Here is a 72,089-nt window from a genome sequence, read left to right as displayed (position 1 = left end):
TTACATTATATTTAAGTGACAAAATAATGTACAATAAATGATTCTTCCATTATATTGGGAGATGTTCGGATTACATTCATGTGACTAGTTTTTAATGCATCAGACCTAGTTTCCACCTTGAATCCAGTGAGTTTCCATTCTTTTACATTGAGTTTCCGAAACTTACAACTGCCCACTTTCTAAGGTTTCCCTACGGTATCAGTTACCCAAACTCCAACAGGTTTATGTGGAGCTTCAGTTCACTTAGAATCCATCAAAATGGACGCTAAACAATTTTTGCTGTGTTGCCTTGTCAATAAATATGACCTATGTTTTGGTATTTCGAAATATTGGCAGTCTCCCTTAAAAGCAGTCTTAGTAAACTTAGCCCCAGTGTTGTTCATTACGCTCCTAGACTGGGTTTTGGTGAAGGTTTAACAAAATACAATGGTTATATTTGTATTGAAAGAGCTTCAGCCAATTCCACCAGTAGATTGGGTCTTTTAGTACCAAAATACAATATATTAAGACGGATGGAGTGCAACGCCTTTACCAAGATGAGTGGCTTAGTCATTTATAGAATATGGCGCTTATGTATGAGGAATATGTATTGTGTCATGTATCAAAGCAGTACACAAAACAGCGATGAAATTCTTCCTCGGGCCATATGGAAATATGTACACAACAATGTTATGCGTAATGACAGTGACTTTAGTGGTTCCACAGTGGGTCGGTGTAACTGAGCTGTGCGTTTAAATTTCTGTTCACCAGAGGCAATATCGTCAACGAAATCTGAAAGCAAAATACCTGTAAACTATCTATGTATTTCTAGTGTGTTTGTTGTCCGCCATGCTTGGGGATTAACGTGAATTGAAACCACTGAATGTCTTTTTAAAAAATCACAATCCAGTATTTACTGTCATGGAAGAAACATCTGACAAAACAAGGTGACATATGACAATTAGAAACAAGCAGATATTTATTTAACACAGACATTCCAACATTAAATCATGGCATAAAGACAGTGAAAAACGTGCTCTCTCCTTCAAGAAGTGCATATCTATTTAGTGGCTCTCTCAGAGCTACCTTCTGCTATCCGACTCCAAAAGAATGTGAATATGGCATAGTGGATAAAACCTGTCAGTGTGATGAACGTTTTGCTTTACAACACGTGCATGTATGAAAGTCAATGCATCAGTTCAGAATCCGGATATAAAACACGATCGCAATGCAGTGAGACACAAAGCCAAATCAATCAAGTGTGACAAAAGCTCATGTTTAGTTGCTTGTGTTTAATATTAATGAAAATATCGAAACCGTTGCTTTATGTATTCATTAAAACCTACCCAAGATGTTTGCCATCAGGACAAAACCCCTGTATCCAGAGGGTTTGCAAATCTGTATGTTTCAGTAATGACATACAAAGATACAATGATATTAACTGCCTAACAGATAACGGGAATAGTAACCGCAGCTGAGGCAGTTCTTAGAGAGATAATATATGATCTGGCTAGCTATTCTCGAAACGTTCGTAGCCCTACGAACTTTTAAGCCCATTTTTATCACATTGGCTACGATCAAAGTTACGAATTCTACGAACGTTTCGAGAATAAGGGCCGTGTTCTCCTGTTCCTCGTCAGTGAAGTTAGAAGTCCCATTCTGGCATCATTGGCGCTGCATTGACTCCTTAGTTTCAGAAAAAGCGGACTATCAGAATCCCGACAAGGAGAGACACAACGCTGACCTGCACTGCACCTGCTTCAGACGACCCTCCTCCTCCTGTTGAAGGGACAAAAAAATATTGGTTAGACTGAGTGAATGACTGAGTTTAACTTTGTGTTTCATTTAGAAGCATTTCAGCAATATCACAACAGGGGACACCTGAAACGGGGTTCAAGCATTCAAACTATTGAACCCCGATCTTCAGTGTGACGAGCGAATGCCTTAACAGCAGGGTACCCTGATGGGGATGACGAACTGTGGGAAATGATGACGTGTAAACAGAATCCGTGATATGGATTAACGATGTGTGTGGGAATTGTTATGATTTCGTGTTTTTATTCTATAATGTTCTATTTACAGACAAAAAAATGATGAAACTTGAAAATAAATGTTGACATGCGATTATGTCTATGTAACCATACAACATTCCTACATTCCTGCCACGATTTCTACAAATGGTTGACTTAATGTGAGGGTCATATAATTATGGTACGAAATAAATTTACAATAGTGGAAGCGTAAATGTTGAAACACCCTGTGGCTAGTCTCTCGCGGAAATACTGGCAGATGCTTCCCTTTGAGGCATTTTCTGTCTCTCACAACGTTACAAGAATGATGAACTATCTCGCCAAGAGTAGCAGGAATTCCTGAATGTGTATTTCCCTTTTAGCTAGTTCAGTTCTTTATAAGACTTACTATGGTGATGGGTTACTTCCCCTTGACGCAGTTCCATTTTCTAAATGACTTACAGATAACGGCGAAAAGAGCGGTCGAAAAGAGTGGTCGAAAAGAGCGGTCGAAACCCTCGAATGTGGACAGACTACTCCGTTTGATCCATTAGCGCCATTGAAACAACTAGCTAATAACGATTAATTGTCTCATAAAGGACAAGGGAGGCTTTAAATATATTACCAATAATGATAATCCTCTTCTGAATGAGTGGCAGGAACTCGCGGATGAAGAAGCATTGCTGGTACTGCAGTCCTTGGACAGTTGAGAGGGAGATTATGTCCAGCCGAATATGTCTGTTGTTGGAGCTGTATTCTGGCCATGTGACAGGTACCGAGTCGGGTTGGTTTGGCTGGCTGTGAATGGGTACAAGCCAGATATTTCATTCTTTACATATGTGACTTCATGAAACTAGTTTAACTTCCCAAGTAACATATGATCGGTGTTTCAGAATACTCAATGACTTTTAGGTTCAAGTTTAATTAGGGGCATGGTGAGGTGTGGTTAAAAGCCCAAAGGTCTTCATGGTCTAGTAAATTTATTTCATAAAGTGATACCCATTGGTTCGAATTATCAGACGTATCATACAAAAGGGCACTGTTACCTTGGGGTTGTATGTGATAAAGACCCGTGAAGATCAGGGGTAGAATAGGCCTTCAGCAACCCATGATCGCCATAAAAGGCGAGTATGCTTATTGTAAGAGGTGACTAACGGGATCAGCTGACTTGAATGACATGTCATCGGTTCCCAGTTGAGGAGATCGATACTCATGCTAATGATCACTGGATTGTCTGGTCCAGACTCGATTATTTACAGACAGCCGCCATATAGCTGGAATATTGCCGAGTGCGGTGTAAAAATAAACTCACTCACTCACTTTTATGTGGTAAACCTCAGAACGACTTTACTCTTTCAGTACTTCATTTCGTTATTTACGATCAGTTGAGTCCAAAATTCGTTTTATTTTAAAATGAATTTCGTTGATATTTCTTAATGCGAGCTATTCGAAATGGAATGTACCCCGTACTCAAACGCACCATTCAGCAACTTCACAGATTTTTTTTGGCCTTGTCTGACCAGACAAACCTGTCACTGGCATCATGACAATCAGTCTACATGCATTAACCATGTCATCCAATTCTTACCACCCGATTCTGTTGATCGCATCTATTAGAATATAGACATTACTTACCCTGACTTCGGGAGGTTAGTGAAGTAGGTCATCGTTCTCCTCGAGAGGGTCTTCTCGTCATTAGTGAATGAGAAACTTGAATCCAAGGGCAATCCAAACACGTTCTCCAACTCATAAGTATGAGGCGCACCAACCCAAGCAGGCAGAGGGTTGAGAGTGATCCGATGTTCAAAGCTGTAAAGGTAAGACGGGTTGTTGACAGAGTAGTAGTGAAGAAAATCAATAATCGGGCATTTGAAGTCCAGATCGCTCCAGAGGTTTCTCAGGAGTTCCACGTAGTCTGGAGTTGTTCCTGGAGTCTCCAAACTCTCATAGTACATTGTTAGATTCTCCTGGAATCGCAGGATTTCCGTGGAGTTGAAGACAATGTCCAGCATGCCATTGTACTGAGCCTGCGTGAGCGTGAGAGAATCAGGAACGGGGGTTGGACTTAAGAGATCTGCTACGATGGGGTTCATGAATAGGGTGGCTTCATCTTTCATTACTCCAGTTATGATCGATGTGTTCTTGTAGTAACCTGACTTCAGTATGGCCATTGGTGAATCTGACAGAAACACACCATCGATGACTGGGACGAAGGGGAAACCGCGTGACATGATCATCGACTGGCTGTCAATCAATGCCTGCTGGTCTGCGTTTTTGAGACACTGGAACAGTTCTTGATCCCAGTCAGTGGAACATCCGTTGAGCTCTCCCAGCTTCATAGCGTTGTATCTAGCAGTGTCGGCGTCGGTGTGAGACCAGTAGGCAGTAGGAGAACCGCTCTGCATGATTGCATAATCAAACAGATCCCACGAAGAAGGAGACATCAAATGGAAGCCAACACAGGCAGCTCCAGTTCCTTGCCCAACTAAGGAAATCTCGGTGGGATCCCCGCCGAAGTTATCAATGTTGTCTTTAATCCACCTCAGCGCCATCTGCTGGTCCCACAGTCCCATGTTTCCAGGAATTGTATCAGGTCCCAAGTAGGCGAACCCAAGTGGTCCGAGTCTGTAGTTGATAGTCACAACGATGACGTTGTTTTCAGCGGCCAGGTATTTACCGTCAGTTAGCTCAAATATTGCACTGCCACGATCAAACCCTCCTCCATGGATGTAGATGACCGTAGCCTTTAAGGCTGCGTTATCTGGAACCCACATGTTAAGATACAGACAATCTTCACTGAATGTTGTCGGGTTTTGCCTATAGACTTCTGTCTGTGTCGGAAGGTTGGATATTTGAAGACATGATGCTGGAGGTCTCTGGGTAATGAGCGTGCTGGTCCAATTATCAGGAGGCTGGGGTTTCTGGAAGCGGAGATCACCAACCGGAGGCTTAGCGTATGGAATTCCATAGAATTGGTTCACAAACCTGCCAAGCACACGAAGTCGTGTACCGTCAATGCTTCCACTGTTAGTATTGACGATGACGTCAGCAAGACAACATGAGCAGAGGAACAAAGCAAAAAACGTCACCTCCAAAATATTCCGCATTTTCAGGCCGATGAATCTGAAACACATGGTTCCTTTAAATGATTCTGTGGAGTGAGTGAGTGAGTGAGTGAGTGAGTGATATATTACAGCCATATCATGACGATTTGAACATAGACAATTACAACTTTCCTGCCTGTAGAAACACCATGATAACTAGATTAATTAAAACAATATTGAGTACACAACAATCGTTTGATTATTTATTAATTAACACGAACAGGAGAGTACCAGGAACCGACGCTTAGCCACCATTTTTAGGATCAAGGTGACGTCAAAAACAGCCATTAGGTAATGCGTGTCTCCGGGTCTGGGTCACCCTCTTATTATGTTCTCTCAGTAGCAGAGTTTCAGAGCCTTACCTACATTTTGTGTGTGTGTGCGTGTGTGTGGTTATTTATTTATTTATTTATTTATTTATTTATTTATTTATTTATTTATTTATTTATTTATTTATTTATTTATTTATTTATTTATTTATTTATTTTTGATGAAGGAGGCATACATACAATCAAATACTAAATATGTTAGTAATACCGTCTGGATTTTTTAGCCATCTATATTTGCACTTGGCCATACTGGTTACCAGCAGGCTTCCCAAACAAACATGTTATATGGTCTGCGCTGACATAAAAATTCATGTGTTCAGAACCAATGAAGTTCCGGCTAGAATTAGTCCTCAGCAAACAATCCTTGTCATAGAACCGACACCATATAGACTGAATACTGTTGTGTGCAATACAGTAACCAATCAAACATAATCAAGGTGCTGAGTCACCTTGAGCCGTTGATTTGCGTTTCAAAGTGAAAAGCAGTTCGTATTCCCAATGCGTTTGTACGTGGACCATAACTAACAGGACTAACTAAATTAATACATGTATCTTTAAAAATCTGATCTCATCCCTGGATGCCCTTACTGCATTGTTAATCTTGAATCATCATTCATCTTGAATTATCGTTAATTTTGAATCATCGTACATCTTAAATCATCGCTACTCTTGAGTTAGTGTACATCTTGAATCATAGTTAATCTTGAATCACCATTACCCGTGACTCCCTGCACATCTTGAATCATCACACATCTTGAATCATAGTAATTTTGAATCATCATTAAACTTGCATAATTGTATATCTTGAATCATTCTTAATTTTGAATCACCTTTACTCTTGAATCATCGTACATATTGAATCCTTGGTAGTCTTAAAGTATCCTGCATCTTGAATCATCGTTAATCTTGAACGATTGTACATTGTGAGTGAATGAGATCACAAATCTTGAATCATCTTAAAACTGAAGTCATTGTTACTCTCGAATCATTGTAAATCTGGAAATCATCATTAGAATTGATACTTAAGTTTCAACCATCGTTAATCTTGAATCACTGTTAATCTGCAGTCATTGTTAAACCTTTATCATCGTTAATCTTGAATCACCGTTAATCTGCAGTCATTGTTAAACCGTTATCGTCTTTAATCTTGAATCACCGTTAATCTGCAGTCATTGTTACACCGTTATCGTCTTTAATCTTGAATCACCGTTAATCTGCAGTCATTGTTACACCGTTATCGTCTTTAATCTTGAATCACCGTTAATCTGCAGTCATTGTTACACCGTTATCGTCTTTAATCTTGAATCACCGTTAATCTGCAGTCATTGTTACACCGTTATCGTCGTTAATCTTGAATCACCGTTAATCTGCAGTCATTGTTACACCGTTATCGTCGTTAATCTTGAATCACCGTTTATCAGCAGTCATTGTTAAACCATTGTCGTCGTTAATCTTGAATCATCATACATCCTCATTCGTCGTTATTTTTAATCATCATTACTAGAATCATCCTACCTCTTGAATCGTCGTTAAGCTTGAATGATCCTACATCTTGAATCATTGCAAATCTTGAATCATCGTTAGTGATGAATTATCCTTAATTTTGACTCATCAGTAATCTGTTGTCATCAACAATCTTGAATCATCGCACATCCAGAATCATCATAAATCTTCAATCATCGTTTAACTTGAATAATTGTTACTCTTGAATAATCGTTAATCTGTTATCATTAATCTTGAATCATCGTACATCTTCAACTGTTAACCATAAACCATCGTAGATCTTGAATCTGGCAAACCTTGAATCATCATAAAACTTGAATCATCATTAATATTGACTCCTTTATCTTCAAACATTGGTAATTTGGTGTCATTGTCAACCTTGAATCGTCGCATAGCTTGAATTATCATTAATCGTCGTAAATGTTCAAGCACTGTATATCTTGAACCATCGTTAAACTTTAATCATTGTTATGCATGAATAATTGAAAATCCTGAATCATCGTTAATCTTGATGCAACCTTAATTTTTAATCATAATTAATCTTGAATCATCACTAATCTGTTGTCATTATTAATCTTGAATCATCGTACATCTTGAATCACCAGTAATCTTGAATTATTTTACATCTTGAATTTCGTTACTCTTGAATTATGGTACATCTTGAATCATTGTAAATCGTGAATCATCTGTATTCTTGAATAATCATACATCTTGAATCGTCGTTAATCTTAAATAATTATACTGCTTGACGCATCCTTAATTTTGAACTATCATTAACCTTGACTCATCATCAATCTGTTGTCATCATTAATCTTGAATCATCGTTAAACTTGAATCACTGTTACTCTTGAATCACATCCTTAATTTGGAATCATTAATCTTGAATCATGCTTTATTTTGAATCATCGTTAGTCGGTTGTTGTTAAAGGTCACATGCAACCAAAAAATCGAACATAATTACAACACAGTTATCACTTGTTTGTGATATGTAAAAGGCATTGGTGATTGTAAAAAAAAGCAAACAAAAAACAAAAAAACAAAAACAAATTGTAAAGTGATTATTATAATATCAAATTAAAAGTGCAATATTTTGTACTTGGGGTTACCTCCATCGAAACGAAGCAGCCGTGATACCGAACCCAGCAACGGCGCCTGGTCATTGTTCACTGGTTCATTTATCCAGTTTATGGCTCATAAGCCCGATAGGTGTTAATTTCTAATTGAACGTGGTCAGTGATTGAAGTTATGCATTCCATATTGTCATTAGCAGACAGACAGACACATAGGTGTCAATAAACCAGATACTGATTATTCTCTGTGACAGAGTCTGCTTATCACAATCAACATGTTTTGGGTTTGTTTGGGTTTTTTTAATGTAACGAGTATAACATTTACTTGTTTGTGTACACAACCAAGACAGCTGCTCATGACCTCATACTCCGGGCAGGCATACTGCTCTGGGAACCTACTCACTGCGCATGCGTTATTAGCTCAGCGCAGAATAGCTGCTGAAACCACTTTCTCTCCAAGCTCTGGGGGAAAATTAGTGAATCGTTTGAACTCCGATTTCGCGGACTTTTTTCATCGCGGTTTTTGTTTCAACTTTACAGGTTGAATTGGCATTTTTGATGTTTTGTTTCGGTAAATGCATACCGAAATGCATTTGAATCTGCAAAGTTGGTTTTTTTTACGTTGCATTTGACCTTTAATATTAAATCATAGTGTTTCTTGGGTTATCCGTAATCTTGAATCACCGTACGTGTTGCGTCATCGTACATCGTGAGTCATCGTTACTCTTGAATAGTCGTACACCTCGAATCATTTTAAATCTTGAATGATCTTTAAACTTGAATCATTGTTTTTCTTGAATTTGGTAACAACAAAGCGCCAGAACTCAAGAAGCCAAATCGGTCATCCTATTACCCTCCTCAACTACCGGACCTGAACTGTACCCTATGTGTGCCTCGTGCACCGTACTTACTGCTTCTCAAACGATAACACCTGATGTCCACACACTTCGTGCACCGTAGCATCGATGTAATGAAGGATTGGGCTTGGGCCCGTTGGCCGTCGCAGCTATTTCAGTTTCAAGTTTCTCAAATATACAGACGTATTGTATGTAGTCCACATCAGTGACAAAAGTACAAAATACAATTTCCTGATCAATACTGGAAATGAACCCCGGAAGATTGATCTTTGTCTTCCTTTAACACGCAGCCCAGCGCTAGAACATAGTTACCCGTGTTCCCTAAATGTCAAAATACTCGGTCAAAGTGCAAACCTCAGCAAATGTAATTAAAGTCGTTAAACAGTTGCCATGTCTAGCTACAACCTATTAAAGAACATCTTCTCTGAATGCAGTGTAAATATAAGATTTATAGATGTACAACTGAAATACAGTTAGCAGCGACGTTTCAGCAGGTTCAAATACTCCTATCAAACAAGTGATGTGCAGAGAGCTGTGAGGTTTCCTACTGTGTTCTAAATAGGCTTCTAAACTCAACTGCAATCTAAACCCAATCCGGTAACCACTCCCTCGTAATAAGATGTCCTGTCAACAATACTCGAACCACACTTGATAATGCTGGTAGGACATACACGTGAATAGATATATGTATTCCCACTTAATTACATGATTCATAGCGGTGTAATATAATACTTCCCATCAACAGTTTAGACTCGTTGATGTAAATGTAGCCTCTTTTTCTGAACTAGATTTCGTAAAATAATCGAAACTGTTTAAGGTACTGTTTACACATGTAGTGTAAACTAAATTCGTAACGTTGAAAAGATGATTGTCATGAGTTCAATAAATGTTGAAAACAGTGAAAACTGGTTATTTCTTTACAAAACTATACACCCAAACGTAGCTATTTACACGCACGATATTTACACATATTTTTCAGCAGTTTGCTACATGATCCTCATTCATTTCATCAGCATAAGGTCTGCAGATGCCTCACCCCCCAAGTTAGAGGAGTAAGTCATCTTCCATGCACACGTACACACTCACTCACTCACTCACTCACTCACTCACTCTCTCACTCTCTCTCTCTCTCTCTCTCTCTCTCTCTCTCACACACACACACACACACACGATTCAGGTACACAGGGATTGCTTTAAGTGAGTAGTATAATTTGACATAATTTATTATTTCGTTGCGGAGAGGGTGCCGATTGCATCGCCTAAAGCTGAATAAAAGGAAAGTCACGTTAGACCATTGTCTCTCTGTAGTTGTACTCACTTGTGTTTGCTCCAGTCAACTCCCCAGTGGCACCACTGCAAGCTGAAATGGTCAGCCTGATATGAAACCTAGACCTCAGTTTGATATTTGACAAGGGAAGCACATCCTGTTCTGAACACGCCCATAAATGGTGGCCATACTTGATGTGCGAGGCGACGTGACTTACCGACTTATCTGGCAGTAAACTGAAAACGTGACATTTTAGGAACAATTCAGATTCAACCTCATGCACACTTTCCGATTTATGGCCTGAAAGAGGGAGTAAATCACCTTGTTAGACATGCTACTAGGCGCGAAGCTCATGATTACTGACAACTCGCCATTTTAGTCCCAGGCCGATTGCTAGAAAAGTTTCTGTCTTTTAGGATCTCTCGTCAGCAGGAAACGTGTTATCCAGTTAGTATGACAATTAATTATTAATTGATAATTAGTATGACACCGACTATTCTCCAAAACTTCTTGTTGATACAACCCACAGAGTGTATTAGATTACTAAAATTAACAAATTTACCCAAATGTTGAAACAGTGTCCACATGTTCATCGCCCAACTGCCTGAGTATTGGCCTCATTGTCTAATGGACGGCGACAAGCACTGGTGTTCAACATGGTCAAGACATGCAGTATGGGTGACAATACCGGGGAATTATATTAGCTGACACTGATGTCATCTCTTTATTTGACAAAGCACGTGTGTTGGAACCTGATGATTATCCAGGTATATAAAACGATAAAAGCAGTCCAGAGTCAACTGTACCATTCCGATTATTGTGAGCATGCCCTTATGGTATACTGTCATAAAGTGACGAAACCATATTGGAACGAAAAAAACGACCGGATCTATCAAAATCAAGATGTGTTGACAAAACACTATCATACAGTGACGAAACCAGATATTGTGAGAAAAAACTCGACTGAATCTGGTATCAGTATTAAGATGTTCACATCATGTGGCAATATCAAAACACAATCGTACAGATTCAATTTGACGATACTAAGGATTCGCGAAACACTGTGCTAAATCTGGAATCAACAGAATGATAACAAAGTATGACCACACCGTGTTACAGTATCGATATTGCGTGTTTACAAAACGCAATCGAACAATGTCTAAACCAGGTATTCGCGAAAAAAACACGACTGAATCTGGAATAAGCAGGCAGGTGACAAAGTATGAGCAAGCCTCATTCATACAGTAACGAAGCCACGTATTAACGAAAGGCACGACTGAATCTTGTATCAATATCAAGATGAACACATGGTGAGGCAATATTGATATTTTTGTGTTTGTAAATCACAATCTTACAGTGACGGAACCAGGAATAAGGAAACACAAGACTAAAATATCTTGTCAGTAGAAAGATGACAAAGTATGAACACATCGTGTTACTATACCGATACCACGTGTATATAAAACACAATCGTACAGTGGCGATACCAGGCATTCACACAACAAAACGCGAGTAAATTTAATGTGACCAAGACGAGAAATAGTGAGCACATTGCGTTACAAAATCGGTACCACGGATTCACGTTAAATGAGAAAGACATAACCGTATATAATAAGTGTCAATTACTGTCTGCCCAAGAGGGCACCTAGATTTGTTCACTAGCAATGCGGCGAATCAAAACCTCCACACATGTTGACCTTGGAAATGAACCAGACGTCTGAAGACAGTGAAGTACGCATACATGTTTGATAGTCACCAAAATCCACACAAGTCCTCCAGCATGCTATCAACTTGTGGTCAGACATAAAGCGCAATATATAAATTGTCCATCTGTGTGCAAAGCGGAATCTGCTTCGATGAGGATTGTGTGTCAGTATCTGACAGAGATTGAAAGCATGTAAATAAGAAGTTGTCATTTGAAAGGCAGGGTGTACAAATAAACTTTAAATATATTCCTTTTTCAACCGCGGTTTACGTCTTCCATATATTGCCATACATGATTTGAATATTGTTTATTTGTGCATATCCCTTTTTCAAGGTGCCTAATAATAAAAGGTATACTGAACAGTAAAAGAAACGCACACTAACCTTTCGTCAAGTGTTTCAATAGAAGACATAAACATGAACGCTTACTTTTATGGGATTTCATTTTTTCGAAAATTGCGTTTCTTTTGTTGTTCAGTATATGTTCTATTAACCTAAATGTAGGCAGTGACGCTTATGTCAATTGAGCTGTGGCAATAAGAGTACATAATTGCGATTTGATACTTTTGACTTATCCTACTGTAGCAACCACCTTCCTAGTCTACTGGTCACAGCGTTTGCGAGGAGAGTAGAAGGTTTGTGTTAGATCCCTGATCTCATCTTATCACAATAGTATTTGTTGCTTCACACGTGCACTCACTCACACACGCGCACGCTCACACAGTCTGTTTTACGCACAGGAACGCGTCCCAACACGCACATGTGCACGCTCAATCCTCATCTCCCTCATGCACACACAAATTCGCACTCAAGTTCAACCTGTCCCGAACCCCTCCACAAACGCATATGTTCCATTCGTGAAAAGGTATTGTCATGTGTCGTAATATCGACAAATAAAGTAGCAAAAGTTCTTTCATCATCGACAGTTGTCTTTTTTATGTTTTACTCGGCTTAATTAACTTTTGGGGTTTTCAGATATGACGTGTTTATTAAGGCAGTATCTGAACAGTAAATAAAAATTTTCATTCAAATGAATGACTATGTATGTATGTATGTATGTATGTATGTATGTATGTATGTATGTATGTGATTCAAAGGGGAATGTACCTGATCGAATAGCAAGACTTACCTCTAAAACGACGTATAAGAAAGAAAGAAGCATAAATTAATAAAAAAAAATATGTTTTCCATAAAATATGTCATGTATTTTTTCACATGTGACTAGATAAGTAAACATTTGTTGTGTTCAATGTCATTCCGTGATTAGCTGAGCTGATCACGTGTTATTGTCAAAACAATTAATTTTGTTGACAATCATGCATGTTCCCGATCGTAAACCGAGAATGAATTGCATTTAGTAATTACTCTCGAAACATTAAGGCCTGAAGACTCGATCGCTTTTTGTTTCTTTCTCGCTTGAGGGATCTGTAACGGGCATATTTCTCACTGTGCCAGTTCTTGGAGAACCAGCGTCTGACTCTGACTGCTACGTACAATGTCATTTAAAACACCAAGCCCTTCAAATATATTTGTTCCCGTTAGTTTGATCGTTGTTCTTGTTTCATGCCTTTACTGACACTTGACCTTTGCTTTGATGACTTCTCTTCGCTGACTGGCTCCTGAATATGTGGGCGTGTCAAGCTTTGTGCATGAATACAAAGTCACCTGATCAAATCACTCCACATTATGTATTCCCTTGCCTGCACTGCTTACCATTGCTGACATCTTTGTTTGCTTGCATTTATGTTATTGCATTTTAATTTGTTAAATTAAATCTATTTATTGTCCCACGCTTTCAGCCGTGGGTATTCACATCATCAATTAAAAGGTTGAAAGTATTATATGACATCTGCTGACTGTAGCATTCATAAGAATGTCACTGCATTCGACTTGTCACTTGTGACTGTATATCGTAATGTCTTCTTTACTGTGTAGCTACTTTGTCTTCTTCTATATGAAAACGTCGCATCGTCAGAATAAAGAAAGTGTTTATCCATAAAGCTTGTTCATACATTACTCTCCAACTCTCCAGCACTGAAAGAAGTTGACATTTTTTTACATTACTCAGACTTCCTTTCATTTAGTGTTCACATAACGCCAAATTTGTTCTACTTCCGGTGACAGTTATGTGTACACTTATGCACTGTTCCGTTAGGTACGTTATGTTGCTTTATAGCTAAAATGGATAGAATTGTCATTAAAAAGCCCACACGTTATCAGAAATGAGCGGGCCAGTGTAACTTGATAATGTCAGCAAAATGCTTGATGACGGGGCATTATCAAGCCCATTGTTAGGTGACGTCATAAGTGGCTCGTCGTTTCATTACTGACGATATATCTGACTCACATTCGACTCACATTCGACTCACATTCGTGCCATTATTCATTTTCTTACCTGTGCCAACCATAACAACTGTACCACAAATTACAACAATGAAAACATCGACCGGAAGTCTAAACTTGTTGAGCGCTGAAAACAACGCTGGTAGTATGGGCAAAGATAAAGGTCGAATGTCGTCACTCTCAATATGACGTGTATATATTTGTAAAACATGTGGCAGTGACCTCCGGCGTTTGCTGTTAGCAGTAACAGCTTTTAAACCGATCCCGTTGCTTTCATACTTATTTTATTAAGATTCTATTGAGTTTACCTGTAATAGTGGTAGGTTATTTTTCAGGGCATTATCATTTGCAGGCTACTGAAACACATCGGGATTCGAAAATGATCGTTAAAAAAGCGTTACCCTTATAATACTCCCTGTGAACACCTAGATTGAATTTATTGTTCACATCCTCCTGGAAAATACGTGGGAGAAGATACTGATTCACTCCCTCCAGTAACTCCCTAACATGAGCTAAGTCTCACTGTACGGGATGGTTTCACCCAGGATAAATATCTGTTACATTACGAATCTTAACGTGTCAGATCTGAAGTTTGGGAAAGTTGTCTACTTTGGTGACATCCAGACGGCGAACAAACACTAACAAAATTAACATAAAAGGCTTTGTCTCAAACTTGGTATAATACTACCGGAAATTCTGTCTTCAACCAAGATCCTTGGCAAGCTTCAAGAGGATTTACATGCTACCGGAATTTCTGCCTTTCATCAACTTCCTTGACCAGCTTGAAGATGATTTAAATACTACCGAAACTCCCGTCATCCTTGACAAGATTCAAAGTGATTTCAATGCTACCGGAATTTCTGCCTTTCATCAACTTCCTTGACCAGCTTGAAGATGATTTAAATACTACCGAAACTCCCGTCATCCTTGACAAGATTCAAAGTGATTGCTATGCTACCGGAATTCCTGCCTTTAATCATGTTCTTTGACAAGCATCAAGCATCAATACTACTTGTATTCATTGCTTTCATCAAGATTCTTGACAAACTGAGGGGATACGATGAGAAAGGAGGGATACGATGATGGCAGCTAAGTATGTACAATTAAATATACAATAGTTTCATTAAAGATACTTACGAACGATATCCTCCTGGATGTACGTAAGACTTAGTGATATGGTCAGGAAAGATAATAATTCGAGAAAATTGGCAACAGTAAGTTTATTGATTTGTGAAATTAATTCGTGAAGGAGAAAAGTGCATGCAGTTATATAACATGTGAAATATTCCTCCATGAGTACAGTTAGCTTCCTGGCCAATCAACATTTTAAGAAGCATTAAGCCCTGACTAAGCCTAGAATGAATGCATTTGCGAACTTTTTGTCAACTGTTTTTCAGATAACTCGCTAAGATTGCAAAGTGCATGAACTCTTGACCATGTGTTTATACTTCATCTTTACACCCCCGTCTTCTCGCAGTGTTTAAACGTACACGTATTTACAAATTTTGAAATCTGAAATCATTTGAAATTACACATAATTCTTAATGTCCGGACACTCCTGAATGACTATTTTCCTTAACCTTATCCATCCCAAATCACCCAACTCTAAAGAACATTGAGAAAAAGAAATAAAAAATGAAACCTAAAATACAAACTACACATTTAAAGAATACACGCAAAATAATGTCAGAATGCTTTCGGTTGAAAAGAATTCCATACTGAAACATGCGTCATAACTCAACGGTCATGATTTGATTTGATCACGTGACATAGAATGACCAGGGTCTTGTCAAAGTGGCACATCACTGATAACAGAACACCAACATAACATTTACGTCATCAACAGACTGAGCTCATAGGTACACAGTAAACAATCAGAACATGTCAGCACATATTAACACGTAAAGGCACATAACAGGGTGGTCAACATAATGATCATCAATAAACGCAATTTGGATTCGATGTCAGCCAGGTATAACCACCCGATCCCGACAAGCATGGGTTGCTGAAGAGTATGTATCATGCTGATCTTCACGGGTGAAAAGGTAGATCTAAGAACAACAAATAATATCTAACCTGATATTACAGAACAGCATTTTTGAACAACAAATGATATCTAACCTGATATTATAGAACCACATTTTTGAACAACGAATAATATATTACCTGATATTATAGAACAGAGTTTTTTCTGCAACTTTTACTTGTTCAGAGGTAAATCATGCGCTTATTTAACTTCGCCCTTTAAAGCCTTTTGTCCTGAAGGACTATTTTTGGTCCGACTGGATGTTTCCATCAGGTTTGATTCAAATCGTTCCCACCTTTTGACAGATGCTCCTGTGCAAGAATAACCAGATATATGCATCTGAAAAATGTCGTACAATTTCTTGTATCTTGGATTCGGAATCTCTGTGTATTGCACGCATGTTTAGGAAATATAGACACAAAAATACATTATTTTTTTACCCACGTCAGTGATGATACCGAATTCAAAGGCCGCCACGGACCAGTCGTTCGGCAAAATGAAACTGTCCACATTTTGTTCTGTGCTTTTAGTGTTCATGTTGATCCAATACATTTTGCTTATCTGTATTATCCCAGCTTAGTAGAAATATATGCCTGTGCGTGATGTATACGTCATTCTAACATTTCCCACTCATTAAAACGCAAGTCTTAAAGATTTCGTTTTCGAAAGAAAATGACTTGATCTACTGCATACGTTTACTGACAAACTGGAAAAAAATGATCTAGACTAGATTTCATGGAACATGCTACCTCACGAGGAAAATGAACCATTTGTTCGTTTTTAGACATTGTATATTTATTCTGTTCGCATGTTTTCGTTCAGTTGAAATTGTATATGAGAAAAGAAAAAAATACAGGTGACATTATGTTCCGACATAAATGCAGCAATATGAGTAAAGCATAATTGTGCGTTGTTTTGAAAGGTAATCAAGCATGAGCTGTACAAATATAACAAGACTATTTTATTAAAGAAACAATGCTGATCGCGCAATAAAACAGTGCAGGAAGACAGAAATGTTTTATCATGCGATGAACGGCTATCACTGATATTCCATGTTACATATGACATACTAGTATTCACATTTCTCAACATTATATATGACATCTTTATGGATGCAAATACATTTTACATATAATAATAAATAAAATAATGACTGAAAAAATATCCAGGTATTCCTTCCATTTGAGGACAGGATGGCCTAGATCTGTAAATTTCTTAAATGTTAAAACAAAAAACAAAACCGGAAATTGGTGTTTTTCGTTTCTAAATCTCAGATATATTAAAATATATCGCATAGGAATTCCAATTTTGGACGTTATAACATCCCAATGGTATGCTCAGATGTCACGGGATGACGTCATGGTATAACAATATTTACCAGTTCGGAAAATTCACTTTTTATCTCCCATTGTGTTTGGTATTGTATATGAAAATTTATGGCGAAGTATCGTTTTCATGGGTATTCATGTAGGTGTTTCAGAATCATACTTGGCGTAACGTCAAGTGTCTTATCCCAGACAGGGAGCGAGCACAAAACCAGGCTAGCTATTCCCGAAACGTTCGAAGCCGCACGAACTTCTTAAACCCATTCTTAACACATTGCCTACGATCAAAGTTAAGAATTCTTAGGGCTACGAACGTTTCGAGACAAAGGACCCGTGACACAATCCTCCTTTAACTAACTTAGCAAGAAACAGACAACAGTTTTGTAACAATCACAACAAGCCACAGAGATGACAGTGGTGTTGATTTGTGACCCGCTGCTTGTGTTGGGGGCATGACGATTCTCCATGCAGGTGGTGTCGTTCCTGGCCCCGCTTGTGTCGCTGGAGCGTTCGTTGGCGTATGGCCTCCTGCCAGAGTTTCTTCTAAATCTGAGTAAAAACGACACAACAAAATTTAGAATTTGTTTAATATTGATTGTAAAGTTTTGGATCCTTCATAAGGGAAGGATTTTTTCTGTGTCTGTTTGTTGTATAACGTCGTTCAGCCAGACAATCCAGTGACTGACGTCATTGAGGAAGTCAGTGAGCTAAACTACCCGATCCATTAATCCCTGTTAAGGTAAACATTGAATGCTGAAGAGCGATTCTAACCCAGATTATCGTGAGTTATAGACGAGGTCATTCAAGGTACAATGATACAATAGGTACAATGATACAATAGGTACAATAGGTACAATAGGTACAATAGGTACAATAGGTCAAACCTACAATGAAGGTTTATTTCGGGTTTCAGTTCCAGTTTCGCCTCAAGTGTTTCGAAGATCAGGGTTAGAAATTGTCCTTAGCAAGTTAAACGTACTGACGGCGACTAACGGGTTCAGGTGGTCAGACTCGCTGACTTGGTTGACACATATCATCGTATCCCAATTGTGCCGATTATTTACAGACCGCAGGCATATAGCCGGAATCGATCTAAGTGCGGCGTTAAGCAATAAACAAACTAATCACTATGATAGCAAAACAACTCAAAGAGTAATAGTATGAACATCGATCCACACTTTTGGGATACAATGTCATAAGCTGACAACACGCTGATACCCTGGTTTAAAGTAACACACAAAACAACATAAATACAATGGAAGCTGTCTAAATTGGCACTCATCAGGACTGAAGAAATAATCCGGTTTAGACAACATGCCGGATTGTAGAGCTGATGTAATATAAATCTGCTTTTCCACGTTATAGAGAGCGTCGATGTGTTGGAAGATATCACCACCGTGCAAACCAATATCGTCACGAACAAGCACTCATACTTAGTTAGTGCACATGAATTCTTGAATTCACTACCCGATGAATACTACTACCCACTACCCACTACCCACTACTACTACCTCTCGTGTTTATTCAGGGGACGTAGTGAAATAGGTTCATGGAAACGAAAGTGAGTTGGATCAGTGTGGATAACGACAATTTGGATGTAGTTTTGGCGTTCGTTTCTTTCTTTTTTTTAGTTGTACGCCGCACTCAGCAATATTCCAGCTATATGGCGGTGGTCTGTAAATGATCGAGTCTGGACCAGACAATCTAGTGATCAACAACATGAGCATTGAGCATTGATCTGCGCAATTGGGAACCGATGACATTGTCAACCAAGTCAGCGAGTCTGACCACTCGTTCCCGTTAGTCGCCTCTTACGACAAGCATAGTTGCCTTTTGTGGCAAGCATGGGTTGCTGAAGGCCTATTCTACCCCGGGACCTTCACGGGTCGCGTTCGTTTCTAATTTCGTTACATTTGTATAAATACATGGACACTTGATGGCCTTGTGAATCAATTCAGACACATTGCAAACAAAACGTTACACCATAACAGTTACCGCAAGCACACAATACATACCAATGGTGAAGGAAGGCGTTTCCGTGAAGGAGTTTTGTGGCTGACGGCAATTTATTGGCGAGACCTGAGGCTCAGTATTCTCTGTATTAAAAACAGAGGCTTACATATATGAATGCTAAATGTCCATTGCTTACGGTAAACATAATTTTTACGACAGTCATTATGGCTTGTCGTATAGATCAAACAGTATATTCAAACATTTTTTCAGAATTCAAAGAACAATTTTGAACAATCTCGTTTTACAAACTTTTTGTTTCTATAAATCTAAACTAACATCCGTCCCATATGTTACTATAAATACATAAACTATAAACTATAATCATAACACATATATGTTGTTTATGGTAAACATAATTTCTCTGACAATAATTGTGGTCGTTCACAATACTAATCAATCGTAAGATTTGTTCCTCAGCTGAAAGAACAATTTTCAACAGTCTCCCTTTAGTTTCCCATGAAAGTACGCTAACGTCCGGTCAATGTATTTCCCGATTACCTGTAACCAAGGTCAAGCTACAAATATAAGGATGGTGATATTTAATACGCATGGAAAAGCGGGCTAGACGGCTGACTGTGTGCTGGAGCTTAGGTGCCTGACTGAGGGTGCGGGTTCGAATCCTTGATGGGACTTAACCAAAACAGGACTAGAATTACACTTTCCTAGGAAAGTGTAATCCCAAATACGACATAGGTTACACTCTACCTCTTTCTAAACAGCATAGTGTAATCATAGCTTCAGGCCATGGAGGCTGTGCAAATGTACACTAATCAAACGGGTACACAAAGAACGCAGTCCAGACTACCAGTTGTCCTACTTTCAGACTGCCGCCATGTAGATGAAATATTGTTGCGTGCGGCGTAAAACTAAACTCACTCACTCACTCACCTATTTTTGGTCCTATCAATGGCAGGATCTGGTTGATGAAGGCACACTCTCGATGTCGAAGTCCGCGTTTGGTCGCTAGGTTGCGGACGATATCGAGAGCCAGGTACGTCCTGTTGATGTTGTCGTAGGCTGGCCATTCCATGTTTATTGGCTCCGGGATGTTCGGATTTCTTATCGAAATAAATTGTCATATGTGCGTCATTGTGTTTACAAGATACTCAGATGCGTGGAAAAAATATCTTGTGATAAAAGCAAGATGGAAGTGCATGAAACTATACAGACATACATCCAGTGATAACATGTATTTACAACACTCTCCCTTGCATATATAGAGATACATTTCCAATGGTAATATCTGTTTAACACATACTCACTTGCATGGAAATAATCTCTTGTGATAAAAGCAGGATGAACGTACATGAAATTATAGAGTTCTATATCCAATGATAACATGTGTTTACAACATACTCGCTTGCATGGAAACAACCTCCCCTGATGAAGGCAAGATGAACGTGTATGAAATTATACAGACATACATCCAGTGATAACATGTATTTACAACACTCTCCCTTGCATGGAAATAATCTGTTGGGATAAGGGCAAGATGAACGTGTATGAAATTATGGAGACATATACAATGATAATATGTGTTTATAACATACTCACTTACACGGAAATAATCTCTTGGGATAAAGGCATAGTGAAAGTACGCGAAATTATAGAGATATATATCCAATGATAATATGTGATTACATGATACTCACTTGTACGGGAATAATCTCCTGTGATAAATGTATGATGAAAGTAAATGAAACAATCTCTTGTGATAAAGGGAGGATGAAAGAAAAGTAAATTATAGAGATGTATAGCCAATGATAATATCTGTTTACCACATACTCTCTTGCATGGAAATAACTTCTTGTGATAAAGGGAGGATGAATGTACATGGAAGTATAGAGATATCCAATGATAATATGATATGTGTCCTCTTGCACGTGAGGAGTTACATTAAGCATTTTTGGTATATTTCGTAATACATTCGGTTCATCGTACATGGAAACCTAAATAAAAGTGACACAAAAATTCATTCGTGGTACTATTTGTTAGCAAAGAGGTGATATCCAATCCCAGTCGTGGCATAAACACAAGCAAAGGCAAGGCAAGGACTGACTGGTTAAAGACAGGATTTTATGGTGAACTACTGTAACAAAGTAGCGAGCAAATGTGACATGGTGAAGGTTCACAGCAACAGCATCCTAGAAAACAATCTAAGCCTCCCTCTTTGTATTGCTACATCACAAATGCAGTGCAATGAAGTTTAGTCCAATATAAACCTGGGACCAAGCGGATTAAACCCTACTCCCTCACTCACTTACACTCTAAGTGCCTAGCCCCTTTAATCGCTCACCCTCTCACTCAAGCACTGATGCACTCACTCACTCCAACCAACCAATCCACTCTCGCACTCACCAACTCACCATCTCACACACTCACTCACCTAAACTTACTCACTCACCAGCTCACCAACTCACACGCTCACTCACTCACCCAAACTCACTCACTCACTCACTCACCACCTCACCACCTCACTCACTCACTCACCCAAATTCACTCACTCACCAACTCACACACTCACCAACTCACACACTCACTCACCCAAATTCACTCACTCACTCACCAACTCACCAACTCACCAACTCACCAACTCACTCGCTAGTTCACCTGTGCATGTCGAAAACTTTTTCACTTTTGAAACCCAAAGATAAATCTTTATCTCATGAACACAATTGTGGCAAGTGAAGGCACATCCTTAAAACCGTGGAATAAAGGGGAAAAACTTCTTACCCAGTTTTGGCAAAATTACTCCAGTATGTCATGATATTAAAACTCAGTTCTTGCTCATCGGCTGTAAATTCATACGACGCGTTCAGTGGGAGGCCAAACACCAGTTCCATTTCGTACGAGTGTGCCACGCCTACCCATCCCGGGAACGGATTGGTTGTCACACGGTGTCCGAAGCTGTAGAGGTAGGTCGGGTTACCCCGGGCGAAGTAACTGCCGAATTCTATCGCCGGGCATTTGAAGTCAATGTCGCTTCGTATCTGATTCAAAAGTTCCACATAATCTGCATTTGATCCTGGTTCCTGTCCAGTCTCGTAGAAGAGGGATAATATGTCATTTCGTGTATGTTTGTTGACGCTAACCAAGTAGTTTGCCAACAATTCTTCATATTGTTCTTTTGTTAAAGTGGCATTGGATATTGGCATGGATGAGTTGAGGATCTGCTGTATTGATGGAAGAAGAAGCAGAGTTGATTCATCTTCTACAACCCCGTGCAGCAGACAGGCGTTCTTGAAGTTCCCTGCAGCCATCAACTTCAAGGGATCGTCTGGAAGGAACACTCCGTCAACGACAGGGAGGAACGCCATGCCATCCACTGCTACAGCTTGCTGAATGTTGGTCAGAATTTTTGGATCAGTCCCCACTAGGCAGTGCATGAGCGCCATGTCGTTGATTAAAGGACAACCCAACAAACCCCCCAACTTGACGCTGTAATCCCTGGCAGTTGCCGCGTCATTGTACGTCCACTCGGATATTGGCGTTCCACTTTGAAGAATTGCGTTGTTGAAGAGGTTTCGAGAAAACGGAGACAACAGATGAAAGCCGACAGAAGCGGCGCCAGTGCTTTCTCCAAATATGGTAATTTTTTCAGGGTCCCCTCCAAAGTAGTCCACATTGTTTCGAATCCATTCCAAAGCCAGCCATTGGTCCATGAGGCCCATATTCCCCGGGATGCTGTTTGGTCCAAGGAAGAGGAACCCCAGAGCCCCAAGTCTATAGTTAACGGACACAACGAGGACGTCCTTCTCGCCAGCCAAATATTGTCCTGTGTACAGAGGTAGCTGGGCGCTGCCTTGAAGAAAGCCACCACCATGTATAAATACAAGAACTGCCATATCTTTCTGACCATTCACAGGCGCCCATACGTTAAGGTATAGGCAGTCCTCGCTGTAGCCAGAGGGGTTCCTTCTGTAGGTTTCGGCAGACGGGGGGACACTGGACGGTTGGAGACAGGCAGGAGGAGGAACCAGAACAGACTTTGTATAAGGAGCCCATGGGTCCACAGGATGAGGGTAGTCGAATCGCAGATTGTTGAGAGGGGGTTCTGCATAGGGTATACCGTAGAAAGCATCAACTTGTTTATTGAGGAAAGTCAGACGTCTTCCTGTGATAAGGCCATGGGTGGTTCGAACTGTCTGGGAACGTGCTGGGCTGATCTGGTACAGACACAGCATCACCAGGGTGGTGAACCGACTCATCCTGCTGAAATAAGACAGCAATGCAAATTGTTTTTCTTTTCTTTTTAAGCTGATCCCAAAGTGGCCAGATATATTATTTTCCTTTCATGAGATCCATGCCTGAAAGATTAAATAGTGCGAACAGCTAAGCGTCAGAGGCGTGTACATTGTTTAAAGTGGCCTCAGCACATTTTAAAGGCATCAAGACTCAATACTGAGGTTGTGTTTGCAGGACCTTAAAAAAGAACCAAGTATAATGTGAAAACAGGCATTACGTGCATACTGCCTTGAAGGCGAGCAACATCTCAGCAATGAATACAGTTGAAACATCTACAGACGCCCTGTATCAAGGCAAGATCTATGAGTAAGGATTGGCAGACAGAGTTGGGTGGTTTGTGTGTGAGAGAGAGTGGGAGGGGGAGGGGGGAACTTTAAATAATTATCTGAGTACTTGATTTGTTGGTGAGATGTAACTCTTTTACGCCTTGAGCTTTAGTAACTATTGGGTACCCAATCAATAATGTACACGTATATCTATTTATTGCTTATCTTATTTGTATCATTTAACCTTTCATAAGCGACCTTCAAACGGTAAACTAAAGTTTGAGAACACATGCTGTTAAACTCGAGTTTGACAGTGTGAACATTCCAGCAACTCGCCACCAACACCAATTTCAGTGTTGTCGAAAAATAGAATCGGTCTCTATTCTCACCAGCTTTTCCATCAATCTTCCGGTGTTGTCAAACTCGAGTTTGACGTCTGAAATGTTGTGAAAGTCGTGTTGTTCAGCAACAACCAATCGCTGTCGCCTACACTGTCTCGTGAGCGTGTGACGCTCAAATGACACGGAAGTCTGACAGTATGTGTTGTTGTGAGAAAAGTCTAGTTTGACAAATTTGAAAATTTCCACAAATTTGAAAATTTCCGCAAATTTGAAAATTTCCACAAATTTGGAAAATGTTGTCAAACTTTAGTTTGTCGTGTGAAGGCCGCTATAGTCTCTAATAATCCCCGGATGAATGACTCGCCATATGTATTTGATCGTGTGACTTGATCTATTTTATTTGTATGAGGTTAGACTTAAATGAAACGTCTGTCTGTCTGTATATCTGTATGTCTGTTTGTCTGTCTATCTGTTTGGGGAGAGCTGTCTAAGGCGCCCGGCACGTGATCCAGCACCTGTGACCGAGTGTAAAAACCTTGGAGGTAATTAACTTTGTCTGCAGACTCCTACAGTGTTGTCAAAACACCTAATATACAGTACACGACCCTGTGAACCTAAAAGAACCCACTAACCAGGTGGTAATGACCAGGTGATGGCCTCATGAATACACACAAACACCTAGATGCGGCACAGCGTGTGCAAATTTGGAAAAAAGTACTGTGACATGTGTCCTAGTCCACCCAGTTGTGAATGGGTACATTCACAAGCATAATGGCTGTAACGGCGAGCTCATGTTGAAAATGCGATGTGCCTTTGAGACTGACATTGATCAAGCGAAATACATGAGGTTGTGAGCAGCCTAGCTGGAACTCAACGCTATAGATATCAACAAACAAATCAATCCATAGTCAATCGATCAGCCAATCAATCTATCAATAAGAAAACGAGGCCTTGAAGCAAAACCAATAAAGCAACTGTTTTTGACGTTTCTAGAGCTCTGATATAAGTTGATAAAAAGGATGTATTTATTTGGCTTTGTAGACAAACGAAAACACATAACTCTGTTTGCATGAGTTTAAGGTAAGTTACATATGAAAACTGGATCCTTATAGGAACTTCAAGATTTGCAAAGATTGGATGTAGTAGTATGTAATGTATGTATGTAATGGGCTGTGGGCTGTTGAATTTAATGGCCCCGAACGAAGAGCAGATTCTGAAAACATGAAGTATATATTTGGTGTTAAAGACAAGCTTACTCTCAAGATTAATGGCTGGACAAATGAGTCGTTTATGTCCATGCTCTCAAGTGCAAGTGATTCACATTTTAAAGTTCTTCTTACACGTGTGGGCGACCATGTCCTTATTAACTTGAAAAAGTAGGTATGTCTGACAAATATGAACTACGTTTATTACTAACAGTTTGTTTTTAAATTTGGTTTAGGTGGCGTTTGTAATTGTAGCTGATGTTGCAATGTTTGGATATGTATGTATACAGTTTGTATAAAACTTTTATAATGTATGTATAATGGTCATGCATATGTATGTGTAGGTTCGTTGTATGGGTGAAACAATGCCTTATCGACGTTACTGTTGACTCATTCTCCTTATACATAAGGCAGCATGGAAATACTAAAGATCGCAGAACATGACATAAAAGTATTCTATTAGGAATGTCTTTCTATTTGTATTAACATAGTTAAAGTTATGTGTTTAATTACGTTTGTCATCCAGATATGTCTAAATGTGGACACGTCGTGTCGGAAACATACCTCCTGTAAAAGCAAGGAGAGATTATAAATGGGAATGTCTTCAGGGTTACAGAGTTAACTGTCAAGACAGTAAGAGTAAGAAAAACAAAACAAATAATTTTTGTGATAACAAAAAAGGGATGTTCTGATTGTGATCAACATTTCTTTTATTTGTTTATTTGTCCTCGAGTTGGATTACTGTTGATCGGTCAGTTTTTGAGCCATACAGACTGTAAGTGGACGTTAATACATTTCATTGATTCTTAAATATAGACTTTCCCTTGATTAAAATAATTATTGTAATTCGTTATCCATAATTTCCATCGATTGCTGTGTCTGTGCGCGTCTATCCTAAAGACACGTTGCTTCTGAATTTCAGTGATCCAATTATAATTGTTATTTAGTTTGCATTTTCCATCTGTGGCACCTGAGGATTCGTGCGCGCATATTCTCTGTTGTTGACATTTGGAATTTCATCCATATTTTGCTGGACGATTTGTCGGCTCGGTTTTGGTATTTGGAGAATTTGGCATAAGGAGTTCATCACGAGTTTAGATAATTCTGTACCAATCTTTCAACAAGGTCTGACGTGTCACGGCATTGTGCAGTTCTCCACACAACTAATTGTAACTACAACCAGATAACAACCCATAAACATTAATGTAGGCATTTCAAACTGACTATGTAATTTATTTACAAGAAATTATTAATCAAATTGTACACGCCTAAATTAAACTACTCAAATTTGGTCATGTTGACATGGAATTTTAAATGACCTTTTCTAAAACCAGATCTCGGTCGGACAGGAAACACTTTTCTGGAATAATATTTCAAGAATGCAAAAACTTACACCTCATGACAAGACGAACTCCTCGCAGATGCTCTACAGGTCTCAGGAACTTTTCGGCCTGTAATTGCAGACCTGGTGAAACAGTGTCAAAGGCCATTCTATTCTATGTTATTGGTATTCAAGCATGGAGCTCATTAATATGCTGCTAAACAATGTGTGCGATGTTTAGGAGAGCAGCGAGGAAGCAAATCAGCAGAATGCGTCATATACCTGCCATATATGTCTGTAGGGATTACCGACACAAATGTGAATATTCGCAATTAGTGGTTTCAGCATTGGTGTACAAAGTATTTCAGATAGGAATATCTTTTGACATATTTTGAAAATTCAGTTTTGTTCACAGCTGCGTAATGAGTTGTGGTGAATTGAGAATGTCTGCCTTGACTATCTTGGATCTGTGATGATGGTAAATAAGTTTTATTTTTTAAACTTTGTTTGTATATTTGAATGCCAATACCTGCTTTTATGTGTATTACACAGAAGAAAACATAGTTTGTATGAATAGATTTAAAATGTATATAACTACACTTTTTATAAATAAACACATAGGTGGTTTTGAGAACATTGGTCGAAAGTGGTTGCAGCAAAACCAATACAAAAATACTATTTGTTCTGAGAAATGATTTTTGTGTGAGTGTAAACAGCGTCAGTGCCAAAACGTTTCCCCCTCTTTTTGAAGCTTCTAGAAGCCTAAACGTTACCTAGAAAACACTCCCCGTAAACTGCATGTACAAGCAAGCGGGTAAGCATTCGGAATCGATCACTATGAAAACGCTGTTAATAAATTTGTATTTGCTTGGAAATGGGAAAATTATCACGCTCACAATCCAAGTGAGCGCATGAGTTTAGTTTTACGCCGCACTCAGAAATATTCCAGCTACATGGCGGTGGTCTGTAAACAATCGAGTCTGGACCAGACAATCCAGTGATCAAAAACATGAGCATCGATCTGCACAATTAGGAACCGATGACGTGTCAACCAAGTCAGCGAGCCTGACCACGTTAGTCGTCTCTTACGACAAGTTGAGTCGCACGCCAATCCAAACATTGCCTTTGGCCACCTTGAAGTTGGGGAGTCGCAGTCTGCAGTTTCCCAACATTTGAAAGTTCACCATATCGCGAGAGAAGCGGCCGTCCAAGAGTTCCCACCCAAGCGCTGTAGCGTTTAATCCGGGTTGATCACTTGTGTCATTGTCTTGCCATCTTTGATTTGGAAAGAATTTCACGGCGGGGGACACCAGCAAATGGGCTTTACACATTGCACTCATGTGGAGAAAACCTGGGTTTTCTGCGTGACGAGCAAACGCTTGAAGCACATGCCCACCTCGCCGCCACTTTTGACAGGAGGCTTACATATAACAAACTGATAGTGCTGCGCTTTGGCTTTGGCTGTATTACTCGACTTACTGAGCACACTTTTCTGGTGACTGTCTCACTGCTTCACCCAAGCTTCAATATTACTGATAGCGGCTTTGAAAAAGAAACCAACCAACTATTTAGGTCTATGTTTGAAACTTGACCACTGTTCTTGCTATGTGGATATCATTGTTATTATCACCATACGTCACTGTCACAAGCAAGTTACATATTACGTGGCCGGACTTTTGTTTGTTACCAAACGTACCTGTTCGTATATCAGAAAAAACTGGCCTCCTGAGAGCTTTCGGTGTTTCCTTCGTGTTGTTTATTTCAAATACGTTACTCTACAACTGCGACAGTTAGGGTTACGATGATACATATTTATACAGTAATTGCATCTCTTGCTCCCTATAGGGCTTCGATGACATCAGACCCGTGAAGGTCGCGTGGTAGAATAGGCCTACAGCAACCCATGCTTGCCATAAAAGGCGAGTATGCTTGTCGTCAGAGGCGACTAACGGAATGTTGCTAGGTGTGGCGTAAAACTAAACTCACTCACTCACTTACGCCCTACATTATTCAAGTCGAGTCAAACCGACTTATTTCAATGACAGTAAGTTTCTTTTCGACGGACTCGATGATGAGGAGATAGGGTTGACTGGATGAGTATGGTTTACGCTGGTTTTAGCATCATTCCAACAAAATCCGGACATCGACCATAGGCGAACCCGGGCCTGCGGGTGACAGTGGTACGATTTAACCACTATTTCCGTCCAGATTATATGTACTGATGCTCATGCTGTTGATCACTGGATTGTCTGGTCTAAATTCAATTATTTACAGACCGCCGCCATATAGCTGGACTATTAGAGAGCGCGGCGTAAAACTCACTCACACGACTAACTGCAAAGTACTGCAAAACAGATGGAGTAAAACTGAGTGCGTCTTAAACTAAACCGAGTGCGGCGTAAAACTCATGATCAGCTCACTCACTCGATAACATAACGGGGAACTGCAAAGCTTATGTAGGCAAATGAATGAGTAAGTATAGTTTTACGCCTCTTTTATCAATATTCCAACCACATCACGGGCTTCAGACATGATTGTACCCATGTGATGAATCGAACCCGGGTTTTCAGCGTGACGAACCAACGATTTAACCACTAGGCTACCCCACCTCCCCGAAGACAAAGGTTTAGTAAGTAGATGAAAATAAGTTTAATATTTCATGGTCAGGGATATTTTCTCAGATCATCTATACCATTCTATCAAAGATAGAAGATTAATAATTAGATGCGTGGACGTCAAAAATAAAATAGTTAAGAAATATGTACAGCAAATTGAATGTACTGTGCAAGATGTGACGAATCGTTCAATCTCTCGAGGGTAGAGGGTAGAGGTACTGTTCTGGCCGCATGGAAATCTGGTTGGGAGAGGAGAATAAAGCCTCGTCACTCTGAACACTTCTGTCACCGTGCCGTTGGTCAGTTCTAATGTCTCGTGCTGGTCAGTCTACCACAGCTCCTTGATCCATACAGAAACGCCAATACGAACGTTCAAGTACATTTGTCAATATTGGTGAGTTAGTTATCTTGACTAAGGTGACCCCAAAGTTTACAAATTGGTTTTAAAAAGCTCAAATTTATATTAATTTTACAATTTCAAAGAAAATGCACGGGATCAAAAGAAGGCATAACAATCCTATTCACGCCGTTGTCTTACCTGTTACAGCCATTATTTTTCAAAACTTTACGAATTTCGGGTATATAGTAAGTCGAAGTACTACGTAATTAGAAAATATACTATGTCTTATTTAGTTTGTGTTGAAAACGATATTTTTTGTTAAATTCTGGTCATCACTGAAATGTTGCATTAAATAACTTTACCTCATCGACTGCACATTGTAAAGGTCGCTGTATTTTATGCACCTCATATATGTTAAATTGTGTGCACTTATACCGTTGTAAATGACAAACCGAACTGTAAATATTCAAACATGAAAACTATGAACTATGAAAAAAATACACAGAACAATGCCCCCAAAATCACATGGGTCATTTGTGCTATTCTGAAATAATCTGTGTTTCACCCAGATAGGGGGCGGTGGGGTAGCCTACTGATTACTGCTCGTCACGCCGAAGGCCTGGGTTCGATTCCCCACATGGGTACAATGTGCGAAGTCCATTTGCTGATGTCCCCCGCGGTGATATTGCTGGAATACTGTTAAAAAGCGGCGTAAAAATAAACTCACTCACTCACTAACCCAGATGGCCAAGAATTATTATTTTCTATATACACATATGCAAAGACGGACGTCTGTGAAATCACAGTTAACGAACTGAACGATTTTCTGTGAGAAATAAACCAAAACAATCATAGTGCTCTGAATCCTTAAAATATATGAAAAAGCTGCAATGTGACAGGTGGTATTGTTTATTGCTCATCATTGGAGTTACATGTTCATATATACAAATGTTGGAAAATCTCAGGAATCGTTGAATTGTTTATAAAACTTCAAATCTGTATACATGCAGCAAACGAGTATTACAGATGTGTTATAGAGAATGGGATTTGGTTAACATACAGTGTCAAGACATGAGTACATGCAGAATATGGTAACTTCTGTTTGTATAATGTGTTTGTATGCAGGGTATAACATACACCGTGTCCAACATATATCCAGAATACAATGTTAAGCGCCAGCCTATTTCAAAAATTAACTAGTGATGCCATGGTAACGTTAAGCTAAGAATATTGGAAAGACCGGTCCACATATTTTCAGTGAAGGTTCATCTAGTAACTGATTTAAGGATACCATAGTTATTTGCATTGACAGTTTAAGGACATATTGTTCAAGATACGATGGTACTGCTTCTAAAGCCAAATAACTATTGCCATCCTGCTCATACGACACAATTAATTACTTGACATAAAATGACAATACTGTGACCATCTAACGGTCATTTCTGATTTTCACTTTCCAACTGAAGGTAACTTGTTGGAGGAAAACAAAATACCTGTCAAAATACATGCGCACCCATGTTTGACTAGCTGGTATGATGTGTCGTATCCTGTTGGTAAAATCCATGTTTGACTAACTGGTATAATGTGTCGCATCCTATTGGTAAAACCAATGTTTGACCAGCTGGCATGGTGTGTCGTATCCTATCAGTAAAACCCATGTTTGACTTGCTGTTATAATGAGTCGTATACTATTGCTAAAACCTGTATTGTGTCCAATGTTATGGGATCATATGTCCAACAGGGTACAAACATCTTGCGGCAGGATGCTGATTGCTGACATGATATGACACAAGATGAATGATGGAATTATATCAGATGCTTCATTGCATTTCGTAACCTTGACTACGAGCAGCTCTTCGGCCATATTTGGATCCAAGCAATATTGCCCCGAAACATACCAGGAAGCCCAGCGTCAACATTCCAATGGCAATTCCGGCCAAGGCCCCTGAAACAGTTCACAGATGTTGTTATGATGGGTTGTCGATTTCCTTTATTTACAGTTTGTTGTTTAACGTCGCCTTCAGCACGTTTCCAGCGACATAACGCCGGGGTGTAAACAATAGTCTGAGTCAGATAATCCAGTGATCAACAGCATGCGCATCGATCTATGTACATGGGGTACAGTGATAAGTATCAAACCAAATCAGCGAGTCTGACCATGTCTGTCGCCGCTGAGGACGATTACTGACGATTAATTCTAATCCGAGTTTTCTGGTTATGTTTTGGGGGTTTTGATCTTTATTTTCTTTTTCTTTTTCTTTTTTTTTTGTTTGTTTTGTTTTGTTTTGTTTTTTGTTTGTTTTTTTTTGTTTGTTTTTTTGTTTTTGCTTGTTTTTTTTTGTTTTGTTTTTTATGCTTTTGTTATTTTGGGTTTATTTTCCTGTTTGTTTTGTTTTTCTGTTTACAAAATGAAAGAAGGACAGTGATGATTTGAGTCATCGTCATCAATGGTATTTATATGTAAGATTTTACATGTCTAAACGTGCTATTCTCGTTTACGGAATACCGGTAAGAGAAGGTGTTCGCAAAAATTCTCAGAAGGTAATGCATGCTTGATGTGCGAGCACTCACTAAAGATTTACCTGTTTGTTTGTTTGTTTTTGTTATTTTGATCTCTGTACATGTTTTGCACAATTGTACCAATCCCAACATTTGTTGATAACAGATCGATATGTAGCGAACGAATACCGATCTATATAACTGTAGAGAGGGATCGATGGATGGATGGGGTGACAGATATATGTGTGTGGTTATGTGTGTATATACAGATGCACACTATGCAATGTATCTTAAAATCTAATAGTTGCTCATGATATCAATCACTGGAGAGTCTGCCACAGATTCGCACAGCAGGAAAATATCTTACCCCCACTGTATCCCTCGGCAGGTGCCTCACATATCTCAATTGCGCTCAGCCTGAGCGGGTGGCGACGCACAGATCGTTTGTAAATCCTGGGTTCCAACTCGGGTAGGACTGGGTCGACTTCGAGTACAGGCTCATCCGCAGGCTCATCCTGCGGCTTATCCTTCCCCTTATCCTGAGGTTCATCCTGAGGCTTATTCTTCTCCTTAACCTCAGGCTCGTCCTCAGGGTCATCATCGGGCTGGGATGTGATGGGTTGAGCCATTGTCATGGGGGTAAAACCCCAAAGCTTGTCCGAGTACGGGATTGCAGTCAGATAGACCACCTGGAATATTGGACATGACGCTGATCGCATTTTGCGACAAGAGGTATCAGTAAAAGATAACACACCTCTGAAAAATAATCAGATTTACACTAACTTAACTCTCAGCTTAGCTTACGACGTACGCTACACTAAGATCGTTGTGATGTGCTGTAGTGACGGTACCAAGCTTAGGTCCCGATTTCTCGACATTAACATTAACTGAGTTTTGAGTTTCGTTTGAGTTTTTACTCAAATTTGAGTAACCACAGGAAAATACATCTGACAGAATGAACTGAAATCAATATTAAACTCAAACAAAGTGAACAATTTCAGTTTGGTGGATAGATTAAGTTTGTGTGGGCTTTTTATTTTTGAAAAATAGACATGAGTTAAAATTCAGCTATTTCATTTTGTTAAACGTAGTTTACATTTTGAGTAGAAACTTAAGTTTTTGTAAAGAAAAATGGCGCCAGGGTCTCTTTTTCCTTTTGTTATTTAATCGGGTAGTATGGTGATTCGAAAGACTGGCGGCATATAATGCTGTCTTTCGCTTCAGAGCATGCGATTCTGAAGATTTTGGCTAGATTACAGTCAATCAAAATGAAAACAAGATTGCGAATCCCCATAACTTTACCTTGCCAACAGAACATTTAAAACACAAATCGCTATTGGATTGTATTAAAATAGGGTAGTTTGGACAGTGAAACACGGGCACGTGCGGTACGTGATGAGCGTTAACTCAGACCAACCCTACGTCTTTTCCATGTTACATTTAATGAGCATACCCCTTGCGATATAAACCAATGAAATCGATATGAAACTACCATCGTTTGTTAAACAATTTTTAAGTTGGATAAAATTCTCAGATTTAAATGTGCATTTAGCAAAGCAAAAGTGTGAGGACTCGCAATCTTAATGTCATTTTATTGGATTTAATATTTTCTTTCAAGTGAAATTCGTTACGTTTTCACGGGAAACAGAGTATAGCTTTGTGTCACGACACCTACTGTGTCTGTGTCTTACAAATATCACATCTACGTAAGTTTACAAAAACTCGTAAGTGTGTTAAGACTGCTATTCTAAGATGGGTTTACGAAAGTTAAAGACTTTTCTTAAATTTGTACCTCATTGTGACAGTGCTATTCCCCCGATACATTTACGCCAGCTGCACATATTCCTTAAAAGTGTGCATCAACGTAAGACCAGAATTGCTCCGATAGGCTTACGTCAGTTAAAGATATCTCTTAAAAGTGCACCTCAACGTAAGATCACTATTCCTCACAGTGTCAGTTAAAGATATCTCTTAAAAGTGTACTTCAACGTAAGATCACTATTCCTCACAACGTCAGATAAGGGTATCTCTTAAAAGTGTACCTCAACTTAAGATCACTATTCCTCACAGTGTCAGTTAAAGATATCTCTTAAAAGTGTACCTCAACGTAAGTTCACTATTCCTCACAGTGTCAGTAAAAGATATCTCTTAAAAGTGTACCTCAACGTATCTTCGCAGCAGTACAGCATACGTCGTTCTTAAATGGGCTGATACACGATTTTCTAGTATGTCACTTAATACATACGGGGCTGCCGAGTAGTTAACGCATTTGTTCGCCACGTCGAAGATCCAGGTTTGATTCCCAACATGGATAAATTGTTTGAAGCACATTTCTCGTATCCCAGGTCGTAATAATGATGTAATATTGCTGTAAAACCCAGCTCAAACACTCTCACTTAATACATGTATATACATACAAGACACGTAGGCAAGACCAATCACGATGATCTAGACATATTACAGTCTAAGTATTCCTGGCGGTACGATAGCTTTGAGAACACGGACCAAGACATGCAGTAGAGTCATAGAAAGTCATGCAACACATGCGTGTCAAGCACACTCTCTTGTCTCAGATGCTGTTTATTTTCAGGCTGATTTTAGCAATATCCCAGCAACACCAGAAATGAGTTTCACAAATTGTGCCCATTTACGGACTTCGCCGTGACGAGAGAACGCTTTAACCTCTAGGCCTAACCATGTACCCCGAAATATCTGTGACAGAAGAAAGCGAGATGGGAAACGTCGCAGAGAGACAATATTGTTTTACGCAGTTTTTAACCAATATTCCAAAAGAAACCACGGACAGACTTTTAAAAGCAAACGTGCTCATTTGTGGAATCGAAACGAGGACTTCGGCGCGCGAACATTTTAACCTCAAGGTTACCCCCACCACCCCGTTCGTGTAAAGGATCGCGGTTACTGTTTTCAACCTAACTGATTTGAACCGATCCTAATCCAATTCGAAAGTGTACACTTTCTTTCGTCCACTGTGTAGAGCATGTAGTTTGTTGCCAGGGGATGTGGAATACTGGCTGACATTCATTCGCTTGACCCAGGTGTCGGAGGCGTCATAAACCTACAATGGTCGTTAGGCATAAAGAGACAACCAGCTTCAGCAGCTTTTGTCGACCCAGCAACATCTCACCAGGAATTCCTGAAAGTGTTGCTCCTTAATGAAATGCAACATCATCACTCACGTTCAAGTTCGGTCCTGTCTCTATAGTGACCTTCAGCTGCCCCTGTTTGATGCCGTTGGTGAGTGTCTGTGCTGCAGTGGCTAAGGGAGTCTGGGTGGGGAAGTTAGGGATATCGCCCTTAAAGGGGGTCGGGCCCAGGAGGTAGAACGCCACTTTGATGTACTTGTCACTGTGGTCCACCTGAAAAGACGAACTGATGATGATGAGGAGGAGGAGGAGGCCATTTACACCTTGGTCCTTATGAAAATGATGGCTATAATTTTGACTGAGGTCTACTCTAGGAACTTCGGTAGATGGGGCACTATTCTAGAAACATACGTTGATGGAGATCAACTCTTAGCTCAAAGGTCCTCGGGGATTAACTTATTGGTCAACTCTAAGAACATAGGTCGATGGTATATGTTCTAAGAACATAGTTTGATGGCATCGACTCTGGAACATAGGTTGATGATATCTCCTCTAAAAACATAGGTTGATGGCATCTGTGCTAAGAACAAAGGTCGATGGTATCTACTCTGGAACATAGATCGATGACATCTACTCTGGAACATAGATCGATGACATCTACTCTGGAACATAGATCGATGACATCTACTCTGGAACATAGATCGATGACATCTACTCTGGAACATAGATCGATGACATCTACTCTGGAACCATAGGTCTATGTTATCTACACTGAAAAATACGTCGATGGTATCTACTCTGGAATAAAAGTCGATATTATTTACTCAAGGTTCATAGGTCGATGTTATTTACTCTTGGGTCATAGGTCGATCGAATCCATTCTGGGAACAAAGGTCGACGGGGTCTACCCCAAGACCACGCGTTGACGAGGGTTTTCTCAGGACTGGAATGCCAACACAGGATGTATAAAGGCAATATTTGTTACTTACATCTAAGCTAGAGATGCGGAGAGGTGACACAGAGAGGAAAGCTACTAAGGCTTGTATCACCCAGGTTTTGAAGGCCATTTCGTCTGCCAGAACGTCTTTCGTGAAGTTACCTGAAGAAACGAGACCACAATGACCACCCCTTCTGTACTTTATCATGCTGATTTATTGCCTATCAAATCAAATCAAGTCTTGTTTTATTGCACTGATTTGGAAAATTCGATAACCGGAGTTCAAAAGCAGAAATGACAACGACCGCAGCTGGACATATGTTTATTTGAAATATAGTTGTCTGGATAGAGTAAAAGGCTTCCATGGATAGTTAGCGTCTTTATTGCAATGAATAGGGGGTTACGATGTGGGTTCAATCACCGGTTATCATAAATGTGTCACAAGTCTTACCTAGTTAGGTGTGTGTAAGAATAATTTCTTACTTCCTGTGAAGTTTAACATGTCCGAACCGTTACTGTATGAAGTACAGTGCCTCCTTTAACAAGGCACTAAGGTGATCGTGAGTCACTGTGGTAGCCATTGTGCAATGTTAAAGAACGGGGTGAAAGTTCACCTTGGTAACGGTTGCTTCGTGAAAGGAGCCCCTGGTCAGATACGTTATGGCTGTTTTACATAAAGTGGTAATAACGGCCAGTAGAGAATTTGATCATGGCGTTAGATTGTTTGTCATTTTCAATTCTGTCATCTACCTTTAATCACAGTATATCTATATATCTTAGATATATGTGAAGTCCAATTCCCGGTTTCAACAAGGACAGTGCTTGAATATTGCTGGAAGCTCAGTAAAACCACACCCATTCACTCACTAATTCAAATCTACCTTGCAGCAGAAATTGTTGAAACTGCTTCTCGGTGGAGTTGTAGCACTTGCCGATGTCGAATGTCCAGATGACTGGGGGGTGCTCATTGTAGTTGTAGATGTTGTAGATATAGTGTCGTACCTGTAACACCGACAACACCAAATGAATCCTGCTAGAGAACCGGAATAAGTTCGCTTGTCCGCTCACTCACTCACATACTCAAATATCCATCAGTCCACAAACACACACGATCATGGTCTCACTCGCTCACAACCTCATTCATCAAAAACTAAACCGCTCACTTACCGGCATTGCATCTCGGTGATCTATCAGTCCAGTCGCGGTTAGTACAAGTAAACACACATGCACGTCGCCATATGGACGAAATATTCTTACGTTAATGGAGGTTAAAACCCATTAATCTCACCTCACGTTACCTCTGCCCACCTCACCTCACCTCACCTCACCTCACCTCACCTCACCTCACCTCACCTCACCTCACCTCACCTCACCTCACCTCACCTCACCTCATCCATCCACTCACACACTCTCACCCACTCAACCATTCACTCATTCTCACAATGACACTCACTCACTCACTCACCCATCCACTCTCTCGCTCACCCACTCACTCATTCTAACAGTGACACTCACTCACTCATTCACTCATTCTCACAGTGATATTCACTACCTCAATCATGCATTCACTCATTCTCACAGTGTTATTCACTACCTCAATCATGCATTCACTCATTCTCACAGTGATATTCAATACCTCAATCATGCACTCACTCATTTTCACAGTGACTCACTCACTCACACAGTGACTCACTCACTCACCGGCTGCACGTGCATTGTGATGATGATTCCAACAGGCATCTGACTCTCGAACCTGCTCCCCATGTTGTCCTGCCATTCTTGCTGCATCATAGAAGGGGACGTTTATATGAAGAACAATTAACAGCAACCACTGTAAAACACAACTTGGGTATACCTATTACTTCTTATCAAAAAGACCTCCAGACAAAGGTGTGCTTCGACAAGCTCCATCCCTAATATGTAAACTCAATGACATATGGACGTTTCTCTGCAACGAGCTTCAGTAATAACTGTACAACTTGCAACTTGTCTGTCTGTTTGCAAGATTTGGACCTGGCAAATCCAGTGATCACAATCATGACCACTGATATACGCTAATGGGATGACCTTCAAAATTATTTTACTCGTATCTCGAGTCAACAACTACTGGGATAGACAACCAGCCAGCTGGCTTGTTATGAACTAAGGAAGCTGGGCACATGAATCTTTAATGCATATGTCTTCTATGTAACTGTTATGTTGAATTCTGCCAGATGAAAAAAAGAGTTTAGTTTTAGCAGTGTTCCAACAATATCACCGCGGGGGAGTCAAGAAACTGACTTCAAACATTGTACAATTGTGAGGACACGAAGCCAGGTCTTCGACGTGACTGGCGAATGTTTTAGCAAGTAGGCTACCCCACTGCTTTGTACAGATTCATCCTGGAATACAGCGAGTGGGCCTTTTGATGGACTTTCCGGAGGAGCGACAATTCCAAGGTCTGTAATTAGTGCTCTAATTAACAGCATGCTGTAAGACCATGTGAAGGTTTGCTTAAAACTTTGAGCATACCTGACAGTAAGATCGCTACTATCAACCTCATCACTACTACTACCACCACCACGGCCGTTCCTGCTACCACTGCTACTACTGCTGCTGCTAGCACACCTGGACGACTGCTGGCACTACTACTGCTACTTCTGCTGCTGTTAGTGCTTCTACTACTACTACTACTACTGCTGCTGCTGCTGCTGCTGCTGCTGCTGCTACTGCTTCTGCTACAGCTAGCGCTATTGGACTGCTGATGACACTGACACTGATACTACTGATAATCCTACTACTAACACTGCAGATGTTGATACAGCTGCTACTGTGGCCTTTCTGCTATTTCGTATGTTACTACTAATGCTACTGCTACTGCTGCTTCCTCTACTGCTACTGCTACTAGTACAACTGCTGCCTTGCAAGCGCAGCTTCTGCTATTGGGTCGTTATTGCTGCTACTACTACTACAACTGCTGCTTCGGCTGCTACTCCTGCTACTACTACTACTACAACTGCTGATACCTTTAACCATACACATCACCAGCTGCTGCTGCTACTACTCCTGCTGCTACTACTACTGCTGCTACTGCTACTGCTACTGCTACTGCTACTGCTATTACTGCTACTACTGCTACTACTACTACTGCTGCTACTGCTGATATCTTCAACTATACACATCACCACTACTATCCCTTGCATTACAATATCCTCCAATACGGATACTACTTCAAGTACAACTGCGCATGCATCCGTAACCACAGTTTCGACGTACCCTGGCGAAGTACCACTCCCACGTGGTGTTCATGGCGCTGCCCACTGGCCAGTTGTCCTTGTCCGTGATCCATACGTCACACTCTATACCACGCATTGTTTTCTGAAAACAATAACAGGCACCGGGTGACTGAGTGAATTTAGTTATACGCCTCACTCAGCAACCACCCAGACGTATGGCGGCGGTTTGTAAATAATCGAGTCTAAAACACACAAACCAGTGATCAGCAGCATGACCATCGATCTGCACAATTGGGAACCGATGAACCTGACCACCTGATTCCGTTAGTCGCCTCTTACGACAAGCAAAGTCGGCTTTTGGGGCAAGCATAGATTGTTGAAGACCTACTCTACCCCGGATATTTACGGGCAATATCAGACATTCAGGTCAGGTGATGTGTGCTTGGAAATAGGTATCAGATGATCTCCAGAAAAAAGTGTGTTTGAACGACAACTATCTTTGACGAAAGCTCCATAACATGACCCATAACCTTGTCCCTGTAAGAAGCTTCAATAACAATTGCACAAATGGTAGCAATCGGTCGATAATTAGTAAGTTTTCGATTTTACTATTTATAGCTATTACCAGTCATACTGAATATACAGGTAACCTAATCAATGAAGTCAGAGTTGCCGCCCTTGGGGATGCCAGCACCTTGTGATCTCGGTCCGTCCTTGCGGTTTTACCTTGGATAACCAGGTCGCAAGCCCATAATGCCTGCACCACTTCTACACCAGCTATCATTCCAAAACAGAACTGATATAAAATTCATTCATTCATTCTCAACTGACGGTTTAAATACTTACGAGGCCTTCGTATGCAATGAAATCAGTCTTGTTCGTGAAAAAGAATTCTGAGCTACTCCGCATGCGCACGGACGTCAGTCCAGATGTTTCAGCATCAAACCCGTAAGCGGAAATCAGATTGACAGTGCAGTTGTTGTTGATCTCGTCTCTAATATAGGCAATCCCTGAAATTGTTAAACGATAATTACATAGCTGACTGACTCTTGTTACGTGCAACAGATGTGCTTATCTTCATCCTTTGTTACTAAAGAAAGCATTGAAATGATACAGTTACTTGTCCATTATAAACATTTACATGTCTATTATGTTAAAAAATCTAAATGCATACACGAAAGCAGATGAGAGGGTTCGGGTGAACCTTACGTAAGTACGATGCTTAGGCTTGTGCTCAGTTCGTTCCCTTAAGCCTTTCCACATACTCGTGAAGATCCGTGTTAAAACTGGTCTTCAGTAACCCCACATGTCGTTAGAGACGACTAACAGGATCGACTTGCCAGGCTAGATGACTTGGTTGACACATGTCATCGTTTGCCAGTTGCGAAGATCATTGTTCATGCTTTTGATCTTTGAACTGTCTGGTCCAGGCTCGACTCTTTACAGACCGCCGCAATAACACAATATTGTTGTGTACGGCGTTCACCAACAAACCAACTAACACTTTCCCACGCAGCTGACGATTTGGACTACTCTCAGCAGTGAGTGAGGTTAATTTTACGTCGTATTTCGCAATGCTCCAGCAGCGTCATGATCAGGCACAATGGAATGGACTTTACACATTTTACCGAACCCACGGCTTCGGAGTGACGAGCAAAAGCGCGACGAACGTACCAAGAATGAAAATCTCCCTAGCACTGCAGCGTTCTGCATTATCTGGAGTATCTGGAGTTTTGACTCGCGCATGAAATACTCATAGATAAAGAACTTTGGCTTGTTTGTTGTTTTACGCCGCAAGTGACCAATGCCGATCCAGACACTCCAGTGATCAACATTATGAACATCGAACATGTGGAAAGCCAATTCCTGTGATATTGCTGGAATATTGTGAAATGCAAGTGAGAGTTAGGTTTTAAGCCACCTTTGGCAATATTCCAGCAGTATCACGGCGGGGGATACCAGAGATATGCTTCGCCCATTGTACCCGTGAGGGGAATCAAACCCAGGCCTACAGGGTGACGAGCGAGCACTTTACCCACTGGGCTACCCCACTGCCTCTATCTGATCCGTGACATGAGGTCATGAACTTACCTGTATTGAAATCATGTATTTCCGTCGTTATGTGTGTGTTTGCGTTTGGACCTTCCAGGTTACTGGGTGTGTACTCCAACTTGACAAGTTTATTGTCATGGTCAAAATATTCCTGGAAAAAGAGACGTTGAACACATCAAGTCGATTTCAAGAAAGGCGTTTTAATGACTTGCAGATTTGGTTTGCTGTGTACTTTGTCTAACGCCACACTCAGCAATATTCCAGCTATATATATTTCAGCCTCGACGAGACAATCAAGTGATCAACAGTATCGATCTAAGCAATTTGGATACGACATGAATTAACTAAGTCAGATTACCAGTGAGTGAGTGAGTTTAGTTTTATGCCGCACTCAGCAATATTCCAGCTATATGACGGCGGGATGTAAATACTCGAGTCTGGACCAGACAATCCAGTGATCATCAGCATGAGCATCGATCTGAGCAAGTGGGAATTGATGACATGTGTCACTAAAGTCAGCGAGCCTGACCACCCGATCCCGTTAGAAATCCCTCATTCAGTGATGTCACGGGTTGCTCAGCATTAGAAAGGTAAACAAAAACGTAACAGTCAGTACATGACATCAGTCATAATGTTTTAATCCAATAGAATAAATAGAAGAAAAAAAACATTGTGACATCATTTGATCTGTCGAGAAAAAAACCGCTTCTTCATTTGTCAGGTCACTGTGTGGCCACAATGTACGTTGCACATGTGTATAAATACATTTTAACTTCACAAAGTCATGCCCCTTTTTCCTGACAGGATTCGCTAACTATGTGTTCACATTTACGATTATCTGAATATATTGATAATGGATCGTAATCGGGTGAGTATGCTTTCTGAGTCATGGCCTGTGAATGGTGCAGAAAGTAAAGGGACGTAACTCGACACAGCTAAGCAGATACGCTTACCGTCATGTATGAAATTTGCTTGGCTTCAGGAACCTGGACCTCTGCGCCAAAGCTGAAAGTGTTGGACGGTTTGGGCGGCTTGGTCCGTGTTTTCATCCCCTGACAGTAGGCTCCCTGGGGAGTCTACAACACAAAATATCTCAGAATTTCAGTGATTGAGTTTTTCAGCTCTATGATAGCAATACCACGCAGGGTAAGACCGAACGTCACACATTGTAACCAAGTGGGGAATCGAACCTGGGTCTCCGGCATGACTAGCTGACGCTTTAACCACTAGGCTATCCCACCGCCCCTTAGTTTCAGTGATCAGACTTTTCCAAAATATTTGGGATCTCCATGATTGGCAGGGCGGTGGCGTAGCCTAGTGCTAGCCTAGCAGCCTAGTAGTTTGCATAATGTGAAGCCCCTCCGTGGTACACCCTGTTGGTGATGTTGCCGTTATTTTGAAAAAACGGTGTAAAACTAAACTCACTCAGTTCAGGATGGTCCTTTTTACAGTTCACGTTCACACTTACAAATGAAAACTTTTTTTCACTCAAATTAATCAGCAAGATCCCATCCGCCTAAGGCAATGCGACTTTCTTGAAGTTCTGGTAGTTCGGCTGGTGAGCTTTTAGTAAGTGAGTTTAGGTTTTCGCCGGTTTTAGCAATATTCTAGCAATATCAAGGTGGGGCAGAAATAGGCTTCATACTTTGCACCCATGTGAGGAATCGAACCCGGGCCTTCGGCGTGACGAGCGGACACTTTAACCACTAGGCTACCCCATGGCTCCGATGTAACAGAGTTCGAATAACGCTTGAGCAGCAGCAGTTTTCAGGTATTACCGAATGTTACCAGTGGATCGGATCTCAGGTGAAAGTCGCAAGTCCTGCTCCAAGGGTTACCACGGCAATGACCAACACAAGAGGTACAATTACAGTTCCACTTGCTATCCACTGCTTTTAATGTGTGTGTTCTAGATTGATTTGTTTACTCTCTTCCAGATTTGTTAATTTACCTCAAACTTCTCAGTTTCTCCATCCAACGAGTTCCTGTATTCTGCGAACTCGTATATGTGCTCAAAGTCCCTTGACACTGTGCCGTTCCAGATTTTCCCCGTCACGTGACAACGAACAGGAACTTGTGGTGTATCCTGGGAAGTCTGCCACTCTGTGCCTGCAAAAGGTCACGTGATCTGTTGATGTGAGATGACGTACGTCTACACCAGATGCGGAAACGTCATTTCCTAAACAAAGCGGTCGTCCAAGCTAATAATAATTTGTTTTTAATTTTACATGTGCTAGGGTTAATCGAATGACTTATTCTTTCCCTAATGTCATTGTTAAATATACGGAAAGCGGATTCGTGGCAATTTAGCAGTGTACCAGTAATATCTCGAGAAGGGGATACCTGAAATGGACTTATCTCATTGTACCAATGTGGGGAATCGTATACAAATCTTTGGCGTGACGATCCAAACATTTCGCCACCAACTCCACTGCCCTCCGAAAAGAATAGATTTTCAGTTACACTGCATGCACAGATTATATAACCCTACAATCGTGAGAGTGAGTGGGTTTAGTTTTACGCCGCATTCCAGCTACATGGCCGCGAGCTGTAAATATTCGAGCCTGGGCCAGAAAAGCCAGTGATCAACTGTATGAATTACTGAAGATCAATTCTAACGCGGATCTCGACGCTCCAAAATTGTCAGTATTTAGAAATCAGTATTTAGTCCTTGAACATACATGTAAGTACACACTGTGCTTTGTATTTTTATTTTATAGTTTTGATCATAACACCAACAAACAAAAAATACACTACGAGTGACAACGATGCTGAACATGTGACATCGTTTTGTACAAAGAATAAAAAAATAAAAAATAAAAACAAATAATAAAAAATAATGATAAAAAATCATCCCTTCGACGTCAGATTTTAAAACTCCTCAAATGTCATGAATAATATAATAAATAATATCATCTTTACAGTCTGTTTGTATCTTGTAATTTATTAAAATAGTATCCCAAGCTGAAACTAAAAACAATGATACTAAACAAGTGACATCGTTTGCATACAGAATGGTAAAAGTAAAAATTCTCCCTCGCCTTTTTAGCAAATAATGATTATAATTGACCACTCACATAGGGCACACTATTCCTACCCCGGATAATCCAAGCTGTCTTTGAAGGGCCGGAACGTTAATAGTCACATGGTGTATCCCATCGGATACCCGGAATTTGCCGGGTAAATAGGGGCACTTTTGAACAAACCTACCTTCTTTAAGTAAGATCACATAGGCGCTCAGTTGTGGGGCGGGACATACGTACTACACTAAGGTTTCTCTTTGATACTCTAATCAACTCAAGGGCGGTGGGGTAGTCTAGTGGTTTAAGCGTTCATTCGTCATGACGAAGACCGGGTTCGATTCCCAACATGGGTACAAGGTGTGAAGCCCATGTATGGGCTTCCCGCGGTAATATTGCTAGTACATTAAGTAAAACGCACTTTTCGGCCCAAACCAGAAAAATACCATTTGGTGACGCCGCAGTCTAACGAAACGCTCGTAAAATACACGCTAAACACATCTCTTCAAGCAGTTATATAGTTCGAATGCCTGGACATGAATCAGATGTTTGTTTCCTTCCATTCCAAATGGCTGCAATAACATGAGGAGAGTAAAACACTACGGCTAGATTTTATCTGGGATGTCACTCTTCAAGGCCTGGCTGGCAGAAGAGAACACCCGATACATGTTTGTTTGTTTGTTTGTTTGTTTGTTTGTTTGTTTGTTTGTTTGTTTCGTCCTTGCTGGCAGAAGGGAACACCCGATACATGTTTGTTTGTTTGTGTGTGTGTTTGTTTGTTTGTTTGTTTGTTTGTTTGTTTGTTTGTTTGTTTCGTCCTTGCTGGCAGAAGGGAACACCCGATACATGTTTGTTTGTTTGTTTGTTTGTTTGTTCCACGTCGCACTCATCAATATTCCAGCTGAATTGCAGCGATCTGTAAATAATCAAGTCTGGACCAGACAATCCAGTGATCAACAACATGAGCATCGACCCACGCCATTGGGAACCGATGCCATGTGTCAACCAAGTTAGCGAGCTTGACCATTCAATCTCGTCAGTCGCCTCTTGCGACAAGAATGTGTTACTCAAGAACCTCATTCAGTCACTCACTTGTACAGTGAGCCTGACCACCCGATACTGTTAGTCGCCCCTTACGACTGATTTACAGGAGATCAATTCTAACTGAGTCGTTTTATGAATGCGTGACAGTGAGTGAGTGAGTGAGTGAGCTCAGATTTACGTCGCACTCAGCAATATTCCAGCTACATAGCGGCGGTCTGTACACTGAGCAGACAATTCAGTGATCAACAGCATGAGCATCGATCTGCACAATTGTGATGACATGAGCCCACCAAGGTAACGAGCCTGACCACCCGATCCCGTTAGTTGTTCCTTAGGCCAAGATAATTGGTTGATTGTTTGTAATGCCGCACTCAGCATACTCCAGTTATATGTCAGTGGTGTGAAAATATTCGACGATGGATCAGACAATCCAGTGATCAACAGCATGAGCATCGATCTACATATATGGGGTACGACGACATGGGTCAACAACACCTGCGCATCTGACCACAAATTCCCTTAGTCGCATGGTCCCCTTCAATCGCAAGCCTGGGTCGCTGGAGGCCTATTCTACCCCGGACCTTCACGAGTCGAGTGACAGATTGAGTAAACTCACGCGAGAAGTGCCAAAGAACTGTCATGGTGGCGTCCATATCCGCCCAGTATACGCATGACTTCCACGTGTCTGTCTGTATCCCTCGCACGACCTGTATCCCAATATACTTCTCCGGCGTCGACCCACCAAACCGCAAAGCTCCAGCGGCGGTGTAGATCCGGTCCGTGCCGTTGGCGAAAGTCTTCGCGCCGAAAATGAACCTGTTTGGATCGTGGGCCAGATCAGTCACGCTGCACTGGAAATTGGAATCTGGAACAATAATTACGTGAAATCTTTGAATGACTACTAGAAGTCATCCTGGATACGTCCAGATGAATTTCCACCATACCCTGGATGCATCTACCGCGAATACACGTTGAATTTATTACGTTTAAAATAACTTTGAAAGCGGCGTAAAACTTTACTCACCTGGCATTGGTAACACCACAATCAGCTCGTTGAGATCATAGTCGTATATCGCGATGGCCTCAACGCCGTTCTCAAACTGATCGATGGCACCTCTGTTGTTGATCTCGTCGTACCACTCCTGAATGTCGGTGGTGTAGTTCTTGTCAATGATGTTAGCCTCAACCCTCACACTGAACTGCTTTGGGAGGTTTGGTCGCTTATGTGTCGCATCTAGGAAACAAATGAGCATTTTGCGTTTCAAGAAATTGTACAACTATTACCGTCCTACCTAACTTGAAATTCCCCTTGAATGTGTAGCTAAGAATTCGAATTTTTTCATCTTCAACAACTTCAACTGTGTGTCATATAGGTCGATTAACAGAATGGTTTGTTAGTCGCGTTGACTTGGTTACTGATGTTAAGGAGGGATAACTGACAAATAAATATCTTGCTAGAAAATCCAAGGTTTGTTTCCATTAACAAAATTCATCTTCGTCTTGAAATGAAAGCACCATTGGGTTTGGAAATGACGTCATTACTGCAATCATTCTTTCAGATACACAGGATGACATCAAATAACAACGCAATGTAGAATCTGAATGCGTAGTTCGATATTCCCGATGTCAATCACAGGTCCAGTCTCTGTTACAATGTCTAGAACTCGGCTGAGACGAACTCTCTTTTTTGTCGAACTCATCTCTTCTGTCCCTATTCCCTTATATTTACCATTATTTCGACGCTTACAGATATGTCGAACATCTTTGTTTTTTTTTCTAATGATGCTAAGATTGGAAAAAGGGCTTTCACTATGCACTAAGCATACTAAATAAGGGAGACAACTCTTGAAGGCTTAGAAGGCAGCTCATTACGTCAAGAGTTATCTCCCTTGTCTGAGCAGACGGCTTCCTGTGTTGACATGGCAGAATTTACAGCAAGAGAGAAAAGAAAGCTCATTCTAGATGATTTTGAAAGGGGTGAGGCTGATGCTAAAGTGTTAGCTTGTAGACTTGGTATTCCTCTGTCTACAGTATACAGAACTTTGAAGAATATTCAAACAGGAACCGGGATAGAGCACAAAGCAGGGGCAGGTCGGCCTAGGAAATTCAGTGTTGTGGATCGCCGAAGACTTGGGCAGATTGTGAGTAGGGGCAAATTGAAAAGTGTTGAGAACATCAGAAATGAAATGATTAGCAGAGGAAGTCCTCAGGTATGCAATGAAACAGTTAGGCAGGAATTACAGAGACTTAATTGGGTGAAAAAACGTGGAATTCCCTCGCCGTTGATGAAAGATGCACAAAAGGAAAAATGTTTAAACTGGTGTCGGGCTCACAAAACAGTGGTTGTCGGGCGAAAATGTTCAAGTTTTAGACTGGCCCAGTTACAGCCCAGACCTAAACCCAAATGAGAATGTGTGGGGGGTCATGAAGGACAGAATAAACCAAAAGGGACTGAGAAATATTGAAGATATGAAGGCCGAGGTGGTCCAATATTGGGATACCCTGTCACACGATTACCTACAAACTTTGATGGGTAGTGTGCCTAGGAGTATTCAGGCATGCATTGCTGAGCGAGGAGGTCTAACAAAGTACTAAAACAAGACTGTGACTGTAAAAGGATGATGTTTTAACATGTTTATGTAAGTAAAACGCCAGAAGTTAATAAACGTAATGAGTTACATGACGCAACATGATTCTCAATAATTTCTGGGAATACTATATATAAGCTGGTATGATGTTCTGTATGTTAAATAAACAAATAAAGAAACCTAAACACGATCACAAAGACCGTAACATTCCAATACAATGTATTAACATTGACATTCATCAGTTTTGGGGTTTTTTTTGTCTGAAATATAACTGCAATAAGTTAAGGTAAACTAAGACAAACATTGTCCACGAAACGTTTTAAAAAAACAAAATCGAATTGTGGTCCGCCAACAATTTGTTTCTTGGTTTGTCTGCACTATGATATTATTTACAAACTGTCTACCATCCAGGATCCGGATCAGTGTCACATGACAGGATCCGGGTCAATGCCACATGATTAGTTGGTCGTTGTTTAAGGCCGCACTCAGCCATATTCCAGCTATGGGGCGTTGGTCTGTAAACGATCAAATCTGGACCAGACAATCCAGTGACTGACACCATGGACGTCGACCTACACATTTGAGATTCAATGACATGTGTTTCCCAAGTCAGCAAACCTGCAAGCATGGGTTGCTGAAAGCTAACACAAGCGTATTTTGCCACATGAAGATTGCAGATGTGCCCTGAAGTAATAGACTGGTTCCCCTGCCCTATTCCTACAAGCTTTGTGTAGCCAGCTTGCTGAGCGTAGCATAGGCAGAGTACCAGTCTACCTGAAGTAATTGCTCAAAGCGCCGTTAACCCAGACACTCTATCTAAAGATGATGAAAGCTGTTTATATAAGCACATTTCGCATCTGTTCCAGTACATACCATTTTGGTCCACTGTCAGTTGTGTGCATACAGTCGTGTCCCAGCCATGCCCAGATACAGGAGTTGTCGCCATGGTAATCACCATGGCAACATAAAGCGACAGGCACCTCATGGTGTAAACCCTCAGATCGCCCACTTCTGAAATTGCGTGAGCAAAGTTTTATATGCAATATGCAACATAATTTGTTTCGCAAAAAAGAACGATTTACTTGAGTGAAATATGATGTATTTGGAATTACGCTTCTTCAAGCGTCACATTATCACAAAACCTGTTCCATTTACATAAAAAAGAAGTTAATCCTTGTGTGACGAACTTTTAAACACTTATTCCCAAATGCTTAGAAAAATATTTATGAGAACGTTCTTCTCATGCACATAGCTTGCAGTAGAATTTAAACGGTATTAAGACGAAATGTCGGGCACTGTTCACTAATCTATAGCGTTTAAGAGTTATGTACCCTGAGTTATCTTCTCGAACTTTTCATGGATCTACGCCTTCATTCAATATTAAATAAAAGCGATATGAATTTACAATACAGCGCGCAGAAAGAAAACATTGACATGAATATATCTATCTTCAGATGCAGTTACATATCCACATTTCGTAGTCACCATTCACGAAAGAAACACCCCTTTTTCTGATCTCTTATAGACGATAATACAAGTCAGGGGTGTCATGATCGTATCACCAAAGACAAATATCCTCGTCAGAATCAATTCACCATGTTAGAAACACATTTACAGAGCGTAATCTAATAATTGTGTGTATTGATTTAATATAAAACCTTACCCCAAATCGCACAGAACAGATCTTTAGTGTATAACGATGGTGAACTCCGATCTCTGATAACAGCGTTGCTATCTAGCAGGTCACTGTATATGTAAATTGATAAGTGTTGTATCTACAATTACAGCCTGGCACTGCATCTCTTTGTGATATGTACATGTATTGTGAAATGTGTTCTTACAGAGAAGGATTGTTAAGAGAATATTGGAGCCCCGATAGATTGCACTCGATTTTGACATACTAGTTTCTTGTGTGACTTTCTCGTGTGACTTTCTCCTACCTGATCGTTAATATTTTTAAGGATCTTATTTCTATCATTTAATTCAATTCATAACTGAACGCTTCTTCTGTAACAACGTTTGTAACAACTCCTGTAACAACGTCTGTAACAACTTTTGTAACAACTCCTGTAACGACTTCTGTAACAACTCCTGTAACAACTTCTGTAACAACTCCTGTAACAACTTCTGTAACAACTCCTGTAACAACTCCTGTAGCAACTTCTGTAACAATTCCTGTAACAACTGTTACTTGTTGTGTATTTCTGTCCAGGTTCCAGCCGATGCTGGTAATACATACACACGGAGTAACATATTTAAACAGCTGGATTGTGGTTTTGTGGAAATGCTGATTGCCTTTCTAAACATACTTCCTTAAACTACTCACTACATGTTATGTGTATATATATGGATACGTCTAATCCAGATTTCTGCAGTAACTTGGGGGAGCCAACTGCAAACCTTATGCAGACATGCATCAAATTGAGGAGAAACATATGCGTGTGCACGTATCGTGCATGTGAACTGCTACGTCTTGGTGAAGAATTCGCCAATTGATGTTTATGATTTTATTGAACTCGTGACAATGATCTTTTCAAGGTTACGAATTGGCTTTCCAATACATCTGTTCATGTGTATATAGTACCCTTTTTCCATTATGGAATGTGCTACAAAATGTAATCAGCTGTTGCCTGAACTAATTGACTAATGGGACTCATCGTTTGAACGTGAGTGTAGATGAAGGCAATCTATATGTGACAGTAGTGGTATATCTAACAGTGAATATACTGCATATACCTTCTTTCTGTCAATAGCACGGCATTTTAGATTGCGTACGTGCGTGTTTGAGTGTGTGAGTGTGTAATTTGGTAAGAATTTATCTACTTTTAATTTGTTATGATCACATGTGCATGTCCAAAAAAATGAAATACCTCTTATGCCTTAGGAAGTCGCGTTATCACACGGTGTCTATTGTGTGTGATACAAACATTTTGTATCATTGAAGAAAGTGTAGAGAATAGAATAGAATAGAATTGAATTATCATATGTTGGCATGTAGTATCAGGTGAAGCCTTCACATGTTGGCACGTAGTATCAGGTGAAGCCTTCACATGTTGGCACGTAGTATCAGGTGAAGCCTTCACATGTTGGCACGTAGTATCAGGTGAAGCCTTCACATGTTGGCACGTAGTATCAGGTGAAGCCTTCACATGTTGGCACGTAGTATCAGGTGAAGCCTTCACATGTTGGCACGTAGTATCAGGTGAAGCCTTCACATGTTGAAGCCTTCACATGTTGGCACGTAGTATCAGGTGAAGCCTTCACATGTTGGCACGTAGTATCAGGTGAAGCCTTCACATGTTGGCACGTAGTATCAGGTGAAGCCTTCACATGTTGGCACGTAGTATCAGGTGAAGCCTTCACATGTTGGCACGTAGTATCAGGTGAAGCCTTCACATGTTGAAGCCTTCACATGTTGGCACGTAGTATCAGGTGAAGCCTTCACATGTTGGCACGTAGTATCAGGTGAAGCCTTCACATGTTGGCACGTAGTATCAGGTGAAGCCTTCACATGTTGGCATGTAGTATCAGGTGAAGCCTTCACATGTTGGCATGTAGTATCATGCCAAAACTTCATATGTTGGCATGCACTATCATGTGAAGTCATCAAAGACCACAACCGATCTTATAAAACACCCTTATTTCTGGGCTGGTTATATACTGGCAGTTGGGAATCTAAGGTCAAGTTATTGCCTTCGATCCGGTACAGGTTCAATCCAATGAGGGTAATCTCGTGTGATACCACGAAATATTTGAGGACAGAACTCTGACTCACAAACGGTGAGACTCCAGTATATCTCTACACTGATATCTACACTGGATACTGCAGTGAAATGTTGTCCAAAATTACGTTGATAAACCTACCCTGAGGACAACGAGGCCAAGCCCACATCAACAACTTGATGAACAACGCTGTATTGTATGTGTCAGCATCTATATTGTACATGACTTATCACAGCACGTGTCGAGCAATGTCGGAGAAATGTGAGTGAAAGTGTAAAGTTTTATGCCGCGTTCATCAATATTCCAGCAATATAAAGGCAGGGGTAGACCAGAAATAGGCATCACACACTGTACACCTGTTTGGAATCGAAACCAGCTGCAGACCTTCCGCGAGGTGTACGGCCGATTTAATCACTAGGCTAAATTGCTATCTTCAGGTTAGTGAGTGAGTGAGTAAATGGTAAATGCCGTGTTATGTTATTAGAAGTCACAGATTCGAACAATCGATCGGATCCACGAATAGTCATCCGATGATGAATTTATGATTCATTCACTTGTGAATACCTAAGTTCGTCATTAAAGTATCTGGGTTTTTTTCAGTTTCAGGGCTAAGACGCCACCCGGCGGTTACAGCAAACCCGGGTTCGATTACTAATATGGAAAACCCATTTCAGTTCGCAGTAAACTCCGGTTATACCGAAGTCAAAGTGAGACATGTGTTTCGTTCGTTACATCGTTACGTAAGTCGTCATATCCATTGAGACTAAAATATACAGCAAGCGTTCTGGGGAAACAAGTTCGTTATTACCGCCCGTTCGTTATAAACGTGTTCGCTATAAACGTAGTTGATTGTGAATGTAAACAACTAGAAAAAAAACATTAGAATATATTTTATTGATACAGATATTAAAATAACAATAGCTGTTGTTTACATGTATACATATATGATATCTTCGCTGTGAGTAGTGTTTACCTGTGATCTGACTGAATGATCACGGATTTCCTTTTACATACATTCTATGTTAAATCAAAATGGTGAATCAATGCGAAAAATTACAGTAACCATAGAATTCATATTTTTGGCATTAGATTCTCGGTGTAATCAACATGAATGATAAAGAGATCAACATTTATTTCATTTTATTTTGCAACGCAGAGAAAAAAGTGTCCTGTTGCGATATGCTTAATACTACAACACATAAGCATACCCTTTGAAGGACGAATATGAAAAAGTATAAGTTATATATGAGATGTAATGTTATCGCAGCATGTGTGGTTAGGTTATATAAGATGTAACATTCCCAATTGCGTAGATCGATGCTCATGCTGTTGATCACTGGATTTCCACTTCAGGTATTTACATACCGCAGCCATATAGCTGGAATATTGCTGAGTGCGACGTAAAACTAAACTCACTCATTCACTCGTACATACACCGAGGTTATTTACCAGATGTAAATGACCCTTAATATCAAAACAGGATTAAAGAAAAGAATCTAAAATCGCTCTCTTCCGCTTGTGAAATATTGTTAAAAACACCTTCCTATCAGTGCAGCGTGACCTGTTGGAAATACACAATCCCGGAAAACTGAAGAAGGCACCAGTTCCTGAATATATCGATCATCCGGTCTGGGTGGTATCGAGTCTAGGCATCAAGAACACGCTAAGATCGTTCTGGGGATTGTTCTGGTTCTTCGTTGTCATGTTCACTTCGCGTTAAGGGGTGTAGATTCTGAAAGAGAAGCGCTTTCAGTTTTACGTACTTTTTTATAGGATTGTTTGTCAGTTGGCGTGTCCAGTTGACAGTGTCAGCCATGGTCTGAGACCGAGGACTACGGTCAACGCTCGGGGATTGTTCACATGCATCCTCCAAAATAAGCATAAATAGGTATGTCGTAAAACAAAACTAAACTTATAATATTTCTTTGAGAGGCATTTAGATGACAGGAGTGTAAATATTAAACAAAGTGTATGGACAACAATTTATTTCTTAATCAACATCATAAAAGAAGTCTTATCCGTAAATTCCCTTTAATACTAGGCTTGTAATACTTACTTCATGCATGGAAGCGCAAATCAGTTTACATACAGAAGTGTGTTTAACTCAGGGTATGATCAAGTTGAATAGATTTGCTAAGGCTTGATACGTTTGAGGAGTTTGAATCCTGGTGATGATCCACATGAGATACGGTCGTCAACAACCCATGTACTGTGACGGGATCATCAAAACATAAACTCCACCTTTGACTGTTTTGAGTTAGAATTGATCTTCAACAACCCGTTTGTATAAAGAGATGTTATTATGTAAAATGAACTCCAAAGCGATGAGAGATTGACATCACATTCGCTATATAAAATAGCTGTTTTGTTCATGTGTCAGAACGGTTAGGCACGTATGAAGACGGAAATTCTCAAGAAAATGGTTAGGCACGTATGAAGACGGAAATTCACATGAGAATGGCAATGAACACATCCGTCATGAAAGACAGAACAAGTTACACATACAATAACATGAAAAGGTATTAATGCGCCGTAAAACAAAGCTATTCTTAAGTTATTGTTGCTGTTTTCCTTATGGGTCATAATCGTTATGGAGGTATGAAGACGGAAATTCTCAAGAAAATGGCGTTTTGCCGTAGGCAATGAACACATCCGTCATGAAAGACAGAACACGTTACTCATACAACAACAGCCAATGGCAAGAGGTGTGAGATCTAACGTCACTGCTTAATATGTGAGATAATATTCATTCCAAAGCATAGGAAAATATCCGTTTCTTCCACGGTTATATCACAGGCACGTGCCCTCCTGACAAATCTTGTCTGATTACCTTATTTGAAGAATACAAATGACAAACCAGCACCTATGGCCCCGCCCACCACGATCATCCCTGCGGAGAGACCACCCAGAGCACCTAAAACAGATCACAGTATCAGGCTGAATAAGGAACTTGGGCAGTTCATGAATACTCATTACAACAGCCTGATGGTGAAACGTTTGACAAATAATTAAAATTGCTCCTTAATCGTCACCACGTCCTTGGCACAGCACAATATCCAAACATCGCTTGGAACTAAACAGGGGCGTCCATAAATATTATGCACAACATACAAGATCATGTAACATTATATTATCACATACAGCCACAAAAATTACTCTTTCATTAATAAAACACAATGTTGATATTTTGGGTTCTGGTTACTTTCCTCAGAGTGGAATGAGGGCGAGTGATCGAGTATGGATTTCAGCCGCTTTTCTAAGTGTTTGCACGTATTCGTGTGGCCACCGCCTGCTCATACACCAACGAATTAGTGTGTTATTTTAAGTGCACAGGGTTGTGAACTGTACACTAGTCGTCGTGACAACACAGAGTCTGCATATATAGTTGACGCCAAGGTTTTTACACCCGGTCACAGGTGGGCTCGATCCCGACACCGACACCTTGTTGGATCACCCGACTTTAACCAGCTCGCCCACCGCGCCCCTTAGCAATATCCCAGGAACATCCCAGGAACATCCCAGGCACACGCATGTGATGTGGAATGAGATGTGCCGTTAGGAAACAACTTGATTGAACAGAATGACTGTAAATTAAACTCTTTGAGTTGAAGTAAATTACTCTGTGCCTGACATAAAGTGTATTACATTCGCTTTAAGACGAGAAAGTGTGTGCATTTGCAGGCCAGTTAAAGACCACGTTTTTGTTCAACAATGTGAATTAAGAAAATGACAGATGAAGCTGGAATAAATACAAAACATATTTCAGTTTGCCGCATTATCTGAAATTGCCAAAAAAGGATCAGACTCACTGACTTGACTTATGTGTTCATGACGTCAGTTAACATTTATTATTCAACAGACAACCGCCATGTTATTCAGTATTTTTGAATTCGCAAAAACCAAAATAACAGCACACATACATGTGGAGGCAAGTCTTAGTATATCGTTTCAATCTGGTGTCCACCGCCAGGATATTGCGGGAATTAATTAAACGGCGTAACAGCAATTCACTCACTTACCTGGAGAATAGCCTTTGAACTCCGCCAACTCGCTTTCATATGTAAACTCGGTGATAGAGTTCGGCACAGCCACGATGTAGGGAGTCTGCGAAACAGCACATGAGGCTACGAATAACACAAGACAATATCGTTTCGGAAACGGAGGAGTTAATTTTTTGACCTAATTTAGATTTTATAACGTTTGTTGGTTGTTGTTGTTGTTTAACGCCACACCCAGCAGCATTCAGTTATATCACAGCTTTCTTTAAATAACCAAGTCTGTATGAAGCCAGTGATCAACATCATGAGCATCGTCCTACGCAATTGGGATACGGTGACATGATGAGCCTGACCACCCGATCCCGAAAGTCACTTCATGGGACACATATGGGTTATCGAAAACCAGTTCCAGCCGACCAACAAGTGACACATGAACACAAATTCCGCCTTTTCCTCCTGGTTCTGTTTTATTTAGATAAAACATAAATTTGTTATGGAGTTGCAAAATGATTTGGGGTAAATAATTTGATAACCAATATTATTCGTACAATGTATTTATGTAGTATGATTGATATTCGTCTAATGAATGTGATGATATGATAGGGAATATTTGAAGGGTGTAGAAAGTTTTAGCATCATCATCACCGTCGCCGTTGTCGTCGTCTGTCATCATGGAGTACCATGATGTACCAATCTGTCCACCTCGTGAATGCAATAGCTACAATTACAATGGTGATACGAATTGCGAGATATCGCCAGACGTATGAGTGTGTGTGTGTGTGCGCGCGCGTGTGTGTGTGTGTGTTGGGGTGACGGGGGTGGGGTTGAGAGGGGAGGCAAATTAGAGAAGAGCGTGAAGCGAGAAAGGAAGAGAGAGAAAGAGAGTGGCAGAGAGAGAGATATAAAACGATGCAGAGAGATAAAGAGGGACATAGGGAGAGTTAGAGTGAGTCGCAGAAAGAGAAGACATCGACAGACAGACAGACTTAAAAAATCATCAAAGACAGAGACAGACAAAAAGACAGTGACAGAAACACTGAGAGGTAGGTGGGAACAGAAAGGAATACCAACGACCATTTTACCTTTAATTCATGTAAATGGTCATGTTCCTTCCTCCTCTACACACCATTATCAATCACTTCACCATTCTACCCAAACCCCCAAAATCTATTTTTGCCCAAACCTGCCAGATGGCACTATCAACAGTATGAAATACTGTGAACACCATCAGTTCGTAAATCATGACAATTATCCTGTCCAACAACTCTCCGTTCTAATCTTATCAGGAGTGTCGTGTTCATTGTAATTGCGAACTAAGCTTATTGTTCAAGGACACGATTTCAATCAAAACAATCCGTGAGACACTCTGGTACGATATGGCTGTTTATCAGTCACGTGATCACTCACCTCCTGCAGCGTGACACCCGGCTGCATGATGTAGATAACAAACTGATTGTTGTTGACCTTTGACACCACTTGTTCAGCAGCGACATCTAGCGGCGTCTCTGTGCTGTTGACTTTGACGTCACCAGCCACGGGCCTGACGTCAAGAATTTCGAATCGTACGTGTATATGATCGTCATACACAACCTGAGAATATATAACAAATTGAATTTTTAGAAATAGGGGTTGTTATTTAGGTTTGTTCGACTCAGCCGGGTGTGTTTATCTGTTATCATCCAGAACTATGTTCCACAGGAGATATCGCTTGTGTGAGATCAGAAAATATCTCCTAGGAGATATCGTTTTGACTGAAGATTTTGCACAATGGCCAGACAGTGCTATGGCGTCATGAACTTGATGACGTCACAATGACATCGGCAAGCCTCGGATATTTGATACTTTATCAACTCCTGTTGATATATTTGATATATTTGATATCAGTAGATATTTGGGTGAGATTCTCCATGTATATTTAAAAGTGAGCGAGTATGACTTTACGCCAGTATCAAGGCGAAAGACACCAGAAATAGGCTTGACACAGTGTACCCATTTGGGGAATCGAATCCAGTTCTTCTGCAAGACGAGCAAAAGCTTGAAACAATAGGTTACTCCTCGCCCCGTATGTTCAAGTGAGTAGTGAGTTTGGCTTTACGCCGCGTTTAGAAATATGTATATTTTAAACATACCAAGAATTAGTTGCAGACCGATATGAAATTTTAAATGGTTTGAACCTAAATGTGATATCAGGTAATTACGTATAACTTCACTACACATGTCATCGTATGCCAGTTACATACTTCGATGCTCTTGCTGTTGAACACAGGATTCTCACTCCCAGACCCGATTATTTACAGACCGCCAAAACATAGTTGGAATATAGCTGAGCGCGGCGTGTTAAAAATTAAGAAACATCCAGTTAAGTGTTAGGGACTTCATTTTAACGCGTTTGTCAGCGGTGTAACGATAAGGGAGCATGGGGGTAAGGGGTGGGGGTAAGGGGTGGGGGTTAGGGGTGGGGGGTAAGGGGTGGGGTCACCCACCCTCAGGTTGGATATCCGGAGGGGGAAGACGGCTGTGTAGTACGTCAGTGACATCAGCACGGAGTATTTGAACAGCTCCTTGTCCTTATCTATCAGGTCCCTCGCCTCAGCTAGAGAACAAATCATCATCATCATCATCATCATCGTCGTCGTCGTCGACAACGACAACATCAACGACGACATACAACTCAGAAATGTCAATAATATCAATCACCATCACTACCACTGAATCATCATCGTCGTAGTCATCGTCACCATCCTCGTCGTCGTCGACAACGACAACGACGGCACAAAACAACAAAATGATAATAATATCAATCATCATCACTACCACTAAATCATCGTCGTCGTCGAAGTCGTCATCATCACCACCTTTACATCGATGACGATGACAAGGACGAAATACAAACCTCCAAATAACAAGAATTTTGACATTGTTATAACACCACCCCAACATCATCATCATCACATCAATGACAGCGGCGACAACGATGAAATGCCACCCTAAAAATAATAACAATATCAGTCACAATCACCACCAATACCACTGTCATTATCAGAATCATCGTTACGTTTTTGACATCAATAACGAAATGTTTTTTCATGTCAAAAGGAGATGCAAACCCCCAAAACAAAACAAAAATATCATTATAATCAACATCAAGCGTTCCTGATTTGAAACACCTGAGTATGATGGACCTCTCCATATCAGTAGCCATCATACTCACTGCTGTAAAAAACGCACGTCCTTTTTATTTTATCTTATTTTTTTATCATTGCCTCATATCTTTATTTTTTATTTTATTTTCCACTCAGAAATATGCACTGACTTGTATTTGATCAACAATTACTGAACTAAAAGCTCATGTAAGTCTGGACTATACATTCTGTCCCTACTTGGTATTTTGAAGTCGAACTTCCTCCTCTTTAAGTCCATGAAGCAAGGGCTAATGTCGAAGTCGAGGATGTTTGGGCGTGCCTGGATGTAGTTGTAAATGTTGTAGGTGTAGCTGACCGACAGCTGAAACAAACCCACACAATGCAACAACGATAACTATTTATACTACTCTGAATTAACATGGAAATTACGTCAAATGTCCGAATAGTTTTTGCAGGAGTCAGATATAAATATCTGTCGTCAGAAGAATGAACGACTTTTAAAAGTGCCAGGGACTAAATGCCAGCCATTACTCGTGACTTCCCTCCCCTGAACTCGTTCAGGACATGTTCAGGGGAAAGAAGTCACGAGTGTACTTTGATATGAACGGTCCACGGAAACGTTACAGGAACTTGGCAAGGCGCTGCAATAGGAATGGAAAGGTGTTACTAGGGAACTCATACGGAACAAACAGGAAGCACCAGAAACGGACGTCCTACATTTGATCTATGTGGAGAGTCGACGCTGCACCACCTAACTGTATCGCCAATCATAGTCGCTTAGAAGGGCTGGTAGGACCAGTGTTGATTCTCACCTCATCGACATCTATAGTCAACATAAGTGGTGTCCCCATGCTGTAGGTTTCGACACGCTGCTGCGACGCTGACCACGTACCCTGAACACAAACCAGATCACATTATAATCAGAGACCGGGTGTTATTGCTCTATGTACATTGCGAATGTACCTATAACATGAAAATGTCATTGTAATCTGAGGGGAAACAGGTTTGATGGTGGATAAGAATAAAACCAAAAAGAAATCACCACTCGATGATGGTGAGTTGATTTTTGGAAAATTATCCTTAAGTGCACGATGTGTATTTTCTTTTGCACTTCAGTATAGATGAGATGGGAATGGGGTTGATGGCCAGTGACACATACATCATGGTTTTGACTGTCCAAAGTTAACACCTGCTTTACGAGGTCGTACCGGTAAGAGTTCTTTGAGAAACGGGCTCCAGTTTCACTACATGCCTGTGAATACACTAACACATCGACTTATTTGACTTTAACGCTGCGCTCAACAATATTGCATCTGTATGTCACCGGTCTGCAAATAATCCAGTTAATTCAGGCCATCCAGTCAACATCATAATGACCATTGATCTACACACATGGGACACGGTGTGCTGACCAGGTCAGCGTGCCTGACCACCAGATCCCGTTAGTCGCCTCTTAAACGAGATCTTTACAGCTTGTAATATTTCTAACATTGGCTCATGGACCTTTCTCTGGACCTTTAGAATTTCAAAAATTAAATTGTGACCTGTTAATGAATTGCCCATGTTATTCCACTTAAATGTAATTAAGGATGAGCCGATTATATTTCCATAACAGACCGTGAAACATGAAACAAGATCGGGATGTTTTAAACCTACTTTGAGTATTATATTTTCATGACGGTAATCCTACCCTCCACCCCTCACCCACTTCCATCCCACCCACCACTCCCTCCATATCCCCACCTACCAGCTTGAAGAACCACTGCCACGTGGAGTTAAAGTTGTATCCCTCAAATGTGCTCCTCCGCCCGACCCACGTATCCATGTCGATATTCCGAATCGTTTTCTGTTGGAACAAACAGGAACATGTTTATTGGATCACTCGCCCGCAATTGACTGATGATGGGATAGCTCAGTGAGTAGGAGTTGAGGTTTCAGCGCTGTCACTAAGTGTTGATTGGTTAGACACTTGGGAGCAGGCAAGGTGTTACAGTTTACTAAGATCTGATTCCTCAGTAAACTACTGACATGGTTTAATAAAGGCTATGGTCATATGTTATTTTGTTACGGGTATTGCGGCTGTCTAAGATGATCGATAATCCGATATATCGTCGATAGGACAAATATTGATGATTATCGATGTGAAAATTGTGTGATCGAAAAAACAATAACATACACTCAATATATACTAATTTATTACTTTACCATTGTCTGCTTCTAAATTATGCTCAGATGATGATAACGATGATGATGATGATGAGTTTAGTTTTACGCCGCTTTTAGCAATATTCCAGCAATATCAAGGCGGAGGCGCCAGAAATACTCTTCACACATTGTACCCATGTAGGGAATCGAACCCGGGTCTTCGGCGTGACGAGAGAACGCTTTAACCACAAGACCTACCACTCCATAAGCAGTACAAATATACAGTTAACAGTGCATCGGATGGCAAGACGGTGGAGGTGGAAGATTTATTGTTTTCATTACTGTCTGTATTACAGACTATACATAGTTTATAAAGCAATTTGTTTACAGTTAAATGATTCGTTCAGTTTTACAACATTGTGTTTTCAACATAACGGTTCTGTATATACATTTTTCGCTGATGCTTGGAGAAAGGGGGAAGCAAGTGTAATGAAATTCATCGCCAACACCACACGTTTTGTAGATGATACAAATTCTTTCTTCAGGTGGAATTGTGTACCATATATCTTCTTTTGAAGATAAAGGTTGGCAGGAAGTTCACGTCAAGGGGTCATTTTTCTCTCAGATATCACCTGGAATCTCAGCAACCCCATTTTTACATAAAATACCATTTTGTTCAGACGCAAATACTCAATTTGCATCATTGTCCTGAAAAAGTGCGTTTTGTTTTACGTCGCATTCGGCAATATTCCAGCTATATGACGACGAGTCTGGACCAGACAATCCAGTGATCAACAGCATGAACTTCTTTCTTCGCAACTGCGATACGATGACATGTGTCAACCAAGTCAGCGAGCCTGACCACCCGATCCCGAAAGTCGCCTCTTACGACAAGCATGGGTTACTGAAGACCAATTCTAACCCGCATCTTCACATATTGTAACGTTGCCATGATATGCGAGTCAGTACGTCAGCAAAACCTACCACTCCCTCGTACGTGACATCCTGGCTGTCCATGTAGAAGAACTCTTTAGACGTACGCATGCGGACAAGATGTGGGTTCTTGGCTGTGGCGTCATCAAATGTGCCGTGTTCGATTGGACGATAGGAACAGTTGCCGATCAGCGGATCAATGACGTAAGCTACACCTTTAATGAAATCACATAAACGCTTGGGAGAAGGTAGCTATGGAATCGTACAGGGGATATTGTACATGTCTCGTCGTGTTGTGCATTGTTTTTTTCTGTTTGTTTGTTGTTGTTTTTGTTTTTGTTTTTGTTTTGTTTTTGTTTTTTGTTTTTTTGTTTTTTGTGTGGCTTTTTTAAAAACATTTTAGATAGGACGACAACGCGACATTATTTGTTGTCGCTAATAAATAGAAAAAAATATTTTCCAAAATGTCGCGTTGTCGCACTGTTCGAGCTTTGGTTAATTTTGCCTCTTTTTGCTCATTTCTGTTTTTTAAGAGGCTGACAACGCGACAATGTCTCTTGTAGGTTTCCATAAGTTGCTGAGCTGCGAACAGATGAGTGCTTTTCCTTGTGAATAAAGTATATATGCACACATTTTACAATCTGAAGCATGTATGATATGTTCATTTGCGTTCATTTTCAAATTTCAATTTATATCAGAGCAGAAATACAGGCATATACGATACGAAAGATTTAAAATGTTCATTTTCAAATAGCTGTGAGCCGCTGTTTGAGACAGCAACATTATAGCACGGTCTTTATTACAAAAAGTAGTAGATTCAAAGACAAAACAAAACAAAAACGACTAAGTGCCGTGTTTGATGGAACTGAGTCTTTGATCATTATGAGCTTTGAGTAACTTTGAACAATATTTCGCAGAAGCAGAGTGTTTCATACTGCAATGGTAGGAACGCAATCATTATATTATAATATGATAGTGATAATAAATAACATAGGCGCTTAGCACCTTTGGATAACCTGTGCGTATGGATCCGCTATCGACAAGCCTTGAGGTTCGAGCCTATTAAAACATAATGGGCGAATATGGTTTTATGCCGCTTTTAGCAATATTACGGCGGGGGACATCAGAAATGGGGTTCCCATACTGTACCCATGTGGGGAATGGAACCCTGGCGTTAAGCGTGACGAGCGGACACTTAACCACTAGGCTACCGTACCGACCCCACTATGAAAGGATAAAAAAGCACAAGGGACACACGTGAGTACAGAGATCTGAAGGCACTTGGCAGACATTAACAGATGAAATGAAGGACATTAACAAAATTTGAACTTGCCGGACGTTGGTGCAGGATACGCTTCCCTTTTTCACCAAATATGACATCATCACAATTTGAGGGTGACAACACATGCACATGACAAGAGCGACATTTTAACAGGCGTTTCTGACGAATATTGAAAAGGGATTCGGGTCTTATTTACAATAGAGACAATGTTTTCTTTTGTTTTGTAGACTCACCTGTGTTGAAGTCATGGATCTCTGTCAGTGGGTTGTAACCATACGGGCTGGGCGCTAAGTAGGATGGTTTGTAGGTAAACTTAGTAAGCTTCATCGACTGATCATAATATTCCTGAAAATTAAACCACAAACTACAGTGGAAGCTGTCTAATCCGGCACTCATTGGGACTGAGGAAATAATCCGCTTTAGACAATGTGCCGGATTGCGGGGGTGATGATAAATGTACAAGGCACGGAAGGGACTCGGATTTTATGCTGGTGTTGACAACTTGCTGGAATAGACAGAAGCCGGTTTTGAGAGCTTCCACTGTACTTTCTTGGAATGACACATTTGATAACGAAGAGTTTCTTTCTTATGAATAACAAATCATAAATCTATAGGAATCACATTTGTTCAATTAAATAAATATTTATATATGTATTGAAATATTTAAATATGTATTTCAATGAATCACCGTTTAATTCACTTGCATATGTCAATGTACATTTAAATGAATCGCCGTTTTATTCAGTTGCATATATATATTTGAATCACAATTGGATTGACTTATACTTTATATCAGTCAGAGTTTTATTCAACTATATATGTATATCAATGACACTATTATTTGAAGCTATGCGTTATGAATGTATAAATAATATATCATTAATAAAGGGTCAAATGATATATACCATATGTGACGAGAAGTTCCTCAGAAACAATGCAGCTAACAGTGCCCTCTTATTTGTTTAATTGTTGACAAACGTGACACTCCGTGGCATACAGACACAAAAGACAAAACGATACAAAGGACTAGCAAACATGAGTTGTATAGACAAGGCTCCCAAAGTAGAAATGACAACTATGAAGCACTTAGTCATTCATTTGGCTGAGTACTCTCCTTGCGCCCCCAAGAAACAGATGCGCCTTGTGCTCGCTCGACTTATAAGCTCATAAAGAAAGCTTGCGGGATTCCATTCCTCTACTAGAGCTCTGAGGAGTCCTGGGAGGTCCACTGGTTCTTGTGTAGTGCTGGGTGAGATTACCCAGATACCCGGGCGGGTGGGTAATGAGTTGGACTCGGGTACCCGTCTCAGTACCCGAACCCGTTATGATCGTGTGATCAATGGAGTAAACAATGCAATATGTTATTCTTTCATGATTCAAATGTTGTATTGTATTTGAAGATTTAGACATAATTCAGAGTCACCCGTTTTGAATATAACACATGGTTAAGACACATAAACTTTAGCCTCATAGCTGAAGAATTTATTGCCATTTCTTACAAGTTTGAACTCAGGAATTAAAATAGGGGTATGTATCCGGGTAGGGTAGAGTAAGGTACCTAAACAGAACAGGTGGACCCGACCCAGTCCTAGACCGAGTTCATCCCAGGCATGCTCAATCTCCATCTCCTCTAAACCCTGTTGCCAAAGGAATTTTGTGACAATACAAGTCATGTGAGGCCCAGCGTTCTCGTCATGCTTTAAACTGGGTCGATAACTTTCACTAGTGGTACTCTTATAGGAACCAGAATCTCGTTCCGATAACGCTTTCCTGTAAGATTAATGTCGACCCGTGCAGTGGAGTACGTCAATCAGGTGTTATCCCAGCTCAAACCATGACCGAACCTTGGCAAATCAGTTATGCGTGGCCACGGTTGCATCTGTGATCTCCTCTCCACTGGGATGATAAATCCTCTGCCGACCATCATAAATGGACAAACAGAATCTGCTTTCATCTGTGAAGAGCGCTCGAGACCATTGGCCTTGATTGCAGGCAGCAAGTTGTCTGTATCAAACGCGCCTGTCTGTGACGTGGTGTTTGTGTTGGACGAAATGCGGGTCGCCTACAGAGGAGTCCGGATGTCTTTAAACGTCGACGAACGACGCTCCTGCATATGCCTACATTGTTAAGATTGACGTTTTCCGTCTGAAAATCTGATGCGGTAAGAATATGTTATGTAATGCAGTGTTAACCGTGAGTTTATCATTTCGAACTGTTATGACTCGGGGGCTACCTGGTCGACGTGTATATTATACGGACCGTCTGCCACAGTCTACCAACAACTCTCTGACTCAAATTAAGCAGACGACAACCTGCCGCCGAGTTTAACCAGATCCCAAAATTCAATTAGACTGACTCCTTTCAGCAAGTGTCCAAAGTGTCATTTTCAGCTGTGATTGCAAACAGGTACCTGAACAGCGTACGACAGTGATAAAGCATCACTGCATTTGAAAACTGCTGAATGGACGTAAAACTAAACTCACTGAGTCACAAGATTAGACCTTAATAGCATAAGCATCGATCAACTGGGAGCCGATGACGTTTCAACCAAGACAACGGACCTGACTATCGATCCGTTTAGTTGCCTCTTACAACAACCACAAGTACTGAAGAGCACGGATCTTCATGGGTTGAACAAACAAACAAACTTACTTTCATGAAGGAGATCTGGGAGTGCAAGTTGTCCACGATTTCTATAATCAACGAGTATGCGGGCGCTACTGTCGGAAGTGGTTTTGTGTTTTTCCGCCCAGGACAGGAAATACCGTTCGGTGTCTAATGGAGGAAATGGAAAAACAACAACGTAACGTCATACTGAGATAATCTGATCAACAAGTTACCTGGCAAAACATAAACTAACAAACGAAATGTTTTGAGATCTCGGAGAAGAAAAACACAAAATTGGTGAAGTAAACACAGATTACGAAACTTCGGATGAATGAGTTATGTGTTGTAAAATTCACAAAAATACATTACAAGCACCGGAAATTAAACTTATTTTGACAATCAACGATGCGTAGTGGAAGCTAAACTAAATTTCATAAGTATTTACTAACTATAACAATTTTCCTATAATTAATTCTGAAAATCCATTTTGTCGTATGAAAACGTGAACTACACTAATAAATAATTGTTTTAAAAAGTTTAAACTTAAAAGGAAAACGCTATTCAGTAAAAGTTCAGTATCAATGGCTCATTCTTTCTACTTCTACTCTATTTCTATTTAATCGACGCTTTTCTAGTTCATCTTCTATGTACCCGTTACCAGCCTGTCACAAACGCCGAAATATGAAACTCTATTCATGTGAAGGTTTGGTCCAATCCGCGTGCTGTCAAACAATGTGTCCGAGAACACCAGTTCTCTAGACTGATCAAACAATCCAGATTATCTGACAATGAGAGCATCACGTGATTTTTGTATTTTGTTTGTTTGTTTGTTTGTTTTGTTATGTTGGGTTTTTTTCGTTTTTTGTTGTTGTTTTTTTCATTTTGGATGTGGACATATTTTGCGCCGTTTATCTTCATGCAGCAGTACTGCATTGCTGGATACAGGTCTGTATCTCAAAGCTATCATAGAAATGAGGGTAAATATGCTAAAACTGTTGTTTGTATGACGTTGTACCTCAAACTTTTGTTGATCCCCGATGAAAGGTTTAAAATGGAAAAACTCATAGTAGTGTTCAAAGTCGTAGGGGGAACCGTTTTTTGTGCGTCGACCCTTTACGTGAGCTCTCACTGGCGTTGAGGGGAGGGCGAGAGCAGTGTCCCAGCTTGAAGGATCTGAGGGCGTGAATCAGTGAGCGTGTCTATAAATATTCAGAAACATCACATGCAAGACAGAAAAAAACAACGCTAAACTCTACTTTTAAATCTACGTGATTACCATCAAACGTGTTCTATTTGTTTATACAACGGGATCCTCTATCTCCTTGTCTATACTGCAGGTTTCACGGGTTTCTATCTGTAGTTTGTTGTTTACTGGCTAAACTGGCTTCCCCAAACTGTTGTCCTAATTCTGCATTGTGCTGGAGCACGTCCTCACGTACATATGCCTCTCAGTTGATTGAAATCGAAGACGTTGTCGATGACATGAGATAATCGCCTGATAGTGAGTGAGGGAATTTAGTTTTGCGCAAAGAATAATGGTTAGTTGTTTCTTAATCAAGCAACATTCCAGCTATATGGCGGCGGTTTGTAAATAATCGAGTCTGGACCAGACAATCCAGTGATCAACAGCCGAGCATCGATCTGGGTCAACTAAGTCAGCGAACCTGACAAACCGATTCCGTTAGTCGCCTCTTACGACAAGCATAGTCGCCTTTTATGGCGAGCATGGGTTGCTGAAGGCCTATTCTACCCCGGACCTTCACTGGTCCCCTCACCTGAGAAGTACCAGGTGACGTTCATGGTTGCATCCATGTTTGACCAGTACAGGCAGGAGTACCACTTCTGGACGTTGATGCCGCGCACTACATCCGATCCCTGGAACACCTCCACTGTGTTCGCTTCGCCGAAGTGAAGGGCGCCGTTGACTGAGAATATGTGACCTTGGCCATTCTTACTCTGATACCCAAATAGATAGTCGGCACTGTTTTGTCGCAGGTTCTCCACAAGGCAGAGCTCTAGATGGGAGCAAGGGCATTCGATGTAGACTAACATGCTAACCAAGAAAAAAATCTGTTGTCAACCATCACTCTGCCAATTAATCGTCACACGTTTTGTCATTCATCTCGGGACTCATCAACCATCACTAAACCCATCGATTATCACTAGATAGATCAACTATCGTGGAAAAATATCAACCATCGATCGTAAAAACAATCAACCAGTTCTCAATCAATCAACCATCACTCGACCAATCAGTGATCCCAGGACCGACCAACTATCACCCAGCTATCAACCATCGTTCAACCAATCCAGCAGTTCTCAATCAACCAACCATCAATGAGCAATCGGTTATCACTAGACAAATCAACTATTATTCAAACTAACCATCGTTCAACCAATCAGCCAGTTCTCAATCATCACCCGACCAATCATTTTGACCAATCAACAATTTCTTGAATTATCAACCACCACTCGACCAATCAAACTATAATTAGACCACTCATTTTGACCAAATAACCATCACTTAAATCATCAGCAGCCCTTTGGCCAATCACCATCACTCGGCCAAACATGCTCACACGACTAATCACCCAATCCACCATCACTCGGCCAAACATGCTCACACGACTAATCACCCAATCCACCATCACTCGGCCAAACATGCTCACACGACTAATCACAAAATCCACCATCACTCGGCCAAACATGCTCACACGGCTAATCACCCAATCCACCATCACTCGGCCAAACATGCTCACACGACTAATCACCCGGACAATCAACGATTACTCAACCGATCAACCATCACTCCATCATTGAAGATCAACCACTCAGCAACAGCCAAGGAATTTTCTAGGGACTCTCACTTTTGTCTGGCAGTATGGAAATAAGTTCGTTTGTAGCGTAGCTGTAGTAGGCCCACAGCTTGATGCCATAGTCCATCTGACGTACTTCACCCCTGTTGTTGGCGTCGTCGTAGAATTCTTGGACTTCTGTAGTAGTGTTGAGGTCGAGGAAGTTACACTCTACGTGGACTTCGAACTGATTGGGTAAAGCTGGTCGTGCATGTTGTTGTCCTTTAATGTTAAAATGGACACTTGTAAATGAAGCATGCATACCGAATGCCAAGTCGATATGTACGCAGACAGACATTGGCATAGTATTTATACTCACGGCCATTAGACAGGAGACCATTTACACATACAAACATTCGACAGGGCTAACACATACACAAAGGCATTGCACAGGGCAATATATACACACAGACATTGGACAGGACAACATTTACACACAGACACTGGTGAGGACAACATTTACAAACACAGACATTGGACAGAAAAGCATTTACACACAGACATTGGACAAGGCAACATTTACACACAGACATTAGGTAGGACAACATTTACACACAGACATTGGACAAGGCAACATTTACACACAGACATTGGACAGGACAACATTTAAACACAGTCACTGATGAGGGCAACATTTAAACACACAGACGGTGGACAGGACAACATTTATACACATACATTGAACAGGACAACATGTGCACACACAGACAATGGATAGAACAGCAATTAAACAAAGACATGTTACTGGAAACCATTTACACACAGACATTGGTCATAACAACATTTACACACAGATGTTGGGCAGTACAATATTTACACACAGACATTGGACAAGTCATCATTTACACACAAACATTAGACAGGGCTCCATTTACACACAGACCTTAGACAGGACAACATGTACATACACAGACACTGGTGAGGGCAACATACACACACAGACCTCGGGCAGAGCAACATTACACATAGGTATTCAACAGGGCAACATTTACACACACACACATACACACACATACACACATTTAACAGAGCAGCATTAACACACAGACAGTGAACAGGGCAACATTTACACACAGACATTGGGCATGGGAAAACTTACAAACAAACACTGGACATGATTACACGATGCCGTTTAGAAAGTGGTCAAATGCAACATATGTCATATTTTAGATTTCAGTTTCTTAGTAAAATACAAATTCTAGTACTTTGTGGTTGACTTTTTAGTTTACTAAGAAAGTGAAATCCCAAATATGATATATGTTGCAGACAGTGGACAGTGCAACATTTACACACAGACATTGAACAGTCCAACATGTACACACAAACATTCGTCAATGCATCTATATACACACAGACATTGGGCATGGCAACATTTCACACGCAAACATTGGACAGAGCAACATGTGCACACAGTGAACAGGGCAACATTTACACACAGACATTGGGCATGAGAAAACTTAAAAACAGACAGTGGACAGTGCAACATTTAAACACCCGAGCCGAGGCAACATCGGTCTGGTACGGTTTGGAAGCGAAGATAATATATGTGCTAAAACCATGTTGTTGTTTTTTAAGATAATGGACTGACGATATCAAATGTCACTTCAGTTTGGTTGACAGCTGTGTCAATACCTACCATATGGAGTAGTGCACACTCTTGTGTCTATACCGGCTGCAGCTAGGTGGAACAGGCACAGTGTTGCCAGCAGCACATGCATTGTGTCAAGATTGTCGGCAGGAACAACTCTGCCAATAGATATAGATGACAAAAGAGGAAACCAACGATGAATATTTCAATTATTTTTAAAGAAATGTTTGATAACTGAAACTATTTCAGAATGGTGTTATTAACGCACCGCACAGCGTCGCACGATGTTTTTGAAAAGTGGGGCTTGTTAACCTATCACAGGCAGTCATGAGCGCCGGGTGGTTTGAGTTTCACGTGAGCTACTCATTGTAGTTTTTAAGGTTATGGTACAAGCCAAGAGTTTTATCTTCTTAATAACTTAATAATAATAAGACAAATTGCGGCTCACTCGAAAAAAAATCAGATGCTCCCATTTGTTCTAACATAGGTGATAGTACATGTTAGAGTGTCGGTGTAAAGGTTGCTGTCATGACAGACTTGTAGGCCTTGATGTATTATCAGCTACGTTCATTTATCAGTATTCATATTATATGTACACATGTGTATAAGTTTAACCATCGCATTCTGAACTACAAGGAATAGCTATATTCTATAAAACTTCGGAAATGAGATTTTACTAAGTAAACCTGGTCTATATCCAAATCTGAACGTACATGATGGTACAGTGGCCTCTCAATCTTTAATACAAATGACATTTTGCAATTTTGTATCAAACTCACCTCGACGAAGATGACCTCCTTGTTGCACGTCTACAGCAGTTATCTACCTTTGATACAGCATGGTGTATATCAATGAAGATGAGATTTTGGTGATATCTTCAGGCTGTAGGAAGGATGGCGTGATAAACAATTAATTATCTACACCGACGGGATATCTCTGTGCCTTAACAACGAGTCGACTTTAACACAACTTTCCATACTCTTGGTGGAGTATCACTATACCCTAACATTCATCCCTGTATCACACAACGTCCAATGTTATTGCTGGAAAATCGCTGAAAAGGGTATGAAATAAAACCAAAGTTTTGCCCAATTTTCAAAGTTGTCGGCTACATTTAAATAATTTTTTTTCGAGAAGGCAGTCAAAACCTTGCTTCTTCCTATTTGTGAATGTCAGTTATTGCCAAAGCTTTGGATAATGTATGATACCGTGAGAGATGAGAGATAGAGCGCTGTGAGTGAGCTAGCTAAAGCACCAGACTAGCGATCCAGCCAGGTTTGAGGTGTTGGAGTCGAACCCACCTATGACCGGGTGTAAAAGTCTTAGCGTCAACTTCGTGTGCAGACTCTTTCAGTGTTGTCACAACCCCTAGTGTGCAGTACACAACCCCGTGCACTTAAAAGAACCTATGAATTCGTTGGAAGATGACCAGATGGTGGCAACATGAATACGTGCCAACACCCAGTTGCGGGTACAGCAACGCGCAGTGAACTT

General features: G+C 40.6%; 4 protein-coding genes across 4 annotated transcripts; all 4 read right to left on the bottom strand.

Moving 5' to 3' along the window:
• Positions 1-940: 940 nt before the first annotated feature.
• LOC137260097 (cholinesterase-like) lies at positions 941-10,213 on the bottom strand. The gene is made up of 4 exons (XM_067797789.1): positions 10,170-10,213; positions 3,624-5,111; positions 2,614-2,786; positions 941-1,758 (listed from the first exon to the last, which is right to left on the bottom strand). The coding sequence occupies exons 2-4, from the start codon at positions 5,093-5,095 to the stop codon at positions 1,673-1,675; spliced, it is 1,731 nt and encodes a 576-aa protein (XP_067653890.1). The 5' UTR covers positions 5,096-5,111; positions 10,170-10,213; the 3' UTR covers positions 941-1,672.
• Positions 10,214-22,258: 12,045 nt separating this feature from the next.
• On the bottom strand, positions 22,259-23,737 carry LOC137259418 (acetylcholinesterase-like). Its single transcript, XM_067797079.1, has one exon. It carries the CDS (start codon positions 23,735-23,737, stop codon positions 22,259-22,261), a length of 1,479 nt encoding a protein of 492 aa, XP_067653180.1.
• Positions 23,738-30,755: 7,018 nt separating this feature from the next.
• On the bottom strand, positions 30,756-50,048 carry LOC137259263 (uncharacterized). Its single transcript, XM_067796894.1, has 15 exons — positions 49,985-50,048; positions 49,195-49,332; positions 46,758-46,967; positions 46,350-46,598; positions 43,621-43,778; positions 42,623-42,745; positions 41,709-41,820; positions 40,464-40,627; positions 39,658-39,759; positions 38,104-38,184; positions 37,284-37,404; positions 36,455-36,564; positions 35,559-35,738; positions 32,729-33,050; positions 30,756-31,807 (listed from the first exon to the last, which is right to left on the bottom strand). The coding sequence occupies exons 2-15, from the start codon at positions 49,304-49,306 to the stop codon at positions 31,683-31,685; spliced, it is 2,169 nt and encodes a 722-aa protein (XP_067652995.1). The 5' UTR covers positions 49,307-49,332; positions 49,985-50,048; the 3' UTR covers positions 30,756-31,682.
• A 2,871-nt stretch (positions 50,049-52,919) lies between these two features.
• LOC137259857 (uncharacterized) lies at positions 52,920-71,419 on the bottom strand. Its single transcript, XM_067797487.1, has 16 exons — positions 71,375-71,419; positions 70,644-70,753; positions 69,020-69,229; positions 67,928-68,167; positions 67,168-67,325; positions 66,198-66,320; positions 63,779-63,890; positions 62,315-62,478; positions 60,933-61,031; positions 59,998-60,078; positions 59,423-59,546; positions 58,526-58,635; positions 57,450-57,632; positions 56,064-56,148; positions 54,875-54,958; positions 52,920-53,776 (listed from the first exon to the last, which is right to left on the bottom strand). The coding sequence occupies exons 2-15, from the start codon at positions 70,723-70,725 to the stop codon at positions 54,876-54,878; spliced, it is 1,854 nt and encodes a 617-aa protein (XP_067653588.1). The 5' UTR covers positions 70,726-70,753; positions 71,375-71,419; the 3' UTR covers positions 52,920-53,776; position 54,875.
• Positions 71,420-72,089: the final 670 nt, after the last annotated feature.

The sequence above is a fragment of the Haliotis asinina genome, chromosome 13, assembly GCF_037392515.1.
Source record: "Haliotis asinina isolate JCU_RB_2024 chromosome 13, JCU_Hal_asi_v2, whole genome shotgun sequence".
Taxonomy (NCBI): Eukaryota; Metazoa; Mollusca; class Gastropoda; order Lepetellida; family Haliotidae; genus Haliotis; species Haliotis asinina.
The sequence above is the reverse complement of the archived record's forward strand: the minus strand, read 5'-3'. Positions and strand labels throughout refer to the sequence as shown.

Bases quoted from the DNA above. Each gene is read 5' to 3' on its own strand.
- LOC137259263 (XM_067796894.1), bottom strand. From the start codon at position 49,306: ATGAGGTGCCTGTCGCTTTATGTTGCCATGGTGATTACCATGGCGACA. The intron at 43,779-46,349 runs GTGAGTTTACTC...GACCTTTTGCAG, and splicing joins AGTTCTTTGGCACTTCTCGC to GCACAGAGTGGCAGACTTCC. The intron at 35,739-36,454 runs GTAAGTAACAAA...TCGTCTTTTCAG, and splicing joins TCCGCATCTCTAGCTTAGAT to GTGGACCACAGTGACAAGTA.
- LOC137259857 (XM_067797487.1), bottom strand. From the start codon at position 70,725: ATGCATGTGCTGCTGGCAACACTGTGCCTGTTCCACCTAGCTGCAGCC. The intron at 69,230-70,643 runs GTAGGTATTGAC...TTAACATTAAAG, and splicing joins AGTGTGCACTACTCCATATG to GACAACAACATGCACGACCA. The intron at 59,547-59,997 runs GTGAGAATCAAC...GGTTTGTTTCAG, and splicing joins TGACTATAGATGTCGATGAG to CTGTCGGTCAGCTACACCTA.
- LOC137259418 (XM_067797079.1), bottom strand. From the start codon at position 23,737: ATGAGTCGGTTCACCACCCTGGTGATGCTGTGTCTGTACCAGATCAGC.
- LOC137260097 (XM_067797789.1), bottom strand. From the start codon at position 5,095: ATGCGGAATATTTTGGAGGTGACGTTTTTTGCTTTGTTCCTCTGCTCA. The intron at 2,787-3,623 runs GTAAGTAATGTC...ACCCATTCACAG, and splicing joins ACTAACCTCCCGAAGTCAGG to CCAGCCAAACCAACCCGACT. The intron at 1,759-2,613 runs GTAATATATTTA...TCCCTTCAACAG, and splicing joins GAAGAGGATTATCATTATTG to GAGGAGGAGGGTCGTCTGAA.